We start from the raw sequence: 72089 nt of genomic DNA, 5'->3' as shown, positions 1-72089 counted from the left end.
CATCAACCCACACACCTACGTTGTCTCCGTTAATACACCACCGCCCACAGGCAGGGTCCTTCTTGTTCACTCTCTCCAGTGTCTCTTTAATCATCAGAGTTAGTAAGACATCATCGGATATGTCATCCCAACCCGTGGTTGTTAAATTTGCTCTGCGTTTAATTACACCAACAGCTGCGCGGAGCCAGCCACAGACTAGTAAGTGACCAACAAGTTTTCCACACCAAGAAAAAACGGTCCGCCTTGTAACGAGGTTGGGGATGCTTGGAATTTCACTGCCACGCCTCCATTGTAGGGTGCCATCTTCTTCATAAACATCCAATCCCAATACACGTGCTCCTTCCCTTAAACGTTCGGGATTCTTGCATTCCAGACCAAACTGAGCCAACTTTTCTTTGACACACGACGCAGACTGTACATCTTCATTGACATATACGTCATCAATGTAAGCTGACGTTGAGTCCCTCATGGGCTTTTCTTGGGACAATACTGTGTTGACAATAGTCTTCATGATCTGTGGTGCCACATTTAGGCCAAAGCCGAGGCGTGTAAAGCAGTACCTCTGCCCCTGGAACCAAACTGTCTGGAACGGCCACAACGTCTCATCAACTCGCACCTGTAAATAGGCTTTTTGCAAATCCAATATCGAGACATTAGTGCTTTCTGACGCCATTCCCTCAACTTGCTGGCGCATACGTCAGCATCGGCAGTGTAGGCTTCAATATGCTTGTTAAGCTCCCTATAGTCCAGCATGGGCCGTACTTTCGACTTGTTATGCTGGACTACTGCGATCAAGGGTATTAGACCCTTGGGAGGCCCAAGCTTGTCCTCAGGGTAGGGGATTAACCAGCCACCTTGGATCCACGCCTTTAGTTCCCTTTCGTATTCTGCTCGGGCCTCACTGGGTATAGGGTACTCTGCAACCCCATTCTTGAGTTTAGTCGGTGCCATTCCCTCGGTCCACTTCCAAGATGCAATCCAGGCCCTCTTGCGCGAGTCGTAGTCCACTGTAAAATGCGTCCGATCGATATGGAGCGCTGCACACACTGGGGCCTCCAAGAATCGCACTTTTCCATCCCGATGAATTGCGACTCCCCCCAGCGCCTTGATGGCATCGTATCCGAGCAACAGGTCAAACCCCAGGAGATTTCCTTGGGTCACGAGCACATTGATCTTAGTGGCTGCACCGGTGTCCGTGTAGATCTTGACAGTTCCAGCTCCACAGCATGTCTGGGTCTCGCCTCCTATCGTGGTGACTTTGATCTTCCTCTTAGTCCAACTTGGACACAGCCTGGCGCTCACTATAGTATGCGAACAGCCTGAGTCGAGAAGTGCTGAGCAGGGTATCCTGTTTATGTATACGGTCATCACTGGTTGCGCCTTGTTCAAATTTTGCTCGGGGAGCAGGGCGGCGCTGACGTCCTCTCCCCTGATACGTTTCCTGCACAGTTTTGGGTTAGATGCCCCAAACCGCCACAATTAAAACAGCGCATACGCCCCCTGTTGGTGCAATTCCTTGCAAAATGTCCGCGTCGGCCGCAGCGAAAACATTTCCCATTGCTTGCAGGGTTCTGATTCGGAATCTCCCGAGCGCCAATCTGGCCTGTCTGTGTCGCCATCACAACTGGTTCCCCCAGGTCCTCCTCATCTTTGATGATGGCTCGAGCACATTCCATCAAGTGTTCCATGGTCGTTGTTGAAACGCTGGTTGAGGCTCTCAGTAGCTGCTTCACCCGAGTGGGAAGGCCCGCTACAAACGCGTACGCGAGCGTCCGCTCCGACACCCCTCCACTGAACAGAACTGCGAGTTTCTTTAACTCAGCGAAGAAAACGTCCACGCTTTCCTCCGGTAGAAGTTTTCTGGAAGCAAATTTTTCATAGGCCGTACAAGGATCCATGGCAAATGCCTTGTACAGCGCAGCTTTAATTGCGGTGACATCTTCCTTTTCGGCAGCAATGAGTTGCTGATATACACTCAAGGCACCCCCAGCCAATCTCAGGGGAATCACAGTGTGTACCCTTTTCACCTCACAAAGGTCGCACATCAGCTCGACCCTTTCAACCCAGTCGACGATGGACGTGGACCCGTCAAACTCGGGTATGAGCTTTAAGTCGAATTTCGACTCGGTCATAGTCCTAGAGGCCAAATGGCCGAGATAGCTTGTAACAAAAATGTGTAAGGAAAAATTCAAGATGGCACCCGACTCTCTCTTTAACACGGCAAGTTCAGGAAAAGATGTTATAAATGTTGCAGCAATTCAATAACCATTATACACCGGTTCTGCACGGAATCCAACAACGGTAAAATATCCTCACACGGCACGAGAAGCAACAGCCACACGATTCCCCGGCCAACTCAATCGTCGCTCTCCCCACGTCTTTCTCATCACCTGCTTTTATCGTCGTTCTAGGCCGGCTAAATTTGCATATTGCGAGAATTTGTGTGACTTTGCGAGACATCATACTTTACAAAAGACGGCGGCCGCCATCTTGGTCTTTCTTTTCTATTTTTGGTCGGTAACGCTGAGCTGGTCTCGAGGTAAGTCTTTTCCCCTCATCCGTCTCTCCCACATACCCACACAACACGCAAACACGTGGGCGCTTATCTCCTGGATGCACGTTACACCACTAGCACCTCAGATTATCACCAGTTGGAATGTTATATGGTTGAACAATAAGGGATCATCTCTCCATACTTTGCGAGAAGCATTGGATCCACGATCTTGGACAGAAACCAAAGAATTGAGAAGAAGGGTGATGGCAAAAAGTCACATGCTAAACAAAGAACAGTACAGCATGCACAGCCGTCCACTACAATAGCTTCAGGTTGGTAAATCCATTCAGGTGCAAAATCAGAAGGGACCATATCCACAATGATGGACAAAAATGGGGAGAGTTGTCAAGACGATAGGTAATAGACAATGCTGGATACAGTTTGATGGAAATGGCAGAATCACGCTACGCAATCGTTTCCTCTGGAAGATCCAACCTATCATGGATATGCCAGATTATTTGCCCTTACAACCACCCCCTTATCCACCTCCCCAAAGGCCAAGAATGGAGGACAGCGTATCCCCATGTGACATACACGAGATAATGGATGTGAAAAAGACAGATGATGACGTAGTGATGGCAGATGATACATCCAACACAGATATGGAGGTGGACAGCCAAGACTCAATCAGACACAAACCAATGAATCCAATCCCATGATGCAGTATGAGGATAATATGACCACCAAGACCCTTATCCCCACAAATGTGAAGACCAACTCACAACTACACAAAACTTTCCCAACAAGTGACCACAAAACACCGGTATTGGAGTCATAAGGTGAGGTGGGGGCATGTAGAGAATGGGGACGAATGATGAGATGAGTTGGAAAATTATAAATTCAGTGCTAATCTCAAACTTGGGAGACTTAAGTCCACTTTACAGAGATAGAGTCTACAACATGTTGGGTTCCTATATATTAATGACTATGCTATACATGGGGAAGTGATGAAATGGATATCACAGCAAGTTGATAACTCATCGTGCTTTGTTCTAGTATTGTCAAGTCTAAAACATCACTTCATTTGGAAGGTTCAAAAATTTTATGTGAATACCTTATAATATATATCACCATTAGTAAAATATTATAATGGCTAGCTTGTTTTGAATAAACCAAAATATATTCTGGTGGATTTAATTCTGTAATTTTTTGAATAGGACTTTTAAAATATCATTTAATTTTAGACCATTGCCTTTTTGATTACAATAAATATTCAATTAATAGTAAATTAAAAAATAATTAATTATTGAAGTTGCAGTGACACATAGTAATATAAAAATAGTGCCATTGTGTTATAGGAATTGTTGAACTGTCTTACCTATTTAATTATGTTTTTATCCCAAATTTTAAATATAAATGATTTTTAGACTTAAATGCTATTTAATATATAATACCTGGAAAACTAATGACAATAATAACAAAAATTAATGAAAGTCAACATATCATAACTTGCTAACAAATAAGCCATGCATTCATTTACCATCTGAATAATCGAATTGCAAAAAGTGTGCAATTGCATTAGAAGAAGCAACATAACATTTAATAATATCACACCACATCATGGCAATGTTGTTCACTGATAAAATTACTATAAATATTTATATAAATTATCATAAATTACATAAGACGTTTGTAAAAATCACTTGCCATGTAGTTTGATTTTGGTGCTCTCAATCCAGATATTTGAAGTTAATTATTTTTCAAAAACTAATAGCCGAAGACATCACATGACTTGCCTAACCAATCAGAATCCAGAGTTTTGAATCAATGATCTCTATAACACCATAACTTGTAACTTTGAATCAAAGTGACGTACAAAACAAAACTGCTCTCAGACTTTTGTATTTTTCAAATATATTTCTATCAAACTATTTTTTTATTTATAAAAAAAAAAAAAAAAAAAAAAAAAAAAAAATCGACAAACCAGAAAATCTTTGATCCAAAGTTCACACTAAATGGTGGTCAGATTCAGTTCCTGATATTAAACTTTATCTATAAAATAACTTCTGGTGAGAGTTTCAGTTTCCCAAATTTATTAGTTTATGTGTTAAATTCTTAGGTAGAAGTAAAGAATAGTTAATAAATGCCTCCCTTCTCCATGTTAAAAATGGTTTTCTAAATAATGTTATTATTTCAGCACAGACAATAAACTTCAGAAAATTGTGTAGAAAGCCATTCTAAACATAGGAGGAGCAGACAGCTTTGTTAACTATTCTGTACTTTTACCTAACAAATAAATTAATGAAAATTAAATAAATTAATAATTAATTAGTACAAAACTTGGTAAACCACAAGGGTAAGCAACCTAAAACAGGAAGTCTTTAATATCAAGAACTGAATTTGTCTGGACTTTGAGGCGAGGATTTCTCTGGTTTGCCAAAAAATCAATCACAATACTAAGAAAATGACATGAACTTTAATAATATATTATTTATTTTTTTGTAAAATATCTAAGGATAAAATAACTGTAAAAGTATGCTATTTCCCAAGTGATTAACTCTTCAATAATTTCTTGTCCAGACCGTCGTTCACATTGCTGTTTACCACAGTTGCAATCTATAACATGGCATCTGCTTTTCATCTACACCGTTCGTCACTGTAAACTTCCCGCATCAATGAAAGGCAAGAAGTGAAATGTTCTGCATGAAGGAATTCCATGACACATCTCAGTTTCATATCAACTTTTCATATCAAATGGCAATTACAAATTACTCTCGCAATTCACAAAAGTTGTTTTAAAAAAATTAAAGGTTATTTGGGTCAAGAGAAAAGCCAAGGTTTAAGACAAAATTGCTTTGAGTAAAAACCTAAAGAACTCGACTATCAAAATACATGTTATTAACTTGTTGAATAGAAAAAAAAAAATCACCGCCTGAAATCCTATTTCGTAATGCCTTCCATATGTCTTCCTATTAAAGTTTCCTTTTACTAAAAGTGTTGCATTAGTTTTTAGTAGAATCTAGAGAAACTGAGAAAAGCAAATAGTGGATTTCTTTTATCATAGATTAGAAAAATATGCTTACAGATATTTTAATTCATGCAGATTTCGTATTTATTATTACAGAGCCAATTCTCTATTGAATATTATATTGTACCTAATATATAGTAGTGATTTCAAAAGTTTAAAAATAATGATTTGGGTGCTATCAGCTAGAATCAAAACCAAAACATTTAGCACTCCAGATGTGTTTCCTACTGCTATAGTGATTGAGAGATGGGTGAAAAAGATTTAATATTAAGTGACAAAGAAATGAATTGAATTTGGGCATGTGCAGAAAGAAGTAAAAATATGTCAGCAAGTTGTAATGAACATTTTGCATTTCAATTTATATATATATATATATATATATATATATATATATATATATATATATGTACGCATTATTCGTCGATCCAAACAAATATTTTACTCGTTATATACAATGATTAATGCACAAATACTATTTCTTGTTAATTTCAGTATTATGTGACTAATAGTTTAAGAGTATATCGGTAAAATATTTTCTACACAGACACACATATCTACTGCTTTATTTATATAGTTGTATACTATGATTTACAAATGAAGTAAAAAAAAAATATACTATTAATATTACTATTAATAATAAAGATTTGATAACTGTCTATCTGAAATCACAAATATACTATTATTATCTTTTATTACTATATCTTTCTTATTAATAACGTTATTAAAAAAAACAAAAAAACTATACAAATTCACTTGGGTTTGAAAAATCTTTTTATGTTCTATTTTTTCTTTACAATATACATGTATACACATATCCAAAACCCAACCACTTTCTTTTTGGAGGTTGTAGATTTATGTTAGACATACAGAAGAGGGAGATGCTTTCGTATTATTAGCAGTAAAGGTTCTTTCTCTGGATGACGTTTCTTGTGGTTGGCCTATATAAATTTGGGCTTTTAAACTCACATTATAATATGAATACATAAATATTATTTTTTTTCATGTATAAATGATTAAAAAAATTTTTGAATATATATTCAAAAACGTTTTTAGTCATTTATACCTACTCACTCAATGTAAATACTTTCGACCCACCAGACTGCCAATAAAATCCTACTCCTTCATTGTAGAGGTCTCTAAGATGTCGGAAAACTTTCTAGTCTGATTTTTGTCTTTCCTCGGACTGCTTGAAATCCCTACTGGCTCCCTGTTTCCCCGACAGTACAAACATGCAGAAATGCGAAAAAATATCTTGCTGCTCACCTTCCCAGTCAAATGACTCCTATCACAATAACCTCTTACGTTTCAGTAAGAATAAAAGTAATATATGTCTATAATATATGTACTACAGAAAATGAGAACAATATCAGTAACGTAAATTTCAAATCCTAACAAAGAAAACCTATAATAGGCCTTTTTTACCAGATTCTCTTCAGTTCCTGTTTACGCCTTTCTCTCTGAAATTTTAATAATCAAATACTCTGCTGGAGTTTTCTCCCACTAATCTTTACAGGTGGCAATTGTTTTGAGTCACCCCATATTTATCATCATCGCCATAATTGTTTTCTATAATATTCTCCAAGAAAGTTGATAGGTTTATTTATTTAAATGTGCATTGCATGCATAATTGCCTATTTCTTTTATAGCCGCAGATCATTTTTCATTAATAAAATATTCTAAACAGATGTTTGTTTTACATTTTATACCAGAATATGTTTTTTAATATTGCATGAAGTGGTTAAAGCTAGAAACACTTGAACGAACACATAAAAATGTTGAAACCAAATATCGTAATGCCATTGTCATACTATATGCAAGTCAACAGAAATTAAATTCCATCTAACCATGAAATCTGGTACAGTACAGAGTAAAAGTAGAAAGATCCCTTGAGAATTCTACTTTTATATACACCAAAGTCTTGTAGGTCTGCAAAATAAAAGAAAGTATAGTATATCCAAATTAGTACGTTGAAATCAGAATCTAGCTGACACTAAAATAATTAGTCTTAATTATGTTGTATATTGTTACTGTTTAACTGAAAATATTATAGTACAATGATAAGCTCGGAGAGTAGGCTGTTGAAATTAGGACATTCCTCCATATTAACGTTTCTTGCCCTGAAAAAAATTAAGTACCCGAGAAACTCTTGCTCTCACATTTGAATGCCATATGAATATCTTACTCGATTTTTTAAACACTTTCTATATGTATTAATTATAGTGCTTTTTTAATTATTAAATAACGAACACTTAAAAGTTTGTATTATTTCATAAAAAGAAAAGTACTATTTTATTTCGGAAGGATTAAGATGAGGATTTATGATTTGTACTATTTGGATTATTTAAACTACTAATCTTGGATGTTGTTCTCATGTTTCGGCCGATGTAACCTCCAACCTTCTTGAGGCATGTATGATCAAACGCTGGAATATGAGAGTCTTACAGGGAAATCTGTATGGGATTTCAAACAGAATCATTTATTTAATCCACAGGAGTAGGTTTATCTTGTTCTGTCAGCCATGACTGATTAAAAGTCTTAATTAATTGGTATTTATAAATGGTATCATATGCGAACATATGAAGAGATTCTGAATGCATCTCACTTCTGACACTGTTTTCTATTTATATAAAAGTCAGATATGTCCTACGATGAACTACTGTTACAACATCTGTGGAGGTTCTGCTCAAGACATTCTTTTCTGCCTTAACAGAATTCAAAATCAATTTTGTAATCTAGTAGGAGATGATCTCTTCCCTTCCCTATGGCACCTTTATCACAGAAGAGTCATTGTTAGTATTTCTCTACTTTATTGTTATTTTCATGGCAAAGGTTCGACTGGGCTTCAATTTCTACTCCCTCTAAAAACTTTACAGCAAAAACTCGTCTAGCTACAAACACTGTAAAAACCTTCCTTTCTTCCTCTAAGTACATAAAACTAAACAGAACTCCCATGAATAAAGTTTCTTCCCAAGAATTTCTTATCCATAGAGTATAATACTATTACACTACTTCCCAGCTGAATACAACATGGTAGTTTTTAAGTCTAACGTTCAACCATGCTGATGAGTCATAAAGGATAAAACGTGAATAATTAAATTGTATAAATATATATAGATATGAGGTACCTTCAATAAGTTTCCAGACTTTTTTCATATGGGCACTTTTAATGATAGTACACACATGAAACTACCTTCAAAGTAATCTTCTATGGCTGCAACGCACTTGTTGTACAGTACTAACAACTTCTGGAAGGCCCCATGGATGTCCTCTTGTGTAAGCATGTCAGTGACCCTCATCACAGCCTCTTTCCTCTCCTCAATTGTCTCATAACGACAACCTCTAAGGATTTCCTTGAGCTTAGAGAATAACCAAAAGTCACAGGTAGCAAGCTTTGCACTATAGGAAGAGTGAGGAACTGTCTATCTTAGTAAAATAGACTGAAAAGGACAGAGTTGTGAACTGCACTTTTTGGACAATTTTGCGCTAACCTTCCACATCTTCATTTCCTTATAAATAATTGTGGATACAGTTCCCATATTGACATTAAACTATGCATTTATTGTCTCTATAGACACACGACGGTCCTTATCCATGAAATTCTTTATTTGGCCTATCAACTCTGGTGTTCTGACTTCCTTGCTCCTCTCACATTTCTCATCATCCTTTACAGACTCTGCCTCCCTTGAATCTCTTCTGCCACTCCAAAACTGATGCTCGATTTATGCAAGATGGTCCAAAAGCAGTTTGAAACATTTCATATATTTGTGTGGCATTATTTTTTTAAGTTTAAAACAGTATTTTATTGTTCTTCTAAAGTATCTTCACATCCAGATTGCATTTTTGAAATTTACCAGCTATGACGATTAGGCTTTAGTAGGGTGTATTCCAATTCCCACTGTAACTGTTCATTTGAATCTGAAATCAGAAAATTAGTCATCTCATAAGATGTATAGCAATGAGATGCTGAATTTTCAAGAGTCTGTGGCAATTTTAAATGCCTGTACAAAAAAGTCTGGAAACTTATTCAAATCATCGTGTGTGTGTGTGTGTGTGTGTGTGTGTGTGTGTGTGTGTGTGTGTGTGTGTGTGTGTGTGTGTGTATAATTGTTGTATAAATTGGTTTCCTAGATGTAAATCCAATAAAACCCGTGTGGTTATTAAAGAGTACTCAATAGAGGTCAGAGCAGGTATATAGTCTGTTTATTATACAAACATTATTGTTACATATGTGCATACAGGTTTCGGTAGAGTCCCTATTTAAAGAGACTAAAGAAGGAAACTTATTGAAACGAGAATTAGAGTTCAATTCATTTTGTGTAGAAAGAAATATCCGGGTATGGATTATACTTTGAAAGAAAAGGGGGTAGTATAATTCATGAATGTGGACAGTAGAGGTTTTTGGAAGAAGTATGGTATATAATGAGAGTAGGAGTGGAAGGAGGGGGGAAGACAGAGGAAATACAATTCGACCTGATTAGGCTATAACAGCAGAGGAGGGAGGTATTAATTTCATTTTAAACTAGACGGTTGTTTCTCTATTTACTTTGATCTGAAGTAATATTATACCCTCACCAGCCCAGCACTGGTTCTCTATTTTAAGACTTCATGGCTTGTTTTTCTATTCAGGTGGCATATTCTTTCTCTATCTATTTTATTGATAAGCTCTATTTATTTATTCATTTTATTCCTCATTTTTTTTTTTCAAATTAATTCGTTTATTTCTCATTTGCACTTATTTATTTACTTGTCTTCTTATTTATTTCAATATCATATATGCCTACATGATCAAATTAACAATTTATGAACAAATATACAGGCTAATTTATGATTTAAATCATGGTGATATCGTGGGAGTTACATTTTTCACTTTTAAGTATGCAAAGTGCACTCACTTTTATCCAGTTGGTGTCCATAATTCTACATAGGTAGTACCTCAATGACCTTTAAAAACAGATTATACGGATATACACTTTCAATGAATAATAAAGTGCATGCTATGGACACCTTACTCTCGGTGCACTACTGGATTTAATCAAAATGAACAAAACACCTTCAGTCAAATAGAAAATAATTAGGAAGGTTAAAACCTGTAGTTCACCAACCTCACCCTGTAATTTATGTTTAGGGAAGAAGATTGAGATTATGAGATTTAAGGACTGTCAAAAATTACTAAAAAGTAGAATCGGCTATGAACTGCAAGCACTTTGGAGGCTATGCTCTAAATAAGATGTAAAAAAAATCTGTACTACTACGCATAACCCCTCATTCTCAATATTTTAATTAATAAATGAACCAAGGGAAGAGTCGAAAGGATAAAAAGTAGCCTGGGTACGCCACAAACTTATAACTATGCTTACTAAAAATCGGCACTCTTCTAGTGAATAACTATACTTACTTGAAAACATAGAATAAGCTAACATAAATAACTTAGCTAAATGAAGGAAAGAGCCATCCCCACTACTCCTCAACACTGTTTCAAACGCTACTGCCTAATACTTAACTAAACAAACTAAACAAAATATGCCAACTGGATAAAGGTGAGTGCACTTTGCATACTTACTAATAAAAAGATAGGACTAACTAAAATAATCTAAGTGGCTAACATACTTATAAATGAAGTATTGATATATACCTATAAGAAACATTATCGTAAAGCAGCATTATATAAGGAAACCAAGCACAAGTTGATTTCAAATGATAACTAAGTACTCCAACTAGATGATTTATGTAAATGGGATGTTCAGCAAATACAGACACATCTATGCTATTATATATCTGTTCACATGTAAATGGTCAGGAAAACCTATTTCTATAATGAAGCATATAATCTGACAAAATATATTATATATCTTAGTATTGAGGAAAAGTAAATAACCCAAATGAAAGAATGACAAGCACTGAAATCAAGTTAATATATAAAAAAAGAACTTTTGTCTGCCTAATTACTTCAGACACATTAGAGTGAAAAATGTCACTCCCACGATACCACCATTATTCAAATCATATAAATGAACCTGTATATTTGTTCATAGATTGTTAATTTGGTCATGTAGGCATATATGATATTGAAATAAATAAGCAGACAAGTAAATAAGTGAAAACAAGAAATAAACGAATTAATAAAAAAAATCGAGGAATAAAGTGAATAAATAAATAGAGCTTATCAATAAAATAGATAGAGAAGAAATATGCCATCTGAATAGAAAAACAAGCCATGAAGTCTTAAAATAGAGAACCAGTGAGGGTATCATATTACTTAAGATTAAAGCAGAGAGACAACCATCTAGTTAAAAATGAATTTTTGATCTACAGACTTGAAATTTTGTATATAGGGTATTCAGACATGTGGAAAATTTTTTAATCAATTTTTATCCAGAAAAAACTGGCTGCTAAGGGGTCAAAATTGAAAAATTGGTACATGGGAGTCATCAAATTTTTATGTTTGCTAACTGTTTCAGGACTGCGCATGTGTAAATAGTTCACATTGTTTAGAATAAGTTGGAAAACATTTTTACAGGACGTGTCAAGCTGGCCTAATGGTTATCTTACTTGACTCACTGTTTTTAGGTTTCGATCTCAGCTCGAGTATTTTTTTTTTTTAACTTACAAAAAGTGAACTGTTTAGAAAAACCTAATACTCGCATACCATGTCTCAGTTACATTTTTTTTAAAGGAATTTAACATTATATTTAATATCGGGCAGCGCTGGGTACATCTTCTAGTTTTGTTACTAAAATTCTACTCAATAATTTTCCATAATTTTTGCTGTACATTAACACTTTCAACTGATAAGTATATCTATAAGTCTTCTGGTTATTTTGGACTGCCATATTTCACTTGGGCATTGATCTAAATAAGCACCCAAAACAGTTTGAATTTCAACGCATCTTTCACCATTCTATGTCGTTCTCTAAAGAAACTAAAATTGTACAAGTCTGCATGAAAAAATACTCACGGGTATTTCAAATTGTTTTAATCCTTAAAGCGTCAAGTGTTAAACAATTTTCCTTAATCCCATCAAACATGTTAATAAAAAAAAATACTAATGTGGAGAAATGAAACAAAATCCATGGTTTTGTTAAGTAGCAAAAGACCACACCAACTTCTCAACACGTTTTTTTTTTTTTTGAATGCTAGGAATGTTGTAAATAAATATCTGCTCCAAGTGTGTTTCATTAGGATACAAAATGTGTGGTTGGATTGTAAATACTTTGACTTTAGTTACAACTTTCAAATAACTTTACAATTAATTAGATTTGATATTAAGCCCTCAGAAAAAGTGTATATATTACAAAAGTTGTTATATTAACTAAAACATTGTTTTTTTTTTATAAGTGTAAGTAAAGAATTCAAACCAAATTGAGGGAGCGTAAATCAAAATTTTACTGTAATTAAAGATTTTACTTAGTTTTGGGTACTTTAATTCTATATGTGCTAAAAAAAAAAAAATTGAAATGTTTTTTTTTTAATTTTTTTTTTTTACAAAAACTAGCCTTAGAGCTGGGATTGCTGGGATATTTTTCAATAAGACGCCCCCCCCCCATCCCCGAGTAAATTGTGGTGACTGCAATAATTGTAACCAAGTGTAGGATAGTCAAATAAGTTATTTAAGACTAAAAATCACCAATGATCCTATTTTTCTCCACAAATTTTGATAGACTTGTGCTTAATTGTTCATATTGTATTTTTATCTTTATGAATAATGTTCTTTACTCGGTCGGAAGAGGAGGAGAAATTCTTAACTGGAGCGATTTTGATTTTTGTCCAATCCAAAGCGATCTTTTTTCTTGGGGAGGGGGGGGGCTGAATATCTTCACATAAAAAAAATGACCATGTCTCTCTACTTTTGCCCTTGTGTGTAGGCAAGTAAATAGGTACACATACACAGACACACACATACTATGTGAATCAAATGCAAGAGAGATACAAACAATTGGGCTTAAAAGAACGGTTAGAATCTTAAAAAGGTTTTTCAGTTGGGGTCACTGAAATAGCAGGTGAATATCTGGTGCCCGGTAGGATGCTCCATGCCCAGCAAAACACAAAGATAAGAACATTGAAAAAAAAAAAAAAATTGAATGCCTATTAGATATTATCCTCAAATTTCTTTGGTTTCTCTGTGAAAGGGCTTATCAGGATAACCTGATATAAGGATATTTCACCAAAGTAAATCTTGACCAAATATTCAAAATAATATAGCATTCAAAGCTCAAATAAGATCCCCTCGACATGGCTATGCACTGCTCATATGAAGAATGGTAAACATTCTTCAAGTAATGTTACTTCTGGTAACAACAGCAAGCTAGATACCCCACCATATTAGATGAATTATTGTCCAGGGATTTGACCAAATCAAGAAAAAAAGACCACAATAAATAAAAACTATAACATAATTAAGTGGTAAATTTGGGGAGAGAAAAAATAGTGTTCTTCATTGCTTTACTAATTCAACATTTGATAGGTCAAGGAGAATCTTGATTTAATGCTTGAATATCAATGTATCTCATATAGGATTCAAATATTAGCTCTATGAAGGGAACTCTTGATTTGAAAAATTACACTGAAGCAAAATATTAAAAAATAGGAGGAAAATGTAACCAGTCGGATCATTGAGTTTGAGCTAGATTATTTCAATTAAAAAATAATGAATTTGCAAAAAAACATTTAATTATAAAACATAAAAATAAAATCCAAAATTAGTTTCTTTCTACTCGTTGCACTTCTCTCTCTTTCTTTCTCTCTCTCTCTCTCTCTCTCATTATATATATATAGAGCCAATGTTTTTGTTCCTTTAATTTTTTTTTATTATTATTGCTGAAAAAACAGATAGAGAGAGAGTGATTTTGAGGAAACTAGAGTGATAGATACCATAAAAAATAAATGCACGGAATCAAATAATATACTATGAGAGAGGATAAGAGTGATAGACAGAAATTAAATATGAGATGGGTAACATCTTGAGTTAATTGCAAGTTGCAGTTAATTAGAACAATTAAAATGGAAGTTTTTTTTAAACATAACCCAATCCGAAAATTGGGAAATATTTTAGCATGTATATTATGATTAATTAAAATATATATGAAAAAAGCCTTAATAAAACAAACCTTGATTAACTCAGCTTTAGTATAATAATAATAAATATTTTTTTGTTGGTACAGAATTTAATAATGGCTATATAAAGACGAAATTTGTTTAACATAATGAATTAAAAAGTAAAATTAAAAAATGCAAACTAACCAGTTTCAAACCTCGCTCAACAGAGCCAAATCATGGTTAGGAAATTATGATTAAAAATATCATGAAAACTGAAAACTATGGCAGAGAGCAAAAAGAAAAATCGACGGGAAAAGAGTCAAATAGAAACAATATTAAGTCCTAAAAGATTTTCTTTTTGCTTACAGAGAGAAAATTTTTAAGACTTAATGTAAATAATTTCTGAAATTTTCAAGTGGATGGGCAAGTGAAACTTGCTTAGAATCGAGAACAAGTCAACACTTAACTTAGAGGCAAGAGCACAGTTATTTATAAAATGCTTGCAGATAGCAGAATGGTAGGTATTATTCAAAACATCAGAGGGTGAATAATTTGCATATCGAATTTTTTATGGAATGTGTTATTTCACCCAAGTCCAATCTTTCTGACGTCCGCCTGATGCAGTAGAATTATTATGGTGGAGAAGGAGAAAACCTTTTTAGGTTGAAGACAAAATGCAAAATAACACGTATAAAAAACATGTGCATTCGATGCAAAATAACACTGTTGTATAGAGAATGAGATTTGTTTGGCAAATCTGTCACTTAGGCGAAGGTAAATAAGAAATGTGCCGATAGAAGCTTCTTTAACTTTGTAAAAGTTAGAAACTTCATTTTTTTTATTATTGTAGATTCGATAATGTCTACAGGATAGCCATTGTGGTCCTAGTAATAAATTTAATTTCGTCATCCAGACAGATCTTTAAACAAATCATTAGAGTCATTGTAAGGATTTTAATTAAATTGAATTATTGTTTTGTAAAGTCCCAACATTTGTAAAGACCAGTAAAGGTTGGTAGACAAAAGTGAAAAAAACTTGAAGTCTTGGAAAATAGTACATCCAAAAATGGAAGAGTAAAATTAACTTCTTTATCAAATGTAAACTTAAGAAATGGATAAATGTTATTAAAGGACGTAAAACAAGCGTCTGCTTTCATTTCATTGCAAAACAAACAAAAGATGTCATCAATGTAACTAAAATAAAGGTCTGATTTTTGAAAACAAGACAGTAGACCCTGTTTGTGAGAAACCTACAAAAATATTTGCCAAAGCCCGTCCCACCCAGGGGAGAACCCATGCACACATCATCTACTTACCTATACATAATGTTATTGAAGCTTAATTCAACCAACATAGAGAATTTCATTAATTCCACAAAATTGGGGGAGGGGAAATTGGAGGAATTGGAAGTTGACTAACCCTTATCCTTGAGTGGCCTCTGGGCCTTGATAAGTGGTGACACCCATGTAAAAAAAAAATATATATATATATATAAGGCGTTTGCACATATATTAATAGTCTTCAAAAGTGGGACACAAGCGAAGAGACTAGAAATATATATTTCCCAGAGTAAGTACAGTTCTGCATAAAATTAGCAAATGTAAATAAATCTTTAATGCAATACGAACTGTAATGTTCCAAAACAGGTTCTAAAATAATTGTTTGGTTAACTTAGATCCTATCATTGATAAAATGGGTCTTAACGGTACCCTGTTCTTATGGGTTTTAGGTAAACCATAGAGACAGGGACGAATAGAACCAGTAGGTCTGATTAAATTTGAAATGGTAGCAGGAAGAACTCCTCTTTTTTCTCATTTAACCAGACGTTTTTAGAAGTTGGTCTCAGATATGGTAGAATCGTGTATCTACCAGACCTAATACGACAAATTTAGAAGTGTTCTTCAGGATGGTCATTATTTCGTTGATGTAATCTTACTGATCAAACATAATGACCCTAGAGCCTTTGTCAGGTTTTGTGATTACTAAGGATTTATTATGGTGCAATGCTTTGCTTGTACGAAAGTGTTCACTTTGCTATTTTGATTCACAAAACGAGATCAGAGTGCCAGTATATGAATGTACAACGTTGTTAAATTTCGTCTTAAGATCACTGACCTTAGAATTGGAAATTGGTGAAAGTTGTGCTGACTGGGCAAAGACGACTTCAAATTCTAAATAATCTCTACCCATTTTAGAGATATAGGAGGAGTGCAGAAGTTCAAACCATAGGAAAGAATACTGAGTTCAAGTTGGGACAATTGTGCAGGATAAATATTGAAGACATTGTGAACAACACTAGAGTTCGTCAAGCAAACATTTTTTTTTTTTTTGTTGCAAATTATTCTGATTTTTTTAATGTTAACTTAGACAGGTTATGTTCATGAATTAATGCAACATACCGTGTGAATCTAATTTTGTAAAAATAAAAATTTAAAAAAAGTGCCTACTATCCATAGTTCATGGTACAATAGAACCTCGGGATATGACATTAAAAATTAGTAACATTATTATTATTCCACATTGTAACCTAAAAAAAAAAAAAAAAACAACGTATCCTAGAGTCACAGTATCCCAGGATTCTACTGTATTTTCTATGAAATTGTGCTAGATAGCAAGAAAGCTTTGACAAAAAAATTGGAGATAAAGGCAGCTTCAATTTTTTGTCCAGGATGTAATTTAGTTCTTTTTATTTTAACAAAATAAAAGAGGGACAAAGACTATTGCTGAAGCACTTTATTTAAAAAGGGTTTATTAGCCAACATATATATACATATATATTATATATATATATATATATATATTACTTTCGTTTCTTTTCTCTCTCTCTCTCCTTCTCACCTCTCTCCCATTAACGATACCGCATTTTTTTTTAAATCGTTTTTAAAGTTAATGATTGCTTATACCCTGTAAATGTTTCTAATTTATGTTTAAAAGTTCCTTTTTTGCCTTTAGGCAGACCGACTTGATTTTCAACTACTAAATTTTAAGTTAAAAAAAAAAGGCTCCCACACACACACACACACACACAATCGCTCAAGAGAATTGATTTCTTTTTTCTTTCGATTCCTTTAGGGTTTTATATAAAAGATGAATAAATTAGTATAAAAATATCAATGTTTATCTGTTTAGATGAATAAATTCGAAAGTTTTAGTCTTAAAAATTTCATGAAATGTTTATTATTTACAATTTTTGTTTTAAGTATTTTAAGTGGCAAACATTGCAAAGTGACAGCAAGCTGGTAAATCCAGCTCATGATAAAATGATCTGCAATTATACACAGATAATCACAAACTTCCCATGCACAGCTTTTCTGCTAACATCATCACCACCTCCAAAAGTATGTTTAAGGAAAAACATTTTGCACTTTTTACTTAATGCAAAAAGATATTACATTCTTTCTGTCATTCCTGACTCTCGCGTAATCGTCTCCCAAAGATATTTTTCCCCTCCACACCAAAATTAACAGAGTTTACACCATTTTTTATATGTTTTTGGCCTGTTTACTATGGCATGTTGCTGGTCCTGTGCAGTTCTAGGAGACCCACCCTCCCAGACTTTAACTTCTTTTGAAAAAGAGTTAGTTTATTGCTAATCGCCTGAGGCACTCCTACCTAGAATGCAGATGGGATTGCTCAGTTAATATTTTTCAGGCCGGAGTGCTCTTCCTCTAGAGTGCTGGCTTTTTAAATCTCACTTTTCTGACTTTTGTGTCACATCATTGTCATAAGAGGGAGATAAATAAATTCCAAAGAGAGTGTAACAACAACTTTCCTTGAATAAGATTTATCTCCTCTCACACTACCAGTTAATACCAGGTAAGAAATTTTACATAAGGGACTCTCAGAGCACCGACACATTACATAATTCTGGTATTTCAATACCTTCATTTCGAATGCATGATAATTATACGTCACTGGTGCCTGTATTTGTGTATTCTTGAAAATAAGAATGAATTTTGAACTCTGATACTATAATAATCTGATACTATAATAAACATTCTTCCATATACATTTATAGATAACAACACGATAATTTATTATAACATTGCCCCTCCATACATTTACATAGTCGTTCTTGTAGTTTTGAAAATAAAAAGATTTTTTAAATCACTACCTTTTTCAACGATATTTTATGGAGTTTTTTTTTATAACAATTTATATAAATTTTATACTACAACTTACATAGATTTCTACTTATTTAGATATCTCATTTAGATATACAAAAAACTTGGGTGAAAACCTCTCTCTTCCCATCTGACCCGAATTGAAATGAATGGTTCATGTCTTGAGGAAACAGTATGTTTTGACAGGCTTCTAGGACTAACCTTCACTCTTGATCTGAAATGGACACCTATTAACTCTGTAGACTCATTAACCCATTAAATAACTTTCGGACCTTGATAAGTAGTGACCCCCTTTGTTAAATAAAAAAAGTACTTCTTTTTCACTATTTGATATTCGAACAATGAGAAATATTTTTTGTGTCATTGTCAGAAATAGAATGAGTAACAAACCCTGGCCATGTGCCAGTATTAGCAGAGGAATGTATGATAAAAACATGTCGATCTTCTAGATAACTTTGTATTCTAACTGATTGCTGTGGTATGATTTGTTTCACTATGCAGGACTTTCTCAACCACCTGGGGCTATTAATGTTATACCACACAGAGAATCATCTATTATTAGAGGGAATGCTTCAGGTTTGCTCACAGTTTGCTAAGCCAGCACAACATCCAATCAAAATTATTAATATTACTGATAGGTTTACAAACGTTATTTTGTTATTTTTAATTTGAATATTTGAATTTTCCATAAACGGAATTGTAGTCAGCCAATCAAAACAGCATAAAAATAAGTTCCAAATCTGGAGGAAGAAGTTAGTATTTCATGAGTGAACTTGTATTTGGTGAAAGATAATAGCAAGGAATAAAAAAATGAAACAATGATGGACTGAGCTAAAAAAATGTTTCCAATGAAGTCCTGGTAAAAGTGGTAGAAGCTGTTTCTGAGTGAGTGAAAGTTACACCCACTTCCTCTAAGTATGATTGTTTGTGAGAGTCAGGTATCTTGGAATTAATATAGGAAAATCTGAAATCGAATGAAAGTGACTGCTTATAGTCCTATGGCGACTGAATTAAGGAGAAAAATCGACTTGATTTTAACACATAGTAAATAGAAGTGATGAGATGGTTCCAATATTTTTCCTGCTTTCGATACAATTACAGATTCTGATTCTTTATAAATCTCTAAATATTTTACTATAGAGTTGCAATTTCCGTAAAGACATGTTGAATATGCAGATATTTTCCTAAACGTCAAAATACACTTGTGGAGGATGATCTATCGATTTTAGCTTTACTGGTATTATAAAATCAAGAAATATTTATTATTTTATCATTATTACCAACAATGGAAGATTTTTCTTTAAACAAAATCAAATAAAAAAAGACAATTAAAAGAATTGTTTCGGCATTGGAAAATAGACACCAATTTTTCCGATTCCTGATTAATCGTTCAAACACTAGTAGATAGTATACGTAAATAAGGCGACAACAAAATAGTTATTTACATTTTAACATACATAAAATTGAACCATTACTACTATCATCATCATTCAAGGGAAATACTAGACTGCAAAGCAAACTCCTAGTCATTTTCGGCATTTAGAAAACGGACTCCAAAATACTAATAACATTATCAAATTCCTGTGTAAGAGATTGGTTAGCTGATAGTATCAGTTCAATGTAACCAAAATATGCTTATAACAGCTATAATGTTTGCTGAAACAAACAGGCCATATCAAAAATCTTTCCTTGACTGTCTGCATATAATATCACACCACTTTTAAATCAAAATAAACACAAACAAAACAACAACTTCGCAATCTAGTGAGTGATTATCTATTTCCCTGCCTACAGCCTCTTTATCACAGAAGAAACATTACTAATCTATTAGTATTTCCATGGCAAGTGCTCGACTGAACACCAATCTCAATTTTCTACCCCATAAAACCTTCCCAGCAAGAACTCGTCTTGCTACCAAAACAGCAAAAAAGTCTTCCTTCTTTCTTTGTATACCTAAAATCAAACAGAACTTCCACAAAGTTTCTTCTCAAAAGTTCCTCTCCCTCTGTCGAACAAGTTACCATGGAAATGTTTACCTACTGACTACAACATGGTCGTTATCAAGTCTGATACTAAAACATTTGATATCAGAATATGAGAATTGATCAAACATTGTTCAATACTTTCATGGTACTGTTCCATCATTCAACTGAAAATTTCATTAAACCTTTTTTTGTACTTTCAATCGCACCCAAGTAAGGTATATTGCAATTGTGACATAACAGGCTACTGTGATTAAAAGGCCAGAATTAAAGGTAACATTCAAAGTGAGGAGTTGTGCAACAAGAATATTTGATATATACACTGGATGTGCCAAAACAAGCGAAAATGAGAGTCTGAAAAAAATCACTATCAACAGTCACTTATACTTGTAGTGGCTACCATCCTGGTCAGATTGAGCCAGCTTCCTCCTGAGCACAAATTGCATCTGAAACCATTGCAGATCGGTTTTTCTGATCTTTGATCAGGTCACAGGATATGGCAAACCAATCCTGATTCCATCACCGGAGACCAACTACTTGTGGGCATAATGGTACAGACAGGGTGTTCTTAATTGTTGATACCCAGGTCTTCAGCTACCCACAGACACATTTGTGTCAGCCAGGCAAAGAGGGGGGGGGTGACCTTGCGAATCAGTTCTCCCTCTGGTTAACAGGCTGCATATCCAAACCACTGGATACATCACTGAAGAAAGATGGATGGTAGGAGGCATAGATTCAGTCTTTGGTAGAGATTAGAAATTGGGACACGATTTCTAGGACAGCAATGCAGAATTCTGTGAAGATTTCCGGTTTGCAGATCCATCCTCCTAAAAGCCACATCTCACAGGCATACAGTAGGATGGTCCTCACCATCGCCTGATAGATGCATCCCTTCATATCTAAATGTATTTCCTGTTGGGACCACAGAGACAGGTTGAGACTGAAGATAGATCATGATGTTCCCAATCGCCATTTAATTTCAGCTGCTACCTGCCCAATCAGCATGATAGCAAAGCCAAAATAGACAAAGGAATCCACATTATCTAGCTGAATTTCATTCAATGTGAGAAACTGCCAGATACTCTGGTCAATCAGTGAAGATATGGTCTTTGTTTTGGAGGCACCGACGCCTGTCCTTAATTTGCGAGTGACAGTATGTACTCGGTTGAGCACAGCTTATATTTCCTCAATAGTCAATTCAGGCAGGACGATCTGCATAAACTACATCAGACACGGTCATGTTTTGCTCAACTGCAAGCCCTTCATAACCGTGAAAGACTTTGTTGAGGATATAATCGATTGCTTAATTGAAAAGAGTGGGGGAGAGGGCACAACTCTGTTGAACGCCTAACCTCACCTCAAAAGTTTCTGACTCTTCCCCTTAGGTGCATGCAGGAGCCCTCGTAGACTGATAGTAGCTTACAACAATTTGCAAGAGCTGAATTTGAAGTTGGATGCGTGCACTCAGTTCAGAGTAGAACTTGATAACTAGTTCTCTCTTCTACAAACCAATGGAGAATATCAACCGAATGGCAGGTCCTTAAATCTTAGCACACACGCATCTTGGTGTTAAGACTCTCCACCTTGTGGAGCAAACATATGAAGCATGGTTGACAGGTACGTTAATCTCTTGTGATCTGTGATTCTATGTTACTCAGTCAATCAACATTGACAGAAATGCGTAATGACAAGAGTTTGCACAAGAAACCGAACATGCAACAGCCTGTGTAGATTCCCATAAACTTTGCTAGATGGTGAAGCAGGCAAACTGAGGAGCGATGGGTGTCAGTAAAATACTTTGTTTGCATGACGGCACTATTATTACAAACCAGGGTGAATGATTAAAGCACTGGAAAGGCTCTTTAACAAGCTGCTTTATAACCTTATCCTTGCAGTAATTGTGGTAAAGCCCAAGCCGAAGAATATGACTGCAAGACTGCACCCCCCATGTTGAATGAAGTAAGAGATGTCTTGTGCTGCCTGCGAAGCAACAAGGCTCCTGGTGAGGATGGAATATCAACGGAAATCTACAATGCTGTGCCTTTAGTGCTTTCCCCATGAGATTGTGTCTTTGAAGCACATGGTCATCCAACAGTTTCCCACATTTGTTCTATTCAGTCGTTTGCATTAACTTTTAAGTTTCATGGGATAGGCAGTATAGGACAAACAAGGAAGTGTTATATCATATGGGGGACATCCAATGCCAAATCATCCAGTAAAAGATCAAAATGTCACCACCCACCTCAGAATATTTTTTATCCTTTTGATCCCTGTAAGATATAGATAAGTTATGATGAACGTCCAAATTTCAGATCCACCAATGAGAACCCTGTTTTTGAGCCCAGCCAAAATAAGGCAAAGACACTGAAAAGAGACTGTCGCGACATGTCGTGATGGAACTACTATCATTACAAAATTGTAAATTTTTGGAAAAGTATTTAGTCTCTGGCCTAGAAAATTGCACCTATGAAGGATTTTTGACCGAGGAATCTGAAAATCAACCTTAGAAAGCAAGAGGAGTTCATCTTGTGAAACTTTTTTGCCCATTTTGATGCCAAAACAGCTTCCGCAGGAACCCCCAAAAGGGCATAACTTTGGGGGGGGGGGAGTACAACTCTAGGGGTCAGAGGTGATATCTGTTTAAATATTTAGAAAGCCAAAAGATAGAACTTTCAGAATATGTATGGGTTCATACTTGGTATTTTATGCCTTCACATTGAAATTTAACGCCGAAAGTTGACAATTAAAAAAAAAAAAATCGGAGTTGAAAATGCTCAATTTTCGACTAATGTTGATAAATATAAAAAAGTTTTATGGCTGCCTGGGTGTAATTTAGAGGTATATATGTGTTTATCTTATGATTTTATATTTCAGTGGTTAAATTCTCTTACTCTTAGATAAAATTTCAATGTTTTTTCTTCATTTTTATGACTGAATTTGAACGTCTGATTAAAGTTATGTGAAACCTTGTTCCCATTGATTGCTGGATCTGAAATTTGACGGTTCATCATAACTTATGTATATCTTATAGGGGTCAAAAGGGTAAAAAATTGTGAAGGGGGTGGTGAAGGGACCTGGATGATTTGGCATTGAATGTCCCATGGTTCTTCTTTCCACATTCAGAGATGGTAGAGTCAGTTTTATAAATCGATCATAATAGCAATTTTTGATCACCCCCTTCCTTTTTTCAGGTAGATGAGTGTTTTCCACTGGATTCAGGGTGCATCTGAACCAGGAAAGAGGGCCGCAGAAGGGGAGATTCCCATGTTGGTAGAAAAAAGAGGCATTCTTTAGCCGTCTGATCCACAACAATAGTCTGTTTTTTCCAGAGATGTTACAAGCAGTCTGTTTTTTTTCCAGAGATGTTACGAGTTGGATATGACTCCAGTCATTGGACTAAGAAATTTAGCAATAAAAAGGTACAGTTGAACTTCTGAATCTTTTATCAGTCAATTAAAAACAAATATTTAATTCTTCAGAATACTATTATTTTATAAAATTTTAATCTAAAAGGATTTCCTTTTGTGACTGATCTTTAAAAAAAAAAATTCAATTTACAAATGTCTTTTCGGAATTTCAAATTGAGAGGATAATTTTATGTTCAACTGCCTCCTCTAAAAATTGAACAGCTGATTAAAAAAATCAATGTAAAGGGCATTGATACATTTATGGACAACTAATTCAAACCAACACATTATTATATTAGAACGGTGAACAAAAACAAGTTTTCTATCTGATCTGGGTTTTTTTTTTCTAAACTAATACCAGACACTTTCTATTCTTTATACATAACTTTATTATGATTTATTCATTAGTATATTATCCAAACAACAAATCCTTATATTCAAAACAATATTGTACAATTAGTGTGTATTTAACGGTTAGCAATCAGAATGTTGATAAAGACTTTCCACGTTTACCTTGAAAGAGTGGCTTCAATGAAAAATATATTTGTTAAACTTACTATTTTCCCTTTATACGTCATACATGATGAATTAACATATTTTTAGCAGCTCAATCCATAAGTTCTGTTTGAAATTTAATTCTCTGAAATAATTGTCAATTTCTGTTACCTAAAAAAAAAATCGTTCAATTTCATTTAAAATTTATTTGTCTTTAATTTCATTTATTTCTATTTCTTTTTCAAGATAAATAAATTTGAATTTAATTTATCCAAGTGATAATGTTTATCCATCTGTATAAATAAATGCAACACTTTCTGTTTTGTGTTTATGTTATGAAGAAAATGTTTATTAAATATTTTTGTGGCAAGTATTTTATGTTGCAAACCGAAATGAACTGGCAAAGTAAGCTAGTTAATTAATAAATGTATTTATTTTAATTAATAAATTAATGTATTTTAATTAATTAATAAATTAATGTATTTTATTTAAAAAGAAACTTATAGATATTTTAGATCATGTAAATTGTGTTACATCTCCATTTTTATTTCAATTAAAATACGTCTTGTTTTATGCATATAGTCGAAATCCAGTGGACACCTTTATTTTACAAAAAGATAAAACTATGAAGGTGAAACAAAAACAATTTATTGCAGTTCTCAGTAGAAAATGATAAAATATCAGAAATGTAAATATATTTAAAAAAAAACAAAAATAAAAAAAAAAACGATTTGCAAATCTTGAAATACTAACGACCTTCAAAAATTGTTATTTTTCTGTAAAAATGGTCATTGAATTTTGGATATAAGAAATATTTCGGCCATGAAATTGAGTGGAGTAAATTTTAGTGGCCTAAAAATTATATAAACAGGTTTGGTTTTAATAATATATATATATATATATATATATATATATATATATATATATTAACATTTATTCATTAATTAATAAATACTGAAAATTTTGTTCAGATCGACTAATTGCTTAATTTTTTGGTTTGATTTCTGATTGTTGGATTTTTTTTTAATTAGGGTTAAAACTAGTTACTTTCACTTCAGTTGTTCAACCCAATTCACATTATGCTACTACGTACAGATAGAATTTCATAATTTTTATAATTAAGAGGAAATTGAATTAGCACTAATCATCTTCAAAATGGGAAGTTTCTGACTTAATTGAATTCAATTTAATATGAGTGATACACAATTAACCTAAGGAATTCGACACATTCCTTTGTAATTTTCTGTACGTTAATCAGACATGGCTATTATATAAATTAATTGAATAGTCCCTCACAAACAAAAAGTATCCACAATATTCATATTTATGGACAAGAGAAAGAAAAAACGAAAGTGAAAAAAAGAAGAAAAAAAAAATGTGACCTCCGGATCTGTACAAAGGGAAGTAAATCATGCACGAGTTGTTGCTTTTCTGTCTGTTATGAATTACCTCCCATGATTACTTTTTACTTATTCTAAACTGTGCAGCTGATTTTTGTGATTGACAAGCGACTGTTTTCTTTTTTACTCGTCTCCTCACAAGAGTAAAGTTTGGCACAAGGTCGGATTCAACGTGGAAAATCCATCTCTCATAAAAGGGCACTTTTTATTAAAAACAAAATATCTGTATAATCCAGTGGCAATGACTTTATGCTAAGATAATAAACCCATAAATTTCTTTTAAAAACAAAAGGTTTGGGAGAACAAACAAAGAATATACTTTGATCTTAGCCAAAAAGTCATTTGTCCACTGCAGTGGAAAGAATAGACACAAGGTCAGTTTATAGTAATGGTTCCATCTTCTCTCTCAATAGGGACACTTTGGTCTGGCTGCAAAGATAGTCTGGTTAGTTCTGCTGACTTTTTCTCAGTGATGAGGAGCTTCAGACAAGGCCCTCCACTAAAAGGAAGAGAGAGACAACGGCAAATCTTGACTGAGCTCAAATCTCTGGTTTCTTCCTTGTAAAAAAATTCACAGCAAAAACTCACAATTCTTCAACAAAAAGAAAAAGGTAATTTGTTGAAGAATTGTTGTAGCTAGACAAGTTTTTGCCGTGAAACAGCTGTAATGGGAAAATTCACGATGGAATAACAGAAATTTATGAAAAAACTGTAAGTCTATCAGTTTTAGCAAACTTTTATACTATATATGCTCTACTACTATGAAACAGATGCATTGAGCTTTATTCTTATTTAATGAGTATTCTGTTTTTTCCATAACAGTTTTAACACATTAAATAACAACGGTTATGAAAACAATAACATTTGTAAAAATAAACATGTATATAAAGAATCATAACATATATATATATATATATATATATATATATATATATATATATATAACTCCCTGCACTGATGATTTCCGAAAGGATAAAACACTAGTGTCTGTAGGTATAAAAAAAAATAATTATAGTAATTATATATATATTTACTAGCAGTTCAGCCCGCTTTGCTTGGGCTTTATGTATTGTTTGTAACTTGCCCTATGTGTGAATACCCTTTATGTAAAATTTCAAATTTTTAAGACTAAAAATTATCTGAATAATTTGGTAGAGACTGCAGAGATAATTAAAAAAGAAAATTGACCCCAATTTTGACTCCTTAACATTTATTGTTTTGGTTTCAGATCAAAATAAAAAGTTTGGTCCATGTCCAAGTTACCTAAATCTAAAATTTCAAGTGTTTAGCTCCAAAGCTGGTGGAGGAGTTTGGTAGAATCTGCAAAAGTCTACTCTTTCAACTTTGACATTTTAGCAACGGGAAATAATTTTATTATTTCTCTTTGCCAGTGTAACATAACATTATTATTTCCCTTGGCTGGTGTAACGTAAAATATTCCTCTGTAAAAATTCTTTTTTTTTTATCTAGAAGTGAAGAAAGACTACTTTTTAGATTGTCTAGCCAAAATATTAGCTGATGTGATACTCTAAACAAACACAGACGGAATTTGATGAACAACATTATCATTATTAATTTTTAATTTCGTTTTTTTTTTGCAAATTTGTCCACCAGGCAAATTATTCTTGTAAATAATCAACAGAGGATTGATTCTATAATACATATGCAATCTTCATAAATTAAAATATCATGTTTAAGCATATTGTACAACAGCAACACAGAGTGGCCAGCTAGTATATACATATATTTCTGTAGAAATATGATTTTTCCAATTATATTTCACTTTTTTGTAAATACTAACCCTTCATTTATGAAGCTCAATGTAATTATAGAGCATATAACAAACAAATAATAAAAGTTTCATGATGTAGACCATCTTACAATTTATTCCTTAAATTACATTGACATTTGCAATTCTTGACAGTAACTGTTTTGTAGTGCAAAACCATTCATTTAATTACTATATCAATCAATGGATCTATTTTGGCCTTAACTTTTCAGAAAAATAGCAGCTATCAATCGACCAAAAGAAAATAAAAGGCATTTGGGCATGTTTACCAAATCTGAAAATTGGAAGATAAGTTGCAATTATCTTTTATTGTGCTATTTTTCCTGTCAAAAATTATAAATGACAATGCAATTAAAAGAATAAATTGTAAAATGGTCAACATCGTGGAATTTGAAATATAGACATTTATATATATATATATATATATAACTACTTCATTTACTCACATAAAATTAATATACGAAAGTATAAATTCATTCGAATAACTTTTTAACATTACCCTAGAATTTGCCGAGGCATACACCGATATATCCTCGGAGGAAATCAACATCATTAAAAAGTGTATAAAATCAGTTCTAATAAATAACAATAACCAATGGATAAAAACTAAATTGACAAATTCGTTTGATTTGGCGATGGGTGCCAGGGATTCTGCAGAGGCATCAGATCTTGTGGGATTATTCATTCTATATACCCTCACAGGCATATTTGATACTACGGATATCGGCCTATATAGAGATGATGGATTAGCTATAATAAAAGACTCCAACAAAGTCAAGCGAGATAACTTTAAGAAAATCATACACAAGGAAATGAAAAAATTAGGCCTAAAAGTAAACATATTAGCTAACATAAAAATAACAAACTTCCTGGACGTCACGTTAAATTTAGAAAAAAACACATATGAACCCTACTTAAAAGATAACACTACTCCAATATATATAAACACTAAGTCCAATCACCCACCATCAATTATAAAACAGATTCCGTACTCGATCGTAAGTAGACTCAGCAATAACTCAAGCGATGAAAATACATTTAACAGGTCAACAAAATATCTATGAAACAGCCCTAAATAATAGTGGATACAAAAATATTGATATCAAATATAAGCAACAAAACACCAATAACTATAATAAAATTAAAAATAGAAAAGGAAATATAATCTGGTATACGGCCCCATACAATCAACTGTTAAAAACAAAACTTGGCAAAAAATTTCTAGATCTTATCGAAAAGCACTTTCCCACAACCAACCCCTTACACAAAATTTTCAATAAAAATACCCTAAAGTTATCTTACAGCTGCTGCAAAAATTTAGAGATGATAATTAAAGCACATAATAACAAAATATTAAATAAAAACAATGTAAACAATAACAAAATAAATAAAAAAAGTAGACACCATGACAAAAATAAAACTAACACAAAAGACACATATATAACTAGTAGAAATAACTCTACGGAAGATTCATAAGAATGTCAAAAGATGAGAATAACGAAAACACATGGACATGGATGCGAAAAGGACATAAACCGAGAACCTGAATCTCTAATGACTGCAGCACAAGATAACTCGATAAGAACCAACCATATCAAAGCAAGGATCAGTAAAACACAAGAAAACAGCAAATGCAGACTCTGTGGACAAAAAGGCGAAGCGATAAACCATATAGTAAGTGAATGCAGCAAACTTGCCCAAAAGGAATACAAAAACAGGCATGACCAAGTGGGGAGGGTGGTACACTGGGAATTGTGCAAACGACTACATTTTGAGCGTACAGACAAATGGTACAAGTATAAACCCGCAACAGCACTCAAAAACGAGAACCAAAAATCCTATGGGGCATGGACATACACACGGACAAACCTATCCAAGCAAGAAGACCAGATGTCGTAATAATTAACAAGAAAGAAAAATCCTGTCAAATCGTAGACCTTGCAGTCCCAGCTGACCACAGGGTGAGTATGAAAGAAAAGGAAAAATTAAGCAAATACAGAGCTAGCCAGAGAGTTAAAAGGGATTTAGATGATGAAGAAAATCAAAATAGTACCAATAATAGTAGGAGCACTCGGAACAATTCCGAAAAACTTTGAAAAAAGAGTATCAGAAATTGGAATCAGAGGAATAACTGCAAAAGCACAATGACTAACGATAATGAAAACGACTGAAATATTAAGGAAAATCCTTGAATGCGGAGAATAATTTTTTTTTTTTTTTTACATAGGCCTCACCACTTATCAAGGCTGATAGGCCACTCAAGGATAAGTGTTAAAGAGTGTAGAGTAGTCAAAAGGACAATATAGTAATCGATAGTAATGGAAGTTTGGTAAATTTGTTAACTTAAGTGGAACGGCTCATCAGAAACTTGTTCACATTGGACTTGAAGACAACCATATTATAGACAGCTGGAAAGCAGGAAAACGGAAGACAATTCCACAGGCGTGCAGTTCTAAGAAAGAAGCTTTGATCATGGAATCTATGTTTAGGTTTAGGCACAGATAAAGAGTGTGGAAAATTATTGATATTGTTTTCAGCTAGTCTAGTGTTTCTTGTGAAAGTTTGTCGAGGGGGGACCATAGATTGAAGCTCAGTCAAACACTTTCCATGAAAATAATGATAAAGCAGAGACAAACTCGCAACATCTCTTTTGTGAGATAGAGGTTGCAGCGAAGAGAAAAGGACATCTCCCACCAGGCCACAAAGTCTATTTTGAACCCTATCAAGGCAGGACAAGTCTTTTCTAGCAGCTCCTGCCCAAATGTGGCAACAGTATTCCATCCTTGGACGTATCTGGCTCTTATATAGATAGAGAATTGCATCAGCAGTGAGATATCTACTGGATCGATAGAAGGATCCGACCATTTTTCCAGCGGCCTTGGCAACAGATTTGATGTACGTATTCCATTTAAGATCAGGAGTAAAGGTCAAGCCCAGAAGCCTGTCAAAACTTGAGGCCTCCCCAAGACGAGAGCCATTCATTTTAATTGATGCCAGATGGGGATCAGAACGTTGATGATGTAAAGATAGAAGCTTGGTTTTAGATGCATAAAAAGTAACCAGCCACGCCTTTTCCCATTGTACAACGTGATCAAGATCAGAGGAGAGAGAATCGGAGAGAACTTGGTCATTTACTGTCTTAGATGTGCTACCATAGATGGTAGTGTCGTCAGCAAAAATGTCTACAAATGATGTAAGGATGTGATTTGGAAGATCATTAATGTAGATCAGGAAAAGAGTTGGGCCCAGGATGGACCCCTGAGGGACTCCAGCATTTATACTGTGAGCTTCTGATTTTTGCCCATCAACTACTACTCTTATGAACCTATCAGAGAGAAATGATTTAATAATTGAGAAGACATTTCCAGCTATACCATAGCTGGAGATCTTGTGAAGTAAACCTTTATGCCATACCTTAACACAAGACAATATAATGAATAAGCGTTACAGGGAATGAAGAACACCGAAACTGCATATCTACAAGTTCTACACCCCCCCATAATGCATCCCCCCCATTGTTTCATCACCATTCCCCCCAATAAAAAAGTGATACGAAAGGGCCGAGAAGGGTCAATAAGGACTGAAAGACCGAGGAGCGAGCGCCAACCAGACCTCGGCTGGACAAGCGCAAAGAGAACTGGGACCTTGGGGAGGCTGAGTGCCACTCAAATTCCAGTATAAACCAATGGCCACTACCAGCGAGAAATCAATGATAAGCGGCTGTTGCGATGATGCAAATTCATTTGCAAATGCTATCAAAGGAGGTGGAGAGAGCTGGACGTCTGGGGAGACTTGTTGTCACTCAGATTCCAGAGAACACTACAGGTTTCCAATCAGATCGTTTGTTGACTTGTGTGAAAGCTCCATGTGAGCCAATAATAATAATAAACCAACTCTGGACAACAGCAATCATACTAGAAATAAAAATATTAATAACAAACAAGATAAATGCAACTATAGACACCGCACATTTTGCCCACTTCAAAATAAATTTCTAACCAAAAGCATAGTTTACCAGGCCACAATATTCGCAAAAGAAAACTCAAATAACAAGAAATATTACATAGGTATGACTTCCTTAAATTTCAAAACTCGATATTATGACCACAAAAGTACATTCAACAATAAAAAACACCGTATGAAAACAAAGCTAGCAAATAAACACTGGAAACTCAAGGAAAGCGGCCGTTCGCCGGTAGTCGAATGGAAAATAGTAAGACAAGTAAACACCTGTAGAGACCTAGATGACCCATGTAGATTATGTCTTCATGAAAAATTTTCTATTCTGTACTTTAAAGAACCCCAACATCTATTAAACTGTAGGAGAGAAATAGCGAACAACTGTGTTCACAGGATAAAATTTACTCTAGGATAGAGATACAAAATAACTTTAAAACTAACAAAAACAATAGAAAATAAACAAATAAATAAACATGCATATACATAAACTATCATACATATATGTATATATATATATATATATATATATATATATATATATATATATAAACTAACATAAAATAAAAACCTAACCTAGATTTAAAACAGGTCAAGATACTAGATATCCAGGCTAAATAGAACATACACAAAGAATCAGGTCAACCAGAGGTCAAATGGGCCTTTGTCCTGTAAGTGCATGTTCATTGGCTGATAGGAAGGGCGCGCTGGATACTAGAAAGTTGATTGGCTAACTAAAATTTCAATAGAAGGTGCGTATATAAAAACAACAGACAACCACAAAATTCGCGCATAAGCCTGAAGAATCCTAGAGTGGATGAAACGCAGAATATTCAGTGTAGTTTAATCGCCATATATATTTTATAAATTACTATATATATATATATATATATATATATATATATATATATATATATATATATGTTTTTATTTGTTTTTGTTAGTGATACTTTCTTGAATGAATTCAAGTATTTATACGAAAGTGCATTTTTACCTAATTGCTTGTTGGGAACAATTTTCCCGTTGACCAATCTGGTACTCCCTTTTAATGGAGAGCGGCATATATATTATTTTTAAAATATAATTATCCACTGACACATGTTTCGTCGTCCACGACTTATCAGAGTGGCTGAATCTAGCGAGATTCGAAATCGGCACCTCGTGATAAAAAGCCTAAACATGAAAGTTTGACCTCGGCTCTATATACGCGCAAAATTTCTTGATGTAGTTTTCTATGTTGCACGCTTCACCTGCCTCAAATTCAAATGTGTCACTCATATCTTGGCCTTCTATCCCCGACCATAGCAACAGATAATTCACCTTTACGTCCCCGCTTACGTCCTTGAGAGGTCCGTTGAAATGCAGCATAACCTGTCGAACGAATCTGTCGAAATCTTTTGGTAAATTGGTACTCTGCCAATCCATAGACAGGGGAAGTATTTGACAGGCCCTTGTTGATAAGGTGAATTAACACATGTAGAAGAAATGAGAAAAAAAAATTTTTTTTTTCAAATTTTTTTTTTTGTTATTGATTCTCGAATTGACTTATTGACATACGATATTTGTTTTTAAAGAGCAACAGTTTATTTGTCTTTTTTTGTTGTTGGTTTAGAAAAACAATAAGAACGGTATGAATAGCGAGTCGCCTATCTTCCACAGGGTCTTGTTCTGACATTTTTCAACAGCGTTTCTGGATTTTTTTTGTTTTTTTTTTCGTATTATGTCCCTTAGTCTGTGACTTTGCAGATTCATTTTACACCGTGACTTACTTTTGAGTTCCTGTTTACCATCACCACGTGTAGACTGATGACTCGATTGTTTTTTGTTTATCTTCTCTTTTTTTTTTTTTTTTTTTTTTTTTAATTTTCTACTATAACCGTAGATGTTTATAACTTATTTGCAACTACTTCTGATACCATGTTGTGATATTCGTATGGATGGATTGTTATAGATTAACGAGGATGCAAAGGGACTGAAATGAAACACGTTTATTTATTAAGGTATACAAACCGGAACTGGTGGCGGTGAACCTGAAACCAGAAGAGGGAATATGGGGAAGGAGTGGGAGGAGGGCTAGCTAGACTTTTATTGCTGATACTACAACAGATTTGTGTTCGTTGGTAATGTTTGTCGATTTCTACATTCAAGGATTTTCTTTAAGATTTTTGCTGTTTTCATCAATATCGTTCATTTTATCATCTCAATCTTCCCTTTTATTCCAATTTCTACTAGTTGTTTTTCTAGTATTTTCTGGATTGTTTCTAATGCTTTAACAATGATCGGGATTTTCTTTATCTCTATATTTCTTCTAGTTGGCTAGCAAGTTACAAGTACATGTTTCGTTTTCCTGCCTCCTTGATTTTTACCCTGTGATCAACTGGGATGGCCAAATCTACAATTTAATAGTTTTTCCTTCTTGTTGACTATTATCATGTTCAGTCTCCTTGCTTAGATAAGTGCATTTGTGTATTTGTACCTTCATGTCTCAGAAGATTTTGAGATTTATATTTACGAATATTGTCCTCGGTTTTTGTCCCTATTTGTATGCTCAATCTTTGCACAGTTTCCGACTGACTGCCTTTCCCATGCAGTCATAACTGTTTTTGTGTTCTTTCTGGACTGCAGTCATGTAGTATGTCTCTTTATCTTTTAGTTTAGATTTGCTAGTTCCTTGTTTTTATTTTTTTTAATCATTTCTAGAATCAAATCATATAGATTTTGATCAAAATGTATTATCCCATAAAATAATTGTGATAAAATATATACTGGTGAAACTGAATTCAAATTTAAGAAAAGACTAAATGACTATAGAAGATACATTAAAGTAACAATTCTATAAATGCGCTACAACATAATCATTCTTTTAATTTTAAACAAGCTAGACTCATTAAATTCATTTTAAATAAATCTAACCAAAGAATCAGAATTCATTATAAAATCTGACAATGAAACAATTTATCTACTTTAATTAGCAAAATAGTACTAAACGAACAAAATTTTAATTTAAATCCAGTCTAGCTATTTTCACACCACATCCCTCAAAACCTTTTACAAAACATCAATATAAAAAATGTAACTTCCATGCTACTTCACAGACACACTACATATTTTGAATTTTAACGTCTATCATTGTTTTCCTAAAAATAAAAGCTTTCTTTCTATGTCATAGACACATCACGTTTCAAATATTTCAAAACTAATATCAACAGGCATCTCCTATCTTTGCAATAATCAACTTTCGTTCTCGTTAGCTCCTTACATCAGGAGGCTTCATGCCTTGTTTTGAGCGATTTCCATAAAAACATATAATTTTATTTCATAGACTACAGTAAAATTTCTGCAGACTAGTGGTCTAGATGCTTCTAAAATTCTATGTATCTTTTTTGTTGCTTGGATATTCTTGTATGCAATATAGATGATGTCACAAAGGGATGACATGATCCACTTAACAGTTGGAAGATACCAGGCAAATCCTTCATAATATCAGAAATGGAAGACTTCACAAAGGAATGACGCCATACAATATAACGGGTTGAAGACATTGGGAAGAGATCTTTTATAACGTTATAAATGCTGAAGAAACAAAAGAATGGTATCATCTATTAAATTAAAGAATACAGACGATCCTTAGACAACCAGAAGGTTTAGTATACTATTAAATATATCAATTCTTAACTTCAACATTAGTTGATAAAGCAATAGCAGCTATGGCTACTGCTGCTTTCAAACAAATGTATTTTTAGTCTTTAGCAGCCACCATCCAGCCTTTATGATGTCACACTGCTTTTGGCAATTACTAGTCATCTTTTATATCATGGTGCTTTTGAAAGCCTTTGACAGCTACCATTCATTCTTTATACCCCATTATACTTCTTGTCTGATGGGATGTGTCTCTTAGCGGCTTCGGCTGCAGGGAGACAGGGTAGTACCAGTCAAGGATTCGTCACTTGACACTCAGCCCAACAGGTGAGGGGCCGGGAACCGGCCCAGCACCTGTTGGACTGAAGTACACCGCCTGGGTAATACCTAGGAGGTCCACCCTCCCAGGCCTTGCCACCGGGCTTTCCGGTGGGGCAAGTTTATTGCTTGCTGCCTGAGGCGCCCCGACCGGGGAATGCCGACAGGGTTACTCAGGCAATTTTTAAAATTGCAGGAGTGCCCCTCCTTTAGGGGAGCCTGCGGGGTCCCACTTTCCAGGCCTTGTGCCAAATAATGCTGATGTGGGCAGCATTTAAATAAATAAATACCATTCATTCTTTATGACATCATACTGCTTTTGACAGCCACCATTCATTCTTTATGAAGTCACATTGCTTTTGGCAACTACCATTTATCCTTTATGATATTACACTGCATTAATCCTTTATGACGTCACACCGCTTTTGCCAACTAGCTCATCTAAATGTCAAAGGATTTTCCTCTTTCTCTCTTATATTTGACTAGCAGGGCTACCCGGCGTTGCCCGGGACCGTATAAACAATGAAAAAACAAAAGCAGATATTGAACATATGTTTTATTCTTAGGGGAGAGGAATCTTTCAGGGTGAGAGAGAGAGAGAGAAGATAAAGAGTGTGAGAGAGAGGCAGAAGAGAAAGTTGTTCCATCCTCTTTCCCAAATTTGACTACTGTTCACGTTTGAACTCTCATCGTCGAGTTGATCCTCGAGTTGCCTATTGGCCTTGATAAGTGCTAATATAGAGAGAAGAGAAACAGGGTGAGAGAGAGAGAAGATAAAGAGTGTGAGAGAGAGGCAGAAGAGAAAGTTGTTCCATCCTCTTTCCCAAATTTGAATACTGTGCACGTTTGAACTCTCATCGTCGAGTTGATCCTCGAGTTGCCTATTGGCCGTGATAAGTGCTAATATAGAGAGAAGAGAAACAGGGTGAGAGAGAGAGAAGATAAAGAGTGTGAGAGAGAGGCAGAAGATAAAGTTGTTCCATCCTCTTTCCCAAATTTTACTACTGTTCACGTTTGAACTCTCATCGTCGAGTTGATCCTCGAGTTGCCTATTGGCCTTGATAAGTGCTAATATAGAGAGAAGAGAAACAGGGGTAGAGAGAGAGAGAGAGAGAGAAGATAAAGAGTGTGAGAGAGAGACAGAAGAGAAAGTTGTTCCATCCTCTTTCCCAAATTTGAATACTGTGCACGTTTGAACTCTTATCGTCTTATCTACCATTTATCCTTTATGATATTACACTGCATTAATCCTTTATGACGTCACACCGCTTTTGCCAACTAGCTCATCTAAATGTCAAAGGATTTTCCTCTTTCTCTCTTATATTTGATGAAGGATATATCATTAACTGCTCAGTGAATGAATTAATGTATGTTCCATAATATCATGAACGTTTTTCGATTCTTTATCGGATCATCTTGAAACAACAAATGAACAAAAAAGATAGAGAAAAGAATAGAATTTCAAAAGGCAACCAAAATTCTATTCTTTTCTCCAGTTTTTTGTCCATTTGTTTTTATGCACATAAATGTGTATTAAATATTTAAATAAAACAAATTAAATATCTAATAAATAAAATCATCAATAATAATAATAATAAATATGTCCCAAAATAATGATCGACGCAAATAAAAAAAGGGCAGGTAACTCTCACTGCTTAGGTAAACGAAACAATTAAATATAATAGAATTGCTAATAAAAAAAATAAATAAAGCCAATAGATCTTTACATCCATGGACATATAATCTGCTGATACACAGCTTATCACCATGATTACAATTCAAAACTTTGACCACAAAAAGTTAGAAAAGCATTTCTTCCAAGGCATGAAAATGGTTAAACAAATTTTATTTTAAAATTTTTAACATTAGGATACAAGATTTAATTTGAAATTTATCAATTTTCCAAGAGCACTTTAATAAACTTTACCAAGTAAGGTATAAAAATTTAATTTAAATTGAATTTTAAAATTACCTTGGAATTATTTTATGTTATGTACACTTTGTCACATTTAAACAACTAAATATATCTATTATTCTGCAATTAATGATATAAGTATATAATTTTCAACTAAAAACTTTTAAAAAGTGCAACAAAATGTACATAACATAAAATAAATCCAAGGCAATTTTTAGATTCAATTCTGTACAAGTACTTTATTTCTTATTTAAAAATAAAAATACTCAATTTTATGTAATTTTTTGTTGTACGGCTGTTACTTTCCGTCACTGCTAAGATTTTGTTTATATTTTCATATGGGTAGGATTCTGTATAAATACTTTATTTCTTGATTAAGAGTAACTTATCTTGCCTTTGGTAACTGTAATGTGTTGTACAATACTTTTATTTGGAGAACAAACACTTTAAAATAAGTAAAATATATCCATTTAAATAGAAAAGTAACTCTGTGTGTGTGTGTGTGTGTGTGTGTGTGTGTGTGTGTGTGTGTGTGTGATTCCACAATATTAAAGTATAAAGAACAGGCTTGTTGGATTATGGATGTTGATCTTAAAGCTACGACTGAAACATGTTCTGAATGAGTTATGCTATGCTTGAATAAATTTTTTAATAATATTAATAACACCAACATCTAGTTTTTAACATTACAAAAAATGAAAATGCGACGATAGTTGTGGAGAAATTGTAATTTTTAAAATAAATCTGCGATTTATTTTATATTCTCTATTGCTCTCTACACCTATCGCCGCATTTTCATGTTTTGTAATGTTGGTGTTATTAATATTATAAGCTTTGTTACAGTAAAAAAAAAAAGTCGTCGCAGCTTTAAAAGTTCCATCCTTGTTTTATTAAAGAGTTTCATTCTTTTGTATTTTCTAAGGCTCAAGACTAATTTAAAAACAAAAAAAAAACTTACCATCATTTACTTTTTAATTAAAAAAAAAAGTTTGGTAGAAAAAAAAAGAAAAAAAAGTTGCCGCAGGCAGCGCCCAGCGGCGCCGGCGCAGAGCGGCAGCGTCTTTTTTTAATGTTTCCATCTAATGAAAATATCGTTGATTTTCTCTTAATGGTCGCGTACAGACTACATTTTGTATTATTAATGTTATCAACAAATTAAAAAAATTCGTCGCAGCTTTCTTTTTTTAATGTTTTGATTTAATACAAAAAAAAAAAAAAACTATCGTTGAATCGAACGTCCTAAATTATGGATGAAAAAAATGAACGACGAATCTCTTAGTAAAAACAAAAAGTTCTTTCCCTCAGCACAATGACAAATTGTAAAACAGCGCCGAATAATTATGATGAATCATTTTTATTTTACAAGTTTTTCTTGTCATTATTTGTTGGGGGGTCGAAAATTCCGCCTTTATTATTGCTACAAAACTTTTGTCATTGCTGAAGCAGAAAGCAGTATTATTGGATTAATTGTTTGAAAGAATTCCTTGTGTCAAGGGAAATAATTATAACACAAGTAGCCTCCCATTAACGAGATGTGATGTGCACTGTTCTGTTTTCAAGCATTCCGACAAATTTTGGTCTCAAGACAGTAATTTCAAACATTAATACTAAAAAGGTATTATTTCTCATAGACGTTTTGATGAATCATTAATAGCTTTATTTTTAGAGCTGATGTGGACATGATTTTTATATTATTAAAAGTAAAAAATCGACTTTTTGTATTTTTGTTTCGTTATTGTACCTATTTACTATGCCTCCCCACGGGACAGACACCACACACACCAGGGTCGTTATTGTAGCGAAATTTTTAAAAATTGCAAGTGTTGAATTTCAAGTGAAACCAATGGTATCTACTAAATTGTCATGTCACAGTATTGAACATATCAAAAAATTACGAAAAACGATAAGGTAGAAAATTAATTATTAACGATAATAATTTTCGAAAACAATTCGTGAAAATTGAGTTTTGCAAAAAAAAAAAAAAAAAAAAAGAAGAAGAAACGAAGTAAATCTTTTCAGAAAACTTAAAATCTTTGGTCAATTTAGCAAAACTTAAAAAAAAAAATAACCTTAATTCTTCCTAAGTGTCTTTAAAGAAGAACCTTATTTTGAAGTAAAAGTCGATTTCCCCTCAATTTCTACACCTCATTTATAGTATGCGAATGGCGGCTATCTTTTTTGTGCCTTTCACTAAACTGTCACCAGGTGGCGCTTCTCGATTGTTGACCCTTCAATGTTGCTTTAATTCGGAAAATGTTTTATTTAAATTATTTATTTGTCCGATAAAAAAAAAAATTACTTTATAAAAATTCAATGTTGCTTTGATTACAAAATTGTTTTATTAAAATTATAGGCACTTCTGCATGACAGTGCCATGAGGCGACTGAGACGAGTTATCGACCCCTGTTCTTTGAAGGAGAAATGCCCTCTGCCGGCCATTCTGTGAACCTCAAATATGAACAAGTGTCTCCGAGGGTTCGAGGCTATTTGAACAACGAAATGGCAAATCTGCCAAAATATGTTTAAGAAAAGTGTAAATTGTTAGATGAAAGTACAGGAAAACATTAAGGGTTTTTTTTTTTTCAAGAAAACTTAATATTTTTATTTATTTATTACGGCTGTTCATTGCCGGTGGAAGAACTTTCTCGAGATGAGGATATTTCCCTAGGAATCTTTTACTTCGGTTGACTGTTGAACAGTCATAGACAGCAAAGAGGGAAGAGATAGGGTAGAGGAATTGTGTAAGTGTGCTTTCATCTATTATATCACTAACACTTCTCTGATATAATACCGCATTCCCTTCACATTTTTAAGGGTAGCCCTTTTGAACACCCATAAATAAATGATTTTTACTATTGTTGGGATCTTCAATGTGAATCGCACAAAAAAAAAAATATATATATATATATATATATATATATATATATATATATATATATATATATATACGATCCTGTACACAAGGATATCCACTGTCTGCACTGTCCATTTGTACATCTCCAGGAGAACCCATCCTTAAGACACGATCTTTTATTATTATTATTATTATTATTTTATTTTTTAGTAAGCATTTGTGTTTCTGCTTCCATTTCAATAGCGCTTTTTCATTAGCTAATCAAATGCCCAGTCAATGAATTAAAAGAAAAATAATAACCTATATATTAATACAGTAGCGTGTGTGTTCTTTTGTGTGTCACACTTTCCGGCAAATTTGATTGGTTGAGATTTAATTCTGGAATAGACATTTAATTTCGGAATACATGTTTATGAACACTCCAGGTTGCATTCGATTAGCGTGTTCTCACCGCTATATTTGTTTTTAATTCTATAAAATTTAGGGTTTATCTTTCAAAAGTTGTTAAGAAATAATTGATTTTAAGTTATTCCATAGTAAAAAACAATAACACAAATATCTCGGTCGGCAGGGACAAAAATTGAGCAGTTATTTGTTTTTTTCATTGTTTTATTTTACATTTGTTTATTGAGAGAGAGAGAGAGAGAGAGAGAGAGAGACGCTGATATTTTCGTTAAAATATTATTGCTACTACTACAGTATTTGCATGTAAACAAAAGTCAAGATGCATATCTGTTATGAAACCTCGAACTTCATGAAAAGCCTTGATGTTACTAACCAAAAAGCGACACATTATTAGGGAAACAAAACTGGTTTTGTACATAAAATATTTTTATGAAAACATTAAATCTAATATATATATATATATATATATATATATATATATATATATATATATATATATATATATATATATATGTATATATATATATACATATTAAATGACAGTTCCTTTTTCTAAATAAATTATTTTTATTACAACATTGTTTTAACTAAAATAGTTTCATGAAAAACTGTTTTTGGTACATAAAATATTTAAAAAAAAACAAAAAACAAACACATTGTTTGTATGAAAAATAGCTTAATTAGCTCCTGTAAGCGAGAGATTCTCGCTTTGTTCAACTGAAAAAAATAAAGCCCTCGTTATATGGATTATACGGCAGTCCAAAATTTCAGACAGTCGAAAGGCTGTCTGGAAATGACATCAGGTAGTTAAAGGGAGGTAGGAGGTGCTGTTTTTCTTTTCTTTTTCTTTTTTTTCTTCCAGATACGCATCTGTACATTCCTATCGTGAAAGTTTGTATGATTGTTACCAGTTTTTAATTTAACTATTTTTTTTATGTTCCTACTTTTAAATTAAAAAAAAAAAGTTTTATTTTTCTAAATTATATTAAAATTTAGTTTATGGCGAAAGTTTCACATTCATGCAAGCAAGGAAAATATCAGAATCGTACAAATAAAAATTATACGAAACCTGTAATTAAAAAAAAAATATTTTTTGCTATTATAAATTTTTGCGTGAAAATATTAAATAAACAATGCTTAATTCAATGATAATATCGGTAGTTCGAGACGTTAATTTTTCTTCGAGTTATATCGAATTCATTATTACAGACTTTAGGGGCTTTTTTCGCAATGTTCCTATAAAAAATAAATATTCTTTCTAAATTGTTATAATTTACGTTGGTTTATTTTTATTTAAAAAAAAAAAAAAGCAAAAATAAATTCATGCATTTTTTTTACCACTGAAAACCATAACTATAGTAAAGGTATTTTTGTTCAAAGAAAAAATGGTGCTAGTGCACTTACTGATCTGCGCTATTTTTTAAATCGTATTTCCAAGTTTAATTAAAGTTTTATATATTTTTTTATTCAATTGTAAGGTTAAAGCATAGAATAGGTAAAAAATACCCTCCCCTTGCCTATGTTAAGAATGACTTTTTAAATAATAAGGTTATAATTTCAGCATGGATCAATAAGTGCACTGTAGGTGTGTCAGAAACTTCGTAAAAAATATTGAATAATTCCACCCCGTCTTTCCAAGCTTATAACTACTCGAAAAATGTAATTTAAACCCTATTTTTTTTTTTTTTCAATTAAAGGAGCAAGGACCAAGGTTTCATTAAAAAAAAAGTGTTTTTTTTTTGTTTTTTTTAAATGTTTTAAACTTCGGACTTTACAGGTAAATCTCTAAAAAAAAAACTACTTTTTGAATATATTATTTATTGATCTTTTATCTTCAATTTGCGATATATAAAACTTTGGTGAGTAAATTATTTATTTACTTTTTAATAGACATTTCAAAATGGGGGGTAGGGCGCGAATTAAAAAAAAACAACGTTTGTCTAAAATATTGTATACAGTTTATTGGAAAGAGCATAAAATTTTACATTGACCCTGAAAATATCGTAAAAATAGAATCAATAGAAAAATTTTGATAAATCTTTAAAGTTTAAAAATTGAAAAATACTGAACTCGTAAAATTCAATTAATTTCATTACTGTTTTTTAAAAAATAAAAAAATAATATTTCTATTACTTTTTATACAACTTTAATAGTTTATTTTGGAAGTATAATCCATAAAGAAAATAAACAACCCACTTTTAAGAGAGAAATTACGAGTTTTTTTTATCTTTTATTCGCAGTTTCGTGTTAGGGATGTCAAAAATTCCTACAAAAATTCTGATACACCTAATGCAGTATTGCAGTGCAGTGCACTAGTACCGAAAAAATACATTTCCACTAAGATTTAAATAAAAAATAATAGGTTCAATATATTCCATAATCATTATTTGATAAATACTGAAAATTTCATTAAAATTGGTTAATTTCCTGATTTTTGGTGAATTTTTAAGTAAAGGGAAGAGGTCAAAATGTTTATAAATTTTGAGCATCGGCATTCATTTTGCACGTATCTACGAACTGATTTTCAAGAATGTATCCTTCGTTGGTATGTTCAATATCTAAGTGACACTAGAAAAAAAGAGTAGGTAATCATGTAATTTTAATGGAAAGATGATATGCAGAAACTAAAAAATAAGGTACTTATGCAGAGCGGGGATTGCATTCGAGCAGGTTACATAAATCGCCGGAAGATACGCTTAGTTAATGAAAATCGCAGCAGACGACAATTGGAAAGCGCGGTTTAAAAAAAATATATTACAGAAAATACATTTTTGAAAACTGGTTAAAGTCGGAGGCACATATTGCATTTTGTCAAGAAATGGAAACTTATCGGTGCTTATGCACTTATTGTACTGCGCTATTTTTTTTAAATAGTATTTTCAAGTTAAATTCAAGTTTTACTATATCTTTTGTTGGTACTTGTACCAACAAAAGTTTTGCACTTTTGTACGCCGCTGAAATCTTAACGTTATTATTTAGAAAGCCATTCTTAACATGGGGAGTGAGTGTTTTGTAATTATTCAGTATTCAACCTAACAATTTTCATAAAAAAACGGGTGCTTATGTACTTATGTTACCGTGCTATTCTTTAAATAGTATTTTCAAGTTTCACGATATCTTATATATATATATATATATATATATATATATATATATATATATACATATATATATATATATATATATACATATATATATATATATATACATATATATATATATATATATATATACATATATATATATATATATATACATATATATATATATATATATATATACATATATATATATATATATATATATATACATATATATATATATATATATATATACATATATATATATATATATATATACATATATATATATATATATATATATATATATATATATATATATATATATATATATAGAGAGAGAGAGAGAGAGAGAGAGAGAGAGAGAGAGACATGGAAGAGATTGTTAGGAGAAAGTAACACCCTACCCGCCCATGTTAAGAATGGTTTTCTAAATAACGTTATTATTTCAGCACGGTAACAGGTAGGTATAAATATCATAAAAAATAATCTTGCTATCCAAAAAAAATCTATTAAACTTACCATGCGCTTTCTTAAAATTTCTTACAATTTTTCATTAATTTTCATTTTTATTTTCTTCGTAACGACAAAAATAATATCGTCTTCAAACATTTGACTAGCGTTTTTACGGAAAAAAAAAAGAGAGAAAGAAAAAGTTTTCGTTCGGCATCTTCCGGTGGCTTACGTAACCTTCCCGGAATATTCTGACGATCACGCGGTTCCTCTTCTACATAAGCACCAAAATTGTATTTTTACAAAATTATAACATGTGGAACATACATTAAAAAATCAATTCAGTATTACATTTGAGATAACGAAAAATAACATTTTTTTTAATGAGTAATTTAACCAACACATTGACGTAAATTAGACATGGACGTTCTGTAAGTCAGTATTATGTAAAACCTTGGAACAGAGATTGGTTAAAACGAAACGAAAATAAAAAAACAACTTAAACTAAAACTAGTTAAACCTAACAGAAAAAAAAAAATTAGTTAAAACCTAACAGAAAAAATTTTTTTAACCCTAGCCTTCGTAATCGTAGTGCCACTACGACGTAGTGGTTGAAAAAGATAAAAAGAGTAGGGTGCTTATTTAGATTAGCACTGATGGCGAAACTTAAAAGTAAAGAAAATATAGAGTTTGTATGGTATCCGTACCAGTCACGGAATGATAATTTGATCAAGTAGTTTTTGTTTTATTATTCAACAAATCATGTTTACGACTAAGCGAGTCAGTGTTTTCGTCCGTCATGATTAAATCAGATGACATAAAAAAGGGGGAGACAACTTAAATCGAATATGATAGGTGAATCTGAGTCTCTGCGTTCCGTTACGTTCAATGTAGTTTTAGGAGTAAAATCGCTAAAAAAATCGATTTACGTAATTTTTGGAATATGACATCGTTTTGTAACGAGTCTGTCATACAGACTTTCCTGTATTTTCTTTACTTTTAATTGCCGCCATAAGTGAAGCACCGGGGTAGGCAATAAATAAATAAATAAATAAATGAAAATCATTAATTTATCAGTTTTGTGGCAGTATATTTTCTCTGTAACACACACACACACACACACACACACACACACATTATATATATATATATATATATATATATATATATATATATATATATATATATATATATATATATATATATATATATATATATATGCCGCTCCTCATTTAGTGGATACCAAACTGGTCAAAGGGAAAATATTTCCAACTCGCATTTAGGTAAAAATGCACTTTCGTATAAATAATTGAATTCGTTTAAAGAGTATCGTTAAAAAAACAAATAAAAATAAACGCACACACACACACACACACACACACACACACACACACACACACACACACACACACACATATATATATATATATATATATATATATATATATATATATATATATAGCAAAGCAGCAGGCTCCTTCAGTCTTGGACAGACTATGGATACCCATGAAGGGTTGCTTGCGCGTGAAATTTTTGTGGCAGGAGGTGCGCAATCTCCAACCACACCTCTCCTGAGACGACATTGTTAAATACCAGTGGCAAATGAAGTACAGGACGACTGGAAACAAATGCCGAGATAAGCGGAGAGCACATACAGCGCATAGAATTCCCAAATGGTCACCCATCTGATACTAACCAGGCTCAACTTTGCTTAACTTCGGTGTAGGTGTGTCAGAAATTTCGTGAAAAATATTGAATAATTCCACCCCGTCTTTCCAAGCTTATAACTCGTCGAAAAATGTAATTCAAGCCCTAATTTATATATATATATATATATATATATATATATATATATATATATATATATATATATATATATATATTATATATATATATCACCATACCATATATTTTTTCCTTGAATTTTCTTAATCTAAACTTTTTTCTTTAAGTTTCTTGAAAAATGTCTCTTAATTTTTCATTGCATTTACTACTACTACTACTACTACTACTATTTATTACTAATAAGTAATAACATTTTTTTTTTTCATTAAAATTACCATAAGATTACTGTTTTATTTTATATGTATGTTTTTTCCTTAATTAAAAAAAACTTTGTTTTGATTTGGCCAGCGTTTTCAACAAAAATTATAAAAATAAAAAGAGAAAAATCGTAACGTTTGTGTTCGGCACCCTCCGGTGGTTTTACGTAACCTGCCGGAACATGCCGACGATAACATTTTCCATATACTACATAAGTACACTTTAATTTTTTAAGTTTCTTAAAACTTTTTAATTAATTTTCATTTGTATTTTCTTCGTAACAACAATTTTTTTTTATTACCATACGATGACTGTTTTTTTTTTTTTTTTTTTTTTTTATATATATATTTAGGTTTTCTCCCCTTATTTTTTAAGTGTTTCTTAGCACTTTGACATCGGCCAACGAGTTTGAAAAAAAAAAAAAAATCACGAAATTTTCGTTCCGCATCTTCCGGCGGTTCACGAAACTTGCCGGAAAGTGTCGATGATAACGCGATCCATAATCTACACAAGTAGAAATATTTTAATTGGGTACTCATGCAGAGAGTGATCCGTGCTGAAATAATAACGTTATTATTTTAAAAGCCATTGGGGAGGGAAGGGTGTTTTGTACCTATTCTGTACTTTAACCTTATAATTGAATAAAAAACATATCATAAAACTTTAATTAAATTTGGAAATATGATTTTAAAAAAATAGCGCCACTCTCTACATTAGCACCTTTAATTGTTTTAAATAAATTATCGGAATAGACACGATATTCTTATTATCAGTTCTGCCTTTTGTTAGCGAAGAAGCAATCCTTCTAGACTGAAGTAATTAAAATTTGTGTCTCAATCAAGAATGCTCTTTTTTTTCTTTTCTTTTTTTTTAGATCTGGATTTTCCATATATTAAATCCAATTTTGCGAGAGGCAAGTAAATGATAGTTTTCTACGAAACTGAAATGCATTCTACAGGACTTAATAAAACTAGTAAAATAATTTTTAATAAATGAGATATTTTGCGAAAACAGTGTTTTATTTCATGAAGTAACTCATTGAAATGTTTGAATTTTTTAATTTTTAAAAATTCTGTGTGAAAAAGAAGAAAAAAGATGACTTGCCTGTTCGAATCTTGATAAGATTGGAGAAATGTTGGACGGCAAATTGAATGATAGATTTTGGCTGTGTTCGAAGTACTTCCCGGGCGAAACCTTCTAGAAGTGTTTCGAACCCTTTTGGAACTCTTAACCTAGTATTTGAAAACGGCACCGACATGTTTTCTCCTTCAAAAAACGAAGAATTAACTTAGTTTTTACTTTCTCTAGAAAAAGACACGTGTATTTCCGTACTCGCTGTCGTGGGAAAACAGCAAGCAATCACTGCGTTGTTGCCTAGCAACAGACGCAACGGAATAGCGGTTTGTCAGAATTACACAAAACGAATGCGATTAACGTTCCATTTATTCACTTATTTATTTATTTTGTACTTTTAAGGTTTTGAAATCCAGAGTGCCCTATTTTGAGGAGCTATTGTTTCTCCACATTAAAAACTCTGTGTATGGAGACAAATAAATAAGAACTTTTATATTTTGGAGTTCGGAAGCTTAATTTCAGTGCTTATTGATTTAACAAACAACCACTCCTTTGGCTAGGAGCAAAGTGTAGTATATATTATGATACCGATTTCATCATTATTATCCTTATGCAGTTAAGGAGAAATCTTTATAGACTGAGGCAATTTTACGTTCATTACAACACAGAATGCTTCTTTCGGGGAACTGAATTTTTTCCACATTAAAACTAACTCTACATACATGGATGAAGTACTTGTTATGCAAGCCTCTGTCTTTCTCTTCTGCTCCTGTCCGCCACCGATCACAATCGTCAATCATGGATTTGTCGTCACATGACTCAAATTAACCAATCAATCGGAACAATTCCAAATCCAAGAAAATTCATTTGCTTTGGGTATTAAAGAAAAATAAAAACCGGCTCTTATTTTTATGCTCTATCTAGATATTTGCTGACCTTAGAGTATTTTCTTTTCAGGTTATTTTTATTTATTTATTTTTCAAAATAGAATTAACGTTAAAGTGTGGTATCTGTTCTGGCTGTATACTTAATCTTTTTCTCTCCGCAATTAGCAAATATCAGGGCGTGTAACCAATTTTTTTTTTTTTCAAATTTTGAGAGAGAAAGAAAATAAAATGGAAAGATTTGTGAGTTAGCAAAGTTTGTACATATTTTTTTTGGGGGGGGGTCGCTGTTCAGAAATATGTGTGTGTTAGGAATAGGGTAGTTTTTTTTTGTTTTTTTTTTACATAGGCATCATCACTTATCAAGGCCAATAGGCTACTCGAGAATAAGGGTTAGAGTGTACAGTAGAAATTAGACAATATAGTAATCATTAGTAATGGAAATTTGTTAACAAGTGGAACGGCTTATCAAGAACTTGTTTTGTTGGAATTTTTTTTTGTACCAATAATAGTGCATCCCCCCCCCCCCACCGTTTATACATTTATTATTTTTTATCTGGTTCTGATATTTGATTTTTTGTATTTCGTATCGTATGATTCATAGTTTCGTACATTTTGGGTTTGTACGAAACTCCCTTTAATTTGAAGAAAAGGGAAATGCTAGCTCCTTGATGACGTCATGAGCCCAGCACGAATTTCAGTCTCTTTTTTGGTTCCAGCAACGTGGAGAGTGGATGCAGATTCGTTGCCCAACGCAGATAAGGAATTTTCAAGCCTCCTTCAGAGAAAAAAACCCGGCAAGAATACCCCAGACATGTGACGAGGCATACTTCTGAAAACTATCTATGTAGCTACGGTCTGCATGTATTTGGAAGGAGTGTAATTTAAAAAAAAAAGACCTTATATTACGTGGCTACGGTCTGCAGGTAATTGGAAGGAGTATAATGATTTAAAAGGATTTAAATAGAGATAAAAAAGAAAAAGGCACGTTCCTGACTAGCTTTCAATTTGTGAGTACGCTCCTAAAATTTATTACATATGAGAGTGTGAATAGGAACTACTATATTTTTTAATCATAATATTGTGTTCGTTAAGAACCAGTGTTATTTTTTTCATTATATGTTACCTTGGCATTCTTTGAATTTAATGTCTGCAAAGGGAAAAATTTGCAACTAGTTTTATTGTAAATAAAATCTCTTCTTCCTTTTGAGACAAAACCTTTATATTTTATTCTTTACCCCCCCCTCCCCTTTTTATTTCATGCTTTTATTTTCTTTTTCAGGCTAGTTACTTTCACATCGAATTTATCTGGAAACAAGATAAATTTCCAACAGTCTATGTTAGACTTGAAGACAATCATATTGTAGTCAGCTGGAAAGCAGGAAAACGGAAGACAATTCCACGGGCGTGCAGTTCTAAGAAAGAAGCTTTGTTCATGGAATCTACATTTAGATTTAGGCACAGATAACGAGTGGGGGGGATTATTGATAGTGTTTTCAGCTAGATGAGTGTTTCTTGTGAAAGTTTGGCGAGGGGGGACTATAGACTGAAGCTCAGTCGAACACTTTCCATGAAAATAACGATACATCAGAGACAAACTTGCAACATCTCTTCTGTGAGATAGATGTTGCAGGGAAGAGAAAAGGATATCACTTACGAGGCGACGAAGTCTATTTTGAATTCTATCAAGGCAGGACAAGTCCTTTCTAGCAGCTCCTGCCCAGATGTTGAAACAGTATTCCATCCTTGGACGTACCTGGCTCTTATATAGATAGAGAATTGCATCAGCAGTGAGATATCTACTGGATCGATAGAAGGATCCCACCATTTTTCCAGCAGCCTTGGCAACAGCTTTAATGTACCTGTTCCATTTCAGATCAGGAGTAAAGGTCAAGCCCAGAAGCTTGTCAAAACTTGAGGCCTCCTCAAGACGAGAGCCATTCATTTCAACTGATGCCAGATGGGTTTTTGCTGTTTATTATTTTTTATTTATTATATTTTTTATTTTTGACCAAGGTTTTATTTAATAAAAAAAAGTGTTGATGTTTTGTTTAATTTTGTTTCTTTTTCAGTTGGTCTTTGATTATTTGGATATAAAAAAAAAGAAGGTTTTTTTTGCGGGGGGGGGGGCTTTTTTTTCAAGTCATTTAACGCAAATGTTTTTTCTTTGCATAGGAAAGGGTAATGGTGTTCTTTCAATGTGTTTTCCCCCCTTTTAAATAATGAAAGACTATTTTGGATTTCTTTTTTCGTGTAAAAATGTTTTAATGTTCTTTTTTTCCTTTTAAGTTAATGTAATGAATCTTGGGGAGGGGGGCAGAATACTAGGTCCATATCCAATTAAGTTGGGGCATTAATGAGTTTTGCTCGTTCACAAGTTTCTGTTTCATGAGCCAACAAATGTACTGGACTTATTTTGGCATCCTTTCTGGCAGTGTTTGAAGGTGAAAAATGAAGACATGGACAGAGAGAAACCATCATAGTCAAAATTAAATTTTACATTTTTGTTTGTTTGAGAGAATCCTTTTGTAGAAGGCCGTTATCCTTACAAAAGCTTTTACAACCTTCTATGGAAGACAAAATAGTTTCATGTAAAAATGAAAAGTGCTTACATCATAACTGCCATTCTATTGGCGCCTTTTCGAAATTAGCACCATTTTATTGTATTATTCCACATTTCAATTTTTTTATTTAAAAAAATCACACCCTCTCGATTACCCCCCCCTACATATTTTAAAACCAGTGCCCTCCTATCTGTTTCTCCAAAAAATATAAGCTTAGTTGCACAAAATCTGTTTTTCCTCCAAAAAATTGAAAAAAATTGGTTACATGTCCCTATTTATCACTAACTTGCCTGGAAATGGATGCTCATTTTACTTTAAATTTATACAAAAAAAGTGATCTCTCACTCTAAACTTTGAAATAACTTTTTAATTCTGTTCTTGTGAATATTTTTTCAGGCTGTTTAATTGAAATAGCCTAAAAATGTAGAATCTCATTTTCACCAAAGTATGAATTCACCCTTTGTATCTGATAAGTCTAACTTGATCACATGATTAAAGACGAAAATTATATTACTACTACTACTGCTGAAGGTGACATATGTTATAATGATAGCTACAGAGATTTCCTTTTAAGCCTGATTTGTTTAGCTTGATCACATGACTAAAGATGAGAATTTTACTCCTACTACGAATACAAAATGTGACATACATAATAATAAAACCTACAGAGATTATCTTTTAAGGCCTCTTCTTTGATTGGCTTATGCTGATCACATGATTAGAAATGAGAATTATGCCATTAAGATTAATACTACTACAAAAAGTGATATATGGGTTGGAATGATAAAATTATCGCCCTAGAAAATATGACATGATTCCATTTCTGTTTGATGATGTTGCATACCATCTGCAAGTTGGCCAGTTGTGTATAAATCCCAAGAACGATAGGAGCCTTCTATCATGTCTGAAAGTGACAATGTTTAACGACCAAGATCAGAGAGGTGCCACTGTACAACTCATGCTCTCTACTGATCAAAGTTATGACAACAGGACCATTGCCAGCACCTTCAAAATGCAAATCCGAATGCAACGCTTAAGGGCACAGCTCAATGCATCTGACGACCCACAATTATGGTCTTTGGTGTGGTTTCAAATGAGGGTCACACACTCCCACAAACCCAAAGAGACCAAGGCTTAGCTTCAGAAGGAGTGATACAACTTTGTACCCTTCTCTCACTGCCCCCCTCCTCCCCCCGACCTGAACCCATTGGACTATTTCATTTGGCCATACGTTGAGAACATCACGAACATGACCTCCCACAACACCAAAGTAAGCGTGATCGCCTCCATCCGCCGAGTATTTGCCTAACTCACCCATATCGAGGCGGTCACTGAAGCTGAATAGATGTCAACTTTACTAAACAATCAAGTAACCTGAATTGATTTTTTCAATAAAAGTTTTAAAATAAAATTGTAGTTTTGGTTTCTTTAGGGTGACAATTTTATCATTCTACTCTACATTATGACAACTACAAAGCTCACTGATGAAGCATGTGGATTGCATTTGGGTAGTTCCAGGTTTAAAGAGTTAATAGGTATATTTTATAGCACCACACCTTCTTTACAGGCGTGTTGATTAACCATTCCACCACATTAACTAACCAATCCAATAAATTACCTAACAACTCCACCCGTCTACCTTACCACTCCATCACATTACCTAACTACCTCATCACTCCACCATATTTCTTAACCAGTCCACCACATTGCCTAATAACTCACCCATTCTACCTAACTACTCCATCACATTATCTAACCACTACCCCACATTACCTAACTACTCCACCACATTACATAACAATTAACCCACTTTATCTAACTACTACACCACATTACATACCACTCCATCACATTATCTAACAACTTCACGACTCTACCTAACCACTCCATCATATTACCTAACCACTACCCCACATTACCTAACCACTCCCCCACATTACCTAACAACTCCACCACACTGCCTACCCACTCCACCACATTACCTAACTAATCCACTACATTACCTAACCAATCCACCATACTACCTAACTACTCCACCACACTACCTAACCAATCCACCACACTACCTAACCACTCTACCATACTATTTAACTACTCCACCACATTACCTAAACATGCTTGCACATTTCTATTCAGGGCACCTTTAGGAATGAATATTAAACTTTTTTGTCCTGTTGAAGCAGGGTATGCACTGGATTTTTTCAACTAAATTTTCTTTTATTATTCCAAACAAGGTATATTACAATTAAATCATAAGGAGTACTGTGAAAGAAACCATAATGATGCTCAAGTCTCAACCTGTGCGGTGAGTCAGACAGCAATATATTTATATACATTACATTTAAATTTTGGTATGTTGGTGCAGTCAGGAAAACAGGGAACAGAAGTGAATACTGAACTCAAGCTGTTTTGATTGTGACAATTGAGTCACACTATCTGTCATCAGAGTTCTAAAGAGCTTTTTTACATACAACACTGAGTCTTTCCAAATGGTCTCCCATTATTTAGTAACCAAGCTCGATATGGTTTAACTCCAGTGACTTCTACAGGAACCAATGTTTGAACTTGATTCTAACTGCAAATTTATGGTTAGAGTCAAGTTCAAACATTGGTTTTACATTTGGACATTTCAACCACTAGATGATCATCATGGTTGAATAAATTGTTCAGCTTCTAGGATAGTGTTGTTTAAATTAATTTCAAGCATTTAATTGCAGCTAATGAACTAATATTTGTCCTAATGTAATAGAATGTTGGTATTTTCTTGATAATCTTCTACTGATGTAAAAGATAGCACGACAGCTCACTTTGGGAGATTTTATATTGATCAGTGATATAACACTGAAAATTGTTTTGAACACATTTCTCAAATTGACATACCTCAAAATACAAACAATAAAATGCATATATTTTCATTTATCGGGTGAAGTTCTTGGTAAGCAATTACCTAGGAATGGTATCTCAATAAGAACACTGGCCTCCATCACTTCACTTGGTTGATGTTAGATGTAAGATAATTTGAATTACCTCCCTTTGTTAAACCTTCTTTTCTCTTACTTAACTCTTAGAAAAAAGGCAGAAAAAGATACATTACCAAGATCCACAAGATCTGCAAGAGTCAGTCAATAAATTGTTATTCATTTTATATTTCCCCTTTAGTCTGTTTTTTATTATAACAAATCCTTCAAAACATTACATGGTATCAGAAGTGGAAAAGGAAAAAAAATTTATGCAGAACAAAGAAGAACTTATATGAAAGAAAAAAAAAAAACACGGACATCTTGCTATTACTGATTGCACACACACAATATTGGAAGTACCGAGAATCAAAAAGAAAAAGTTTATTTTCTTCACAGAAATAGTAAGTGTATTTTATTTATATATATAAAAAAAAATTCAAACTATGGCTTAAAGAAATTTTAATGCCAATATACCTCCCCTGGCAAAAATGTGTTTGTCAGGAAATGTTGCGAGCAATTGGAAGAGATTTAGGTGGAATTTTTAAAATTATTCTGTGGCGAGTTGATTGTCAAACAAAGTTGATTTGGAATATCAGACTTCTGTTTTTCTTTTTCTTATTGGTGAGGAACGTTTTGATATTTTGAAGGGTTGCATTTGAAACCAGAGGATGAGCGAAATAATCTTCAAAAAGTAATACAACAATTTGATGGATTCTTTGTTGGAGAAACACATGAAGCATACGAATCATACAAATTTCACCTTCGAAAACATGAACCCAAAGAAAATATAGAAACATACATAGCGGTTCTACGCCAGCTTGCAAAAAGTTGCAATGTTGTACAATTAACGGACAGATTAATTAGGGATCAAGTTGTTGTTGGGGTGAAGGATGATATTTTAAGGGAAAAATTTTTAGCAGATAAAACCTTAACCTTAGATAAATGCCTGCAAATTGGTAGAGCACACGAAACTTCAAAACAACAGTCACAGGTTATATCCTCGACACATGAATCAGATACACAAATAAACCGTGTATTTAGAAAAAGCAATTTTCAGAATAAAAATAAAATGAATGAAAGGAAGTGCACATGCTGTGGATATTTTACCGCACATGGCAGAGATGACTGCCTAGCGATTTATGCACAATGTAACAAGTGTAAAAAACTAGGACACTATACATCTGAATGCAGAAGTAAATCTATAAGAGGAGTTGCAGAGGAAGAAATAGTCAACTTCAGGTTAGATACAGGGGCAGATGTGACCGTAGTACCAGACCGGTTCTTTAAGAAAAATTCTCCTATAATAAAGCAGATGGATAAAAGATTATATAAACCAGGTCAGAGCAAAATAAAGGTGATGGGGAAAATACATGCTACACTCTGTCATGGGGGAAAAAATTTACAGCAAGAGCTGTACATTGTTAAAGACTTAAGGGAACCATTGTTGGGTAAACCAGCAATTAAAGCTTTACACATGTTGAGCAAAATCAACTCTGAGATCATCAATACAAACAAACATTTCCAAAAGTATTTACAGGGAAAACTGGATCATGTTTATAAAATACATTTGGATGAGACTACTCAACCTTTTTCAATTACAACTCCCAGATAACTAACACTTCCTATGAAGCAAAATGTCCAGGATGAGCTTAAAAGATTAGTAAGTGAAGACATCATCCTCCCGATCAAAACACCTACTGATTGGTGTGCTCCTATTGTAGCAGTTCCAAAGAAGGATGGCAAAATCAGACTTTGTGTTGACTTCACTAAACTTAATGAAAATGTGAAGCGTGAACATTTCACACTACCTTCTTCAGACCAGTTATTAGCTCAACTTGATGGAGCCAAAGTATTTAGTAAACTGGACTGCAACAGTGGATTCCATCAAATTGTGTTGCATGAAGATTCTCAGAAGCTTACCACTTTCATTCCGCCATTTGGAAGATATTGCTACAAACATTTACCATTTGGAATAAGTTCAGGCCCTGAAATTTTTCACTGCGAAATGACACATATTTTGTCAGGAATACCAGGGGGTCATCTGTGACATAGATGATGTTCTTGTTAGTGGGAGAAGCCAGCAGGAGCATGACCAGCGTTTGGAAATGGTGCTAGAAAGGATGAAAGCAGCAGGAATAACGTTAAATGATAAATGTGTATTCTCTGTTAGCAAAATTAAATTTATTGGGCAATCATTTCAGAAGAAGGCATCCAAATAGACCCAGAGAAGATTAAAGCAACCATGAACATGGCCAGACCACAAAACGTATCTGAACTACGACGACTCTTAGGGATGGCAAATCATGTTGGTAAATTTGCTGAAAATTTAGCAGAGACCGCAAAAACCACTCCAAGATCTTCTGCAATGCATGGTTTTGGGATGAGCCTCAGGAAACTGCATTTAACACACTAAAGAAAAATCTGAGTTCTGCACCGGTACTGCTCCACTATAGTGCTGATAAGCCAACAAAAATTTCAGCCGATGCATCTGCCTATGGTTGAGGTGGAGTGCTGCTCCAGAAACACGGGGATGACTGGAGACCTGTATTTTATGCCTGAAGATCACTTACCGAAACTGAACAAAGATATGCTCAGGTTGAAAAAGAAGCCCTTGCAGTCACTTGGTGTTGTAAAAAATTTGCTGACTTCTTGATTGGACTGCATAAGTTCATAATTAAAACAGATCACAAGCCATTATTAGCATTACTAAAAACTAAACGCCTTGATGAACTGACCCCAAGAATACAACATTTCCATATGGGCCTAATGAGATTCACCTATGCGATTACACATACCGCTGGGAAAAATCTCATTACAGCAGGCATACTATCTAGAGCTCCAAACAGCCTATCAACCAAACACGAATTCAAGCCGGAGACAGAGACGGACATGTTCATCCATTTAATTATACAAAACATCTGTTACTGATAAGAGATTGGAGGATATAAAAGTGAAACAACACTCTGATAAAATCTGCAGTCAACTTTACACCAGATTATCCAACCTTTTAATTCGGAAAGTCCCAAAGTAAAATATACAAACAGTGGTAGAAAAGTTCAACCACCAAAAAAACTCTCACTATGAATTTAGGACTTGAAAGAGGGATGTAAGATAATTTGAATTACCTCCCTTTGGCTGTTAAACCTTCTTTTCTCTTACTGAACTCTTCTTAGAAAAAAGGCAGAAAAAGATACATCACCGAGATCCACAAGATCTGCAAAAGTCAGTCAATAAATTGTTATTCATTTTATATTTCCCTTTAGTCTATTTTTATTATAACAAATCCTTCAAAACATTACGTTCAAAACATTACATTAGAAAGGGCATCTAACGAAATGAAAAAAATTTGATTACTTATTATTATTAAAATTGAACCTGGAGACGATTATGTTGTAGTCTGGAAGGAAACAGTTTCATAGCAATGTGTTTCAAAGATGGGAAATTCCTGGAAAGAAACTCTTAATGGAAATTCTGTTTGATTTTAGGCACACAAAGGAAGAAAAGATAGATTTTGCAATAGTAGTAGTAAGACGAGTTCTTGTTGTGAATGTTTTACAGGGAAGAAACATGCTGAATCTCAGTCGGACACCTTCCATGGCTATAATATTAGAGTAGAGAAAAACTAGCAGCATCTCTTTTATGAGGAAGAGAGTACATCCAGCTGTCGGGGGGGGGGGGGTAGTGTCAGGGGGAGGTGAATATGATGCTTGCGGAATCTGCAGGAAGTTTGTCTACAAATCATCCACTGCAATAAAAAAAAATTGGAAGTCAGAATAAAAACAATCACCATTTCCTTTTAACATGTCGATCTGTTTGTGGCTCTACACAGCCAATCAGCAAAAGAGTCTAAGTTTAAACATTGTACTGACCACCTGCCAATATTACATGGTTTTGCACTAGAAATCCATATCAGGTGTGGTCATTCAATTATCCTCGCCGAGGAGAAAGTTATGAATTGATGCCAGATGTGGAGAAAGTATGTTTGGATGGCGAAGCTATTGAGGTTATTCAAAAGTTTGTTACCTGGTTGATACCATTGGAGCACAAGGAGAGGTAGGTGCTAGTGTGATTGCAAGAATTAAGAATGGATTACATTAAAGGCAATGGGGACTTATTGCATTGAATTGGATAGAGTAGAGAAAGACTGGTAACGACTCTCTTGTTAGAAATGGACTTTGGAAAAGAGAAGAAAGCACCATCCCCCCACTAGATTTCGAAATTGATTTTATACTTTGTTAATTCAAGAATGAATACTCTGCACTCCTCAGTGGAACTCTATTTTGGGATGTATTAGATTCTTATATTATTGGTAGAGGAACGTATCATAAATAGGTCTATTGAGCTGTTTAAAAGATTTGCTTACAATAAATTTTACTTGCTCATAACAAAGTAACTAAAAATTAAATTGAACAGAATTGCACATAAATTATTCAAACAAGACAAAAGCCACAGTAAATGGTACTGTGCTCTATGGAAGAGTAGGTTGGTTGAAAGTGCTCACCCAATGCAAAGGCACACGTTTCTCCTTTCTTCAATTTCTCCAATGTATCCCTAATGATATGCTCACCCCCTTTTATGACCTACTTCAAAAAAACAAAAACAAAAAAAAAATTGCCTCTCCCATCATGCACTGCCTTTCCCAGCATGCACTCTAAGTGCATAAATAAGTCGGCTATTTTGTCTCTCTTCTTTCACATGGAGCAACATAGGTAAGCCCTTCATTTTGTTTGCAGATACACCACAGATACCATTTGAAAAAATCGCTTCCATTCATTAAATATAGGATGTCTGTATGAGCATATTTGATGATTGTATAGTTTTCTTTATTTAACTAAAATACAAAATTCAGTATTTTAACTAATTTTCTTTAATGGTCATCTCATTTACCAGACCATAGTTCCCTTAATTTCCTTTTGCTATGTGAAGAAATAAAAATTACATATCCTATACACTTGATTTTTATTCTCAGCGCCCCCCCCCAAATCAACAAAGATTAGATCATTCCTGACCTGGTCCTTGTTGATTGCGGTGTAATGCTGTTCCTGTGCAGTTCTAGGAATCTTCCAAGGCTTTGCCTTCTTTCTTTTAGAAGGGGTTAGTTTATTGCTAATCGCCTGAAACGCCCTTACCAGGGAATGCTAACGTGGCTGGCCAGGCACTTTTTGTAGGTCAGAGTCTCCCTCCCCAGGGGCATTGATTTCTCAATCCTACTTTCTGACCTTGGTATCACAGTTCTTGCAGTGGGAGAGAACTAAATGCCTCTAATACGCTTGACAGATGTGGAATATTCTCCTCGTTCACCAGTCTTTAATTCTCTTGATTTGTTTATTAGAGGTTTGCTAAAGGAGACAGTATACTCAACAAAATCACAAACTCCAAACACTTGGCCCAACAAATAAAGAATGTGCCAAAATTGAAGGCAATATGAATTTATTACGTTTGATTCACAAAGGTTTTGCGAAACACATTAATAGTTCTCTTAATTTTTTTTTTAATGCGAAGAGTAAAAGTTTACTTGACAAAAATCACGATCCAAGACACTTGATTGACCTAACAAATAAAGAATGCATGTGCAAAATGGAAGGCAATGTGGATTTATTACGTACGTCCAATTCACAAAAGTTTTGCAAAACACATCAATATTTGCATTGTAAATGATGGGAATTATATTGAAGATATTAGTTGCATAAACATGTGTATTTTTACTTTTGCATCCAAATATTACAGACATCTTGTATAATCATTTTTGTTTTGTTTTGCTTTGTTATGTTTAAATAGATCAATGCATCACTAATGTATAAGAGATGGATGAGAACTCAGATGTGGAGAAAGTATATTTGTTTTGTTGATGATATCATTGGAGCACAAGGAGGAGCTGGTGCTGGTATGATTACAAGAGTTAAGAGTGGATGAAGTAAGTTCAAAGAAATTGTGTTATTATTAACCAGCATAGTGTTACTACTGTTGACCAATGAAAGCGTCTATCAGACATGTGTCCGTAGTGTGATGATGTATGGAAGTGAAACCTGACTAGTGAGAGTTGAGAACATGTTATCCATGGTGAGAAATGATACAAGAATGATATGATGGATGTGTAATATGAATATTAAAGACACACTCGGATTTCATGATCTCAGAGGAAGGTTAAATGTGGATGGTATAAAAAGATGAGTGTGAAAAGTCGATTTTGATGGTATGACTCTATTGAAAGAATGGACGAAAGTTCTTGGTTATTGCATGTAGAACAGTTGGAGTTGCATGTTCAGTACACAGAAAAATATGGGGGTAGTGATAAGAATCAACTTGAGGAAAAGGGATAGTTTGGAAGTCAATCTTTATAAACTGTCCAACACATGCTAGCATTTAAAACAGATGTTAAACTATTGCTCATGATGCTAATGATGATGCTGCTGATGATGATGATTTTCAGATAGAGATCATAAGAAGATTACTTTTCTTTCTTTTAAAAAAATAAGAAAACGAGTTAAAATGTGCATACTCTTGTAGCATGGATCCGGTCATGAGTGAAATATAGACACTGGTCACGTTTTTGGACTTACCATGACCCCATTGATTAACACAGAAACATTTTCATCCAATTTTATTCTTCATATTTGTGTTTTACCACTCACAAAGATCACATTACTTCACTTTGAATAAAAGAAATAAAAATATAATTAACTAACAGGGGTACCCGGGGTTGCCCGGGTGTTCAGAGGTGTGTGTAAGAAGGAAGGGTAAAGTAAAGAATAAGCGAAGTAATAACCCTGTTTAAATATTAAAAAAAAAAAACGATGTTAAACTTCTTATAAAAATCGGAAAAACCAAAACAAAAAAAAAAAAAACGGTGAACAAACGTAAAACTTATTTAAAAAAGAAATCGGAAGAACAAAAAGCAAAAATAAGAGGAAAACGTGTTTGGAAAATCAAAAACAAAAGAAAAAACACAGAGCGAAAAGCAAAAAAGGAAAAAATGGCACAAATAGCCCTTTGATTCGGTTAACTCCATGGTGTGTTTCATTAAAATTCCATTCCAGTTTTTTAAGCAATTACAAAATGAAATAAAGTGAAAAAAAAATGGCATCAGCAGTAGAAAGCATAGAACGAAAAGGAACGTTAAAATTCCATTCTAGTTTTTTAAGTAACTACGAAGTAAAGAAAACCAAAACTGGCGTTCCTTCGTAACTGTCCCTTGTGAACGATCCCGGAAACAGTGTAAGTGGTGGTGGGGGAAGGAGGAATTGATAAGAGAGAAAAGATTTTACTAATCCATTGATTTTAACCGATTGTGATAGTTAACTCTCAGCAGAAAAAAATATAGGAATCTACAATTATCGAGGAAGTGGAGAGGTAATATGCCTATAACACACCTCAGATATTGTGCTGCAGTGTGTGCAGATTACATTTGCACGAAATGTCTTGATTTTTAATCCTATTAAGGTCAAAATTATAGGGTAAAAATGAGTTCATTTTATATATATAGGGATGAACACATCTATTTTTGCCTGCAAACTTACTTGCAGGTCAGTCATATGACTTCATATTTTACAAATTCGTCTTTATCTTATAAGGAACTGCACTTATGCATAAAATGCGATCTCTCTTTTCATATTGTTTTTTAGGTATGGTTTGTGTGTTTTCACTCACACAATTAGTTAATAAATATATAATTTTTCTGTACTCTCACTATTTCACAGTAAAAAATAAAAACTAAAACTAAAAAATAGTCAAGAATAAATCAAGTCATAGATAAAAAAGTAAAAGTAACTTCATTTTCATGGTAGTATTCAACTGAATTTCAATCTCTAGTTCATACCCCTGTAAAACATGTATAGCAAGAACTCGTCTAACTACTACCACAGTAAAGAACTTTCCTTTCTTCTTCTGTGTATCTAAAACCAAATACAACTTCCATGAAAAGAGTTTCTTTCCAAGAACTTCCTATCTGTAGAATACAATACCATGGGACTGCTTTCCTATTGACTACTACATCATCTTGTTCCAGTTCAATGTCAACAAATATTTATTGACTCATTCTCTCATTGTTTTCAATCTTTTTATATTACTGTTAATCATCCAACTGACAATCACGTTAGTCTTTATCCTTGAGTTTCTTTCAGCTTTAATAGGTAGTGTTTTATTAGTATAAAAAGAAACAACAACCATAGCTGAATCTATTGATAATAGAAATTTAGCACATGTTTGTCTGAAACCGAAACTATTTTAAGAGGGATAGATGTTCTATTCTTAATTATAAATTCAAAAACACAAAAGAAAAAAACAATTCCTCTTTAAAACAGCAGAAAAGTTTATTAAGCAGATATAGGGGGTAAACCGGCCAGGAAGAAGTAAGCTATTTTTTCAGTGCAAGTTAGTATGCTAAAGCACCCAATGAACAGTGAGTCGTCCAGTGGTCAGTGCGACACGAGGGAGAGAGAGAGAGAGAGAGAGAAATTTTTTTTTTTTTTTTACATGGAAGTCACCACTTTGATAAGTAGTGACTTCCATGTAAAAAAAAAGAAGGACCGGAAGCCACTCGAGGATAAGGGTTATTGTGTGTACAGTAATCAATGGGATAGTATCGTAGTAATCGTTAGTATTGGAGATTTGATAAAATGTCTTACTTAAGGGGGCGGTTCATCAGGAATTTGTTTATGTTGGACTTGAAGACATCTAAGTTGTAGTCAGGAGGGAAACAGGCAGAAAGAAAAAAAGTTCCACTGGCGTGCACTTCTAAGAAAGAAGCTTTATTCATGGAATTTACGTTTTGGTTTTGGCACAGTTAAAGAGTGGGGAAAATTTTTGACAGTGGTTTCAGCTAGACGGGTGTTTATCGTGAAAGATCGGCGAGGAGGGACCAGCACTTGCCACGGAAGTAACGATAAAACAAAGACAGGCTCGCTACGTCTCTTCTGTGGGAGAGAGGCTGCAAGGAAGAGAAAAGAGAATCACACGCTAAGCCACAAAGTCTATTTTGTACTCTGTCAAGGCAGGATAGGCTATTTTTAGCAGCTCCTGCCCAGATGTGACAGAAGTACTCCATCCTCGGATGTACTTGGCTTTTATATAGAGAGAGAATTGCATCAGCAGTGAGATATCTTCTGGAGCGGTAGAAGGATCCTACCATTTTTCCGGCAACCTTGGTAATAGACTTGATGTACGTGTCTTGTTCCCCGATTGAGTTCCCTCTAACGAGTTGTCTGTGTTTCGCTGAGAGGCTAAAAATAATTCCTAGGGAACAAAATAAAATTCATCCACTCTAACAACCGATTGGTTAGTTGCAGATGAATTGCTTAGCATAGAGACATCAATTCGCAAAAGAAAATAGTTTTTTATTTTATTTGTTGCTACACTATAACACTACTTCTGAAGCTGAAACTATACTATTACTATCTTTTAATGCACAGTTCAATTTAGTATCCTATTTCAATCTAATGTACTTTCTTTTAATGTTTAATTCATGCGGAGGATAGTGTAGTTAATTGTTATACTACCACCGTTTCAGGCTTTATCTCCACTTTTATTAGGAAGGAGTGGTGGTCAAGTATCTGTTCGGTTGTAATAAGTATGTCTTCCCAGGCATTACTTCCTTCTCTTTGAGAGGTTAGCGTTGTAATGAACTCATCCTCCCAAGCATTTATTCTCCTATATTCGTTTATCATGATAGTCCTTCCACGCATTACTTCCTTCATTAGGTGAGTGGGAGCAATGTAATATAGGTATATGTTCGTTCATCATATATACTAGCTCCCTCTTGTTGCATATTTTGGCTATTATTCTCTAATGTTGCTTGTTTTAGTATCTTGAAGGTTTCCATAGCAACTGCTTCAATATTTCCCACAAGTACACATGCATGCATCTCTTTTGGGATTACTTAACTTATCAATCCTAATTATGACCCAATCAATCCTTCAGTCATTTTTTCATTACCAATAAAAAAAAATGGACATTTATACTGAATTCACTTTGCTATATGAGACACAACTTTGAGATTAACTTTGGTTTTCGTTTTAGCTGCTCGTTTTGACGTTGCCTGGTAATGTATTATCTTGTAATTTATTTTGCTTTTCTTAATTCCTTCCAGAAAATACTTTGTCTGGATTGGAATTATATTCAGATGATCGCCATTTTTTAAAAAAGGACATAACTCTCTACGAATTGAAAACCTGGGCATGCTAAGTTCGAATCCAGATCGTTCCACAGATGAACCCACACTTGACATTTTGTCTAATCTCCTGGAAAGGTGGTAAATAAAATAAATAATTATTTTTTCATATAAAGTTACAATAAATAAATGTTTTGCTATTCATTTGTAATTTTATTGTCTTATTTTCCTGTATATATTTATGCAATAATTGAATATTAAGAGTAATTAACTTAAGTGATTTTATATAAAAAATGGATAAATTGCCAAAACATTCGTATAGTAATATATTCATTAATTTTTAAGAAAGAATTTAAATGAACTTTTAAAAAATTACATTAGATTTATATTGAAGATATGTAATATAAATTACACATTTAAAAAAATACTTAAAGTTATATTAATATCCATTTAATGGCAGGTATTATTTTTCATGTCATCCTACACTGATGATTGTGTAAGCATGAAACACTAGTGTCTGTAGGTATGTAAAAGAGAATGATTATTATTTAATTATAGTTATCAAGCTCGTTTAAGAATACTAAAGGATGGGCATTGTCTGGGAAATATAAACTAAGAGGCACTCAATTAGCGTTTAGTAATGTTCATGACTTCTATCATTCGAACACTCTGGATTGTCTAATGTCTGCGCCCGAATTGAGTGTTTATTAGTTATTAACTCCTTTCATTCTTGTGGCAATTGTTTGGTGGCCCTCAGGTAAAGACTAAGCAAATGGAGCCAAAGGTGGCTTCGTGGCTCAGTTAGAATCTCTTGACCAGCAGGAATTGTCGTCCTATACTGATGATTGCGTAAGCATGAAACATTAGTGTTTGTAGTTATAAAAAAAGAATAATTATTATCTAATTATATTTAATTATAGCATATGTATGTATATATATATATACACACAAACGCACACACATATATACATATATGTACATATATATACATATATATACACACACATATATATATACATATATATATATATATGTAAATATATATATGTATATATATATATGTATATATGTATGTGTGTGTGTGTGTATATATATATATATATATATATATATATATATATATATAATTTATAATTTATAAAATGTATGGAAAATACCACTTCCCCCAAAATGTAGACAATCCAGTTACTATTTAAATAATATATAAAAATAATAATTTATCAAAATATACTTACAAATAATTAAATAAATAAATAAAACTAATAAGTATAATAGTACTATTGAAACATTACTCTTAAGAAATATTATTGTGTCATGTTAGTTAGCATATAAATCATAAAGATGTATTAAAAAAAAGCTTAAGTACCTTTGTTACCAGACTAACAAATAGATAAAAAGGAAGGAAACCTAGCTAAAAACCCAATATAAGAATACTTACGAATGGACACTGGAAGTATAAACTAAGAGGCAGTTAACTAGAGTTTATGCAACGTTCATGACTTCCGTTGTTCAAACACTCTCGATTGTCTAATGTCTGCACCAGAATTGAGCATTTATTATTTTATAGTTTATCTTTCATTCTTATGGCAAGTTTTGCTGGTTCGGAAGTAAAGGCTTCGTAAATGGAGTCAAAGGTGTCTTCATGACTAGGATCGAATCTCCTGACCAGCAGGAATTATCATCCTTCACTGATGATTGTATAAGCATAAAACACTAATATCTGTAGGTATAAAAGAATAATTATTATTTAATTGTAAGTGTGTGTGTATATATATATATATATATATATATATATATATATATATATATATAGGGTGGGCCAAAATAAGGGTCCTATCTTTAAATTTGAATAACTTCCACAAAATAAAAGTTAAACTCACCAAACTTTATGTGTGTGTAGACTGACCCTTCCGAGATTTTTTTTAAATAAACAAAACAAATTTTGGCCGAAAAACACTTCTTAAAACTTACATGAATTTATGAATTTTTAAAAATAGGACCCTTATTTTGGCCCACCCTGTATATATATATGAAGTAATATTTTCAAATATATTGAACTAAAGAAGCAATAGATTTTCATGTCCTCAATAGATATGCAAAGCTTTTATAAGTAAAATTATGTAAACATTAGTAAAATCTCTATGCAGATCGATCTACATTTCGACAGCATTATTGAAATCTTAGCGAGATGGTTAATGTTGTCAAAACGTAGATCGATCCACATAGGATATTTTCTGATGTTTATATAATTTTATTTATATATACGTCATAAATAATTTACCATATATATATATATATATATATATATATATATATATATATATATATATATATATATATATAATTTACTATATATATAATCATTATTTATGATGTAAGAAAACTATACTGCAGGTTTTTTCAATTAAATAAGTTACATAATATTTCCTTATCAAGTCTAGCGTTTAGCATTTAGCCGGGGCGAGGGGGGTATTTTATGGAGCATACTTTTTACTTATAAGAATGTGTATCCAGCTGAGCGAAAACACAGCAGTACTAAATATTCATCTGAAACCAAATCCCACAGAGAGACTTCTGGTAATTTTCAATTCCCAATTCTATGTTCACAACCTTTATGCTGGGTTTCATATTCCTTGTATCAACATCACGGATCAGTCTTGTACTTTTAGTAAAAGTTGAACTCGTTCTGCAATGGCAATCTATTATCCAGACTCACATATATATGACCAATTTGAGATGGGGTTTCATACCCTTGTCAGGCGATTGTTACTTAAGATATATTGATGCAGTCGCTATGGAAACACAGTTAAGGAGAAATGGTAGCACCACATCCATTGATCAAAATCTTATTAGATTCAACCAGGGTCGGGCAATGGAAGTTAAAGTAAATAGTTTTTAACCCATCCTTACTATAAAAGGAATACTCCATAATTGAAAAAAAAAATCAGAAATCAAAGAATTATCTGATATTAATTAAGTTTTCAGTAGTTATTAATTAACTAGTGTACACCATATGTTAAAAAAAATGACAGAGAAAAGAAATTATGCGCCATCAGAGTTTGCATTAATATTCACATGAAGTCATAGAATTACTCCAATAATGTAATATTTCACACATAATCATTTCTGATCATCTAAAAAAATGACTTGGTTTTTATTTAGATTGATGATTTGTTTTTTTTGCCGGGTTCATTTCTGACTTTAGAGAGAGGATGTCTGATTTGCTACTTGATTTCTCGTTTCCTCTACCCACTTGAAATGTTTTGGTCGAGAGGCTAGAAAAAAAAGCAAGGTTTTTACTTGCTAACTTTTGTGTGATAGAACGGATATTTAATTATATAGAAATATGCAAATTAATAAGCAATGATTTTTATTATAGAGTAAAGAATAAAAGTCTGTTAATAGAAAGCATTTATTTTATTTAAAAAATACAAAAAACATACATTTTTTAGGTCATTTAAATTACGTTACCCACCCCCCTCTCATTTCAAGGATAAAACACATCTTATCCCAATAGTTCAAACCCAAACGTCAGATTTACAAAGAAATAATGAAGCCCTATAATCACTTCTAAGTAGAAATAAATAACAAACAAATAAGTTGTAGAGTATAACTTACTAGGTGCCTTCAATAAGTTTCCAGACTTTTTGTACAGGCATTTAAAATTGATGTAAATGCTTGAAAATTCAGTATGTTGTTGCTATACATCTTATGACATGACTGAACCAAATTTTATCATTTCAGGTTCAAATGAACAGCTACAACAGGAATTGGAATACACCCTAATAAAGCCTGATTGTCACAACTGGTGAAGTTCAAAAATGCAATCTGGACGTGAGGAGAATTTAGAAGAACGATATGCAATAAAATTCTGTTTTAAAGTTGGAAAAAATTTCACAGAAACGTATGGAATGCTTCAGACTGCTTTTGGACTATCTTGCATAAATTGAGCATTAGTTTTTGAGTGGCATAAGAGATTCAAAGAAAGCAGGGAGTCTGTGAGGGATGATCAGAGGTGTGGGAGGAGTAAGAAAATCAGAACACAGAGTTGATTAGCCAAATAAAGAATTTCATGGATAAGGACCGTCGTGTGTCTATAGAGACAATAAATGCACAGTTTGATGCCAGTGTGGGAACTGAACACACAAGTATTCATGAGAAACTGAAGATGCAGAAGATTTGTGTGAACGCACCAGTCCACAACTCCATCCTTGTCACAGACTATTTGACCAAGATGGACATCAAGACAGTTTCTCATCCTTCCTTATAGTCTAGACTTTGCTCTCTATGACTTTTGGGCATTCCCTAAGCTCAAGGAAAATCATAGAGGCTGTTGTTATGAAACAATTGAGGAGATGAAATAGGCTGTGACGAAGGTCATTGACATGCTCACACAAGAGGACTTCCATGGGGCCTTCCAGAAGTTGTTGGAATGGCTCAACAAGTGTGTTGCAGCCGGAGGAGATTATTTCAAATAGGATTAGAGTTTCATGTGTCAATAGAAAGGTCCATAGGAAAAAAGTCTGGAAACTTATTGAAGGCACCTCGTAGTTGTGCTTGGATACATGTGTGGTACCATCATGGTTAGGAGCCTCTAAATCATCTATTGATTGTTGTCAAGCCTTGTTGGTCCCTGTCGACAGTCTTTTCTGTCTCTCGCCATGATCCCTCTATATAACAGCCAATGTTACTTGAATATATTTACTTTCATCCATTTTGTCCATTTTATCCCTTCACTTTACTTTAACCAGAAAGTAGAGATGTCCATTTTTCCTCTCAACTTTTCCAACATCATTATTTGACCACCCAGAAGGTCAATGGCTAATTGTAAAAGCATTTAGGGGTTCAATAAAACCATTGTTTTTAATGTTTTCCTTGTCATTCCTAGATACCTAGCTAATCCCTCCCAGTGGTCTTAGTTGTGGAGAGTGATAATGAAAACAATATAAACATATCTAAAGGCCGCTTTTGGTGGAAAATAGTACTAAAAATCGCAAATTTAAATATAAAAAAAATAAATGGTTTAAGAACTTTAAATACAAGCTGCCTTTGAATTTTTTCTTTTGTACTTTCAGCATGTTATCTCTGTGAAGAGGGTCACTAAGTTTCGGGTATGACTAAAAAAATAAATTTTTTTCACATCTTCATTGATCTAGAAAAGGCGTTTGACAAGGTGCCAAGAAAAGCTATCTTCTGCAATCTTGTTCTCAAGCAATCACTAAATGCAGTTTCCAGACTCTACCACAAATTAACCATGACCTTGACCTTTGCTCGCATGCTCTCTGCATCCCAAGAAATAATGGTAGATGTGCACCAGGGATCAGTGCTTAATGCATGCTTGCTTATAATCATCCTGAACGAGCTGACAAAAACCTGCAGAAATGGTGCTCTTTGGGCGATTCTGTATGTAAATTATCTTCATAGCATTTCACTCCATCTCAAGATCCATTGTCGGGCAGTATCCGATGTCATAGTATATAACTGTTACCTCCTCTTTGAGAACTCTCCATTCAACAGAGTTTAAGATATACAACCCCTTTGTTTTGGGCGGGTTTAGAAAAAATAAAAATGGAAGTCATATCATGACTCCTTGACTATATCAAGCGTTTTGTTTTTCTCCCTTCTTAACAATGAAAGAATATTACATGGTGGCAGCGGTGGTTCTCTTTGTTTCTACCTTTCTGAACTTAAACTAAACAGATGGGATGTATTAAATATATATACGATTATTATCAAGAAAACTGTGTAGCAGTTAAATAATCAGGATCTATTTTCAGTTGCCTTTGCATGTTCTCACTCATGGAGTGTGAAGAAACTTTTCTCCACTTCTTCCTGCGGAAGGTGTTTCTTCGTAGCTTGGTACGTGTTATATATTACAAGTAAAACAGTGAGAAACAATTAAGGTAGAAACACAAGAAAAAAATGATTAAAGAGAAATCAAGTTTATTAAAATAGTCCTGATAGAAAAGTCTGTAATCTCAGAGAAATGCCCATCTCTGGCTTACAAGAAGGTTTCTTCTAATAGTAACAGATCGAACAGAATGAAGTCACATAACGTGAAGAAAAGGAACGAATGCTAGAGAGGGGGCAGGAAGGGAGGAAGGAAAAAGAACAAAAGAAAGAAAGAAATAAAGATGGTGGAAATAATTTCCACAGGTGATTAGTATGTTCTCTGAGAAAAACACACTCACTCACAGAAAGATTTATATATTGGCCGATAAAAACAGTTTGCATGTCAAGCAGCTTCCACATCTCCCAGACCATTTCACCAGAAATTGTAAACAGTCTCTTTTGAGATATATATGCAACACGCGAGATTGAACTCATGAACTCATTTATGTTTTCATCATTCTTAAAATCGTTTTTCATGAAGGAGATTAAAGACGACTTAGAGTTTTTAATCTTTATTTTTGCAGTTTTAGTTTCAGTTTAATTAATATGTTGGCCTCCTCAGGAGGAAAAAGTTTTGTTTTTATGGAAATCGTTCCAGACAAGTCGTAAAGTAACTTGATGTAAAGAGCTAACGAGAATGAAAATGATTATCACAAAAACAGGATATACCTATTGGAAAAGACCAAGTCTATAGATAGGAGGAAAACAGTCAGTAGGAAGAGTGCTTCACAATGTTGCAATTCTTGGAAAGAAGCTACTGCAATAGAGAGCTGTATTACAATGGGGTGTCAAAACAGCGAATTGATGGAATATATTAAATTAACGAGTCAAACGAGTTGGAACAAATGAACCAGGAAATAGATCAGAAAATTCTGAAGAAAACATGCCATATTTATGGAAGAGACTGAAACTAGAGACATCACGTCTGAGACAGAGAGAGAGAGAGAGAGAGAGAGAGAGAGAGAGAGAGAGAGAGAAGAAAAAAGGGTAGAAGCAATCAAATTACTGAACCATTCCTGCACCTTATCAAGAACCCTCATATAGTACAGAGATTCACCAGCCCAAATATGACAACAATACTCCATGCATGGTAAGTTTACAGGGAATATCAAATTCAGAAGCTGCCCCCAGGTGCATGTATATCCTGTATATATATGAGAAAATGACATACAGTGATTAGTATTCCCAAATAGTCACCCATTTGGTATTGGACAGGCTTAATATCGCTTAACTTCAGTGTTCTAATAAGAACTGTTGTTTCAACATGATTATGCTGCGCTATATTATTCTGTTCTTATTTACAATGCCTCCCCACGAGACAGAGTTAGACACCAGGGTCGTTTTTTTAACGTGGAGAAAAGGAACAAAAATAAAAATTGTCTCAGTCGTGAAAGATTTCTCCTCCACTGACAGAGAACAAGAAATAGGCATCTGCGGATACTACACTTTGATCTTGACCCAAAGGCCAAGAGCCTATTGTTCTGTTCACTCTTATTCATTTGTTTACTTTGGGAGTATGGATTGGTTTATTGCAAGTCATCTGAGGTAACCCTACTCGGTGGACTAGTCTTTTCAATTCAGGCTATTTTTCTTACCATTCAGTGATCCCTTTCATGAGAGCTGATTTCCCAAAGTTAAAAAATCAACCTCATGTCACATCCATTTTTTGTGTTTGTGTGTGTGTGTGTAGGCAAGATGAATAGATAGGACGATTTTAGAGCGTCCCTTTATCAGCATGATATTTTCAGCATTTCTATTTAAGCATGCAAATGCTAACATTTCAAAATATCAGATTCGAACTCAACTGGGATTTACCAGCGCCAAATAAAAGGTTAAAATAAGATGTCATCAGCTTTATTAATTAACTAGAAGAATGCGCATGTTGGGATGGGTAAAATTAATTCGCTATAATACAGAAAAATTTTGCAACATTTGATGTCCCCTCATGAACATTAAAATCAAGATATAGTACTACTAAACCTTATGTCCAGAATACTTATTCCAATGTTGATCAAATACCACTGCATGAATTTGATTTTAGAAAATGTTTAAAATTTAAGGCTAAAGCTTAAACAAAATGAAGAGGAAATTGAAATTAAGGGAATCTTGCTTAATTGGTGTCTAATGACTACAGATCAAACTCAATGAAACTTTGGTATATTTGAATTTTTAAATGAGTGATTAATCTAAAGAAA

This window comes from Euprymna scolopes, chromosome 6, assembly GCF_053919585.1.
Source record: "Euprymna scolopes isolate OS-2025 chromosome 6, ASM5391958v1, whole genome shotgun sequence".
In the NCBI taxonomy this organism is placed as follows: Eukaryota; Metazoa; Mollusca; class Cephalopoda; order Sepiida; family Sepiolidae; genus Euprymna; species Euprymna scolopes.
The sequence above is the reverse complement of the archived record's forward strand: the minus strand, read 5'-3'. Positions refer to the sequence as shown.